Genomic DNA, 61,470 nt, shown 5'->3' with positions numbered 1-61,470 from the left:
GCACGGACCAAAAGTCAACTGGGTTGACTTTTGGCTCCGGGGCGCCCGGAACTATCCGGGGCGCCCGGAGCTGTCCGGGGCGCCCGGAACCATCCGGGGCGCCCGGAAGGGACTTTTTCACAGGATCGAGCTTTGACTCGATCCAACCGTTGGGGGATAAATTTTATCCCCCCCAGGGCGCCCGGAACCCATCCAGGCGCCCCGACCAAGGCTATAAATATAGCCTTGGTCCAGAAGCTTTTCAACAATCACGATCATTCTATTCCAAACACTTGTATGCTTTAAGTTGTAGTTAAGCTTCTCTTTTCTGTGCCTAAACGCTGTAAGAGGCTTCTCCGCCTGAAGGAGTTTTTGAGCTTAATCTTCCTTGGATTAACAACCACATCGGTTGTAACCAAGTAAACATCTGGTGCCTCGTTTTTATTTTTATGCTTTTATTTATCTGCTTAATTCATTTTACAAGTGTTAGCTTAATCGTTCGAGGAAGGGTTGTTTGTTTTTAATTGACAGGTTATTTACCAACCCCTCTAGCCGGCCCAACGGTCCTACAAGTGGTATCAGAGCCGAGTACGCCTCAGAAGGACTAACCGTCGTCTGAAGTAACAAAACGATGGCCGGAGCTAGCGACTACCCACCTGCATTCGAGGGGGAGTTTTCCATCTGGAAACAAAACATGGAGGTATACCTTAACTCAGATTCTGATATTTCTTTAATAATGAAATTTGGTTATGAAGAACCAAAGAACACGAACGGAGAAGGACTCGATCTACGCCTCTGGAACGAAAAGCAACGTGAGGAGTCTATGGCAAATGGGCGAGCAAAATATTATCTTCTGAATGTAATACCAAAGGAAGATTTCAAAAAGGTCGCAGATTATGAAAGCGCAAAAGAACTTTGGGAAAAGTTCTTGTAGCTCTACGAAGAACCTTCAGAAGTTGACACCTCAATAGACACCGAGCCACCGACATAAGAGTCCGAAATCGAGGTAAGTACTACAATAGCCGAAGTACATCTCGAGATCGATGAAGGGGGAGAATCTTCGGAAGAAAGCAACTCGATAGGGGGAGAATCAATTACTGACAAGGTAAGTCAGGTATGGACTCGAACCTCTGATCAATTGAATGATTCAATCGAAGAATTGCCTGAAAATTTTTCCGAATCATCGAAAGAGTTTTTTATATTAGAAAATCAATTGTCAAACTTATCCTGCAAATTCGAAATATTATCGAAAGAGTTCTTCGAATTTTAAAATATCTTAATAAAAGAATTTTGCAAGTTGAAAACTTTGCTAAAAAACTTTTGTGAATCACAAAGAAGTTTTTCGAAAGAATTATGCAACTTAGAAATATTATCGAAAACTTTTTCTGGTCCTAAAAATTTGGAAGTACAAATTACTTTATTGAAAAAGTTCTATGAATTAGAAAATGAGTCATCGAAAAAGTGTTTCGGATTAAGAAATCTATTATTAATAAATTCCTGCAAATTAGAATTTTTATTAAAAAATTCTTGCAAATTACAAAATATTTTTTCAAACGAATTTTGCACATTGTCGAAAGAATTTTTTATAGCGTCGAAAAATTTTATCAAGTTAGAATCTATGCTATTGAAATATTTTTGTGAACTTGAAATTCAAAAAATAATAGAAATTAACATGATACAAATTGTTGCATGTTTAATATTTTTTGCCTTAAATCTGAAAAAGTGTGACTTAAGAATTTCTGATAAATTAAAATGGAAATTTAAACCTTCTGATTAAAGCATAAAATATATAAATAAATAAATGCATAGAAAATTTCTCTTTATGTTATTCTCTGAAATTTTCTTGCATAAAGCTTTCTGTTTAGAAACTTCTTAATCTTGATGTCGAATGATTTAGAAATTTGTCTTGACTTAGAAATATTTCCCTGAAAATTATTGAAATATAGTTTCAAAATTTTTTTAATGTCAACCCTTAGATTTCGTTTGTACCCCATTTTTATTGTGATCAAAGGGGGAGAAGGGAAAGTATAAGTCTAGGGGGAGTTAGAAAAAATTGAAAATTAAAATTTGGAATGTTTGAAATTTAATTTTTTCTATCATGTTGCATGTTATTGCAATAAACTGTTTAATTTCATATCTATTGTTGACCCTAGCTTAACTTGGGTTGATCACACCAAAAGGGGAGATTGTTGGAACCCCAATGTTGTTTTGGTGTGATCAACAAGTTAGGTCTATGTTTCTAACCTTGTGTCTAAGTGTGCGGGAGCTTAGGAGCACATGTACTCGGCGGAAGACGCGACTAGCGAGAAGGACGGCGCGGGAAGGGGTGTTCGGAAGAGTACACGGGGACGAGAAGGAAGTGCGCGTGGTTCCGAGGGCCGGAGCGGAAGATTGCTCGGGAGCAAGAGACGCTAGAGCGAAGGTCGGCACGGGGTGCGACCGAGGGACAAGTCTGCGGATGAGTACTGTTGGTGGACGAGAAGGGACACGCAGTAATTCCGAGGGACGCCGGAGGAAGCACGCTCGAGAAGACCGGAAGATGGGTTGGGTGAGCCCTATTCCGGATGTCGAGATCACCCAAGCAAGCGGAGCCGGAGAAAAAGAACCGAGGCGAGCTGAACCAGAGAAGAGCACGGACCAAAAGTCAACTGGGTTGACTTTTGGCTCGGGCGCCCGGAACCCCGGAGCCTTCCGGGCGCCCGGAAGGACTTTTTCAACGGATCGAGCTTTGACTCGATCCAACCGTTGGGGGATAAATTTTATCCCCCCCAGGGCGCCCGGAACCCATCCAGGCGCCCCGACCAAGGCTATAAATATAGCCTTGGTCCAGAAGCTTTTCAACAATCACGATCATTCTATTCCAAACACTTGTATGCTTTAAGTTGTAGTTAAGCTTCTCTTTTCTGTGCCTAAACGCTGTAAGAGGCTTCTCCGCCTGAAGGAGTTTTTGAGCTTAATCTTCCTTGGATTAACAACCACATCGGTTGTAACCAAGTAAACATCTGGTGCCTCGTTTTTATTTTTATGCTTTTATTTATCTGCTTAATTCATTTTACAAGTGTTAGCTTAATCGTTCGAGGAAGGGTTGTTTGTTTTTAATTGACAGGTTATTTACCAACCCCTCTAGCCGGCCCAACGGTCCTACATTACCAACTTGACGTTAAGAAATCCCCGCACCTAGAAATTCATTTCTTATAATTAAACCTTTTCAAACGGTTTCTTTTTAAGAACAAAAAAAAACCAAGAGCGTACTGTAGATGACAGACACATGACATCTCTAGTGTAATGGTCAGGGGTCAATTTTTAAGAACTGACAACCTGGATTTACCCCACCATGTACCGAATGTCTGTGTATCTGTATTTACCTCCTTCCATATCTATGGGGCCGACATTAGGGGGTTGTTAAAGTAGTGAATCTACCTTTTTTTAAGAACAAAAAAAACTTGTACCAAAATAACAAATGCAAACAAGAATAAACGTTGGACCCGTAATGGGTCTTGAAGCACTACTTTTGCATCTCACTAACCAAAGCCTCCCACATTGGGATTAGTTGTTGGTGGTGTAAGTACCATGAGATAGTTTTGATGTGGTCAACCAAGTTCAGTTAAGTCTTGTAGTATTTGATCTTTGTGTCTAAGTGTGCAGGAGCTTAGGAATACAAGAAGTTGAGCGGAAAACGCAGCTAGCGAGAAGGGTGACATTGGAAAGGAGCTGACGAGCTTTGTGCATCCGAGGGATGAGATGCTGCGAAAGAGTAGACCGGTGGATGAAAAGAACGTATGTGACGTTCAATGGACGAGGAGCCGAGAAGGAAGTCTGCTCGAGAAGAAGGTCAGAGTTGGGTTCGGGTAAGCTCAACTCCAGTTAGTCGGAGAATCACCCAAGTGAAGAGATCAGCTACTAAGGAGCTAATCTGCCACTTAAAAGGTGCCTTCTAGCCATGGAAGGCACCTTCGTACGGATAAAATTTGAAGGTGTCTTTCACCGTCAAATAAGATTTTTTAGGAGCTATAAAAAGGCTCCTAGAGCTAGGAAAGAAGCAACAACTGTAACTACAACTCTTGTACTCTTTTCTAGTATATTTCTTGAGCTGTCAACATTTGTAAGAGGCTTCTCCACCTGCAACGAAGGAGATCTACTAGTGCTTTTCAATGTCTTGGATTAACAACTATCTAAACTGTAACCAAGTTATTTCTGACATTCTTACATTTTTTCTTTTAAGTTGTTTAGTTCAGTTTTATTATTATTATTGTACTACTAATCAAGTCCAAAGGACGAGAAGAGGTTAGTTTTAATTTTATATGCAATTCACCTCCTCTTGCCAACCCCACTGCGTCAACAAGTGGTATTAGAACTAGAACATCTTAGAAGGACTAACCACTGACTGAAGCACCGAGACGATGGCCGGATCGAGCATCTACTCGTCGAAGTTCAAGGGAGAATTCGCGTTATGGATTTGGACTATCCCAACTCCCGAGTCCAAAGGAGTCCAACTCTTCTTCCTCTACCATTCCAACTCCCGAGTCCAAAGAACGAGAAATGTTTTGATTTATTTTTTCAGACTATTCAACCCCCCTTCTAGCCGGTCTACCCGGACCTATAGTGGCCACGTAGGTTGTTGCCCATCGTCGCTCTAGGTAATTGTGTAGGGTATTAAAATTATATATATTCAAGTGCCGAACATTGATCTTGTCTGAAATCGAGAAAGATGATGCGTTGGTTGAGTGACTTTAATGTTGATTGTGCGAAAGCTTCGAGCTAGAGGAAGATGACCCCGAGCGGTCTTGTGTGTCAAAAAGGAATGTAAAGGGAAGAAAACATCAGCAATCGTGCCAGGGAGGGGTCCCCGACACAAGCACTCCGACGCTCAAGTTATGTGGTAGGGAGAAAATGGAATGTGATGAACAATATAAATGAACAGTGCACTCTAAGTTTGTAGTCTTGCGTATTGCGTCCTTAGAATGAGATCCTTTATATAGTGCTAGTTTTCCTTTGTACATGAACATCGATGCATTTCCAAAAAAGGATCAATTATTTTGACAACTTTTCTAAAATGGACCCATCATTTTTGTGCTTTGTATGATAGAAGTTTTCACCGTACGAATTATATAGGAAATATTTCTTTGATTCTCCAACAACGATTACACAAAATACCAAAAAGAAATATTAAGTCATTGGGCTAATGAGCCATTAATATGCTTTGATGGTAGGTCGATCGAGTCCCTTTTAATGTCCAATAGGACCTTATTCTCGGAGGAGATCGGGTCGGCTAAGGAATGTTGACCATCTCGAGGGCTTGACATTCACTCAGACAAGGAATCCAGTCAAGCAGTACGTGTAGTATATTCGATCATACCGAGAGAATTCGGTTCTAAATTGAATTAAGACGGTTTGAAATTCTATCGAGTTGGGGACTTGGGATCTGATCCGATAAAAAGTCCAATCAATTAAACTATTCGGCCAAGTCATACAATCATACTAATCACGAGTATTAATTTTTTTTTAACTTTAACCACTACATCAATCAATCTTCTTGATTTCAAGACTAACTTCGGGTACGTATATTATTTGCATTATCACACATCAATCCTAGTGTCACATTTACCAAAGCTCTCTTTCTCTTGCTATGCTATGAACGAGTTTCTCTTACAGGGTTTTACAATTTCTATATTATATTAATTATGTCCATAATTGTTATAATAATTTTAAAATAAATATATTTTTAGATAATTTTTTTTATAATATAGTTTCTATTTGTTCTCTTTTAATTTGTTAATCCAGGTGAGTTATTATGTTTATTTTTAACTTTGTTTTATGTGAAACTATAATGTAATTGCCCTTCTTTTGAATAACGACCATTAATAATATTAATATATTAAAAGGATTCCAAATATCTAAAATATTTAATAATATCTATTTATTCGATAATGTTTTATATATATCAGTAAATAATACGATTAAATTAATATTTTTGTAATTCATAACAAAGAAATATTATAAACTAATTTATTTTTATTTTGTTTAGTCTTCCATAATTTAAAATATGCATAAAGGATTTTATAATAATTTTAAGTAGGGATAAATATTTGATTAATTCGATTAATTTTGTATTAATTTTATATAATTTTTAATTATTTTTTAAAATAAATTCGATTAACTCTATGTTAATCGATATAATTTATTTTTAATTTAATTCGATTTTAACAAAATTTTGATTTGATTTGATTCGATTCGATTCAATTGACCAACATTAAATTAATTTTTAATTAATTTAATTATTTTATATACCAAATTAATCGAATATTTAACTTTAATTTTAATCATATTTTGAATTTGAATTCCAGGGTCGAAACAGAAAAACTTTTCTTTTAATAGAGGTGATCTCATCATTTCACCTCGTTCCAACCCGGCGGAATAAATAGAGCCCGACATGTCACGTGCCAACGGTCCCGATCTGGGTCTGGTCTCACGTGACGCCCTATTTTTCAAATTTGTCGAGCGGGCGTCCTTCCATTTCCATGGTCCTCCGTAATCAGACGCTGAGAAGAAGACTCAAGGCCGAATCGCCGAAGGCCCTAGGTCCTCCCCTTGATCCCAAGCCCATTCCTCTCGATCGGCCCCCTTTCGCTCCGGCGCTTGCCTCGTCTTCGGAAGTCGTATCTCTCTCTGATGGAGTGCCAGGAGGAGGCCAAGGCGTCGCAGAAGGAGTGTGTGAAGGTGGCCGTCAATATCCGGCCGCTCATCACCACAGAGCTCCTCGTGGGCTGCACCGATTGCGTCACTGTTGTTCCTGGGGAGCCACAGGTCGGTATCTTCTGATTCGGGCGAAAATAAAATTACTGTTTTGATGCTTTGTTGTCCGATCTCATTAGCCGTTTAGGCTATTCATGATGGTAGCCATTGCTTTTGGTGATTTTCCTTCTAGTCCTATAAGAAGTGGTTCTAGCTGATACCCTCGTGAAATTCTATTTCATCATCCGAGTAGGCCCTGATCTCTTTCAGACGCAGCTTAAATGCTTATGTTTATGGCAGCTTCACTAATTGTGAATTTCAAATTTGCAGGTTCAAATTGGTTCTCATGGATTTACCTTTGATCATGTTTATGGGAGTTCAGGATCTCCATATTCCTCCATTTTCAAAGAATGTGTTCTTCCTTTAATAGAAGGACTCTTCCACGGATACAATGCCACCGTCCTTGCATATGGGCAGGTACTTCATCATTTTGTTATTATAATAATTTTAATTTACTTTGTTTTCTTTTTTTTGAGATATATAATACTGTTTGTCTCATTTATAGACAGGCTCTGGTAAGACTTACACAATGGGGACGAATTATACTGGCGAAGGTAATTGTGGCGGTATTATACCAGAAGTAATGGAGACAATTTTCAGGAAAGTTGATGCTATGAAAGCCACTACTGAATTTTTAATTCGAGTTTCCTTTATTGAGGTATGCAGGTCCAGTCTGTCTTTTTTTTTTTGTTATGTAGAATTCTCTCTTTAACTTATTAATTGTGGATTTGTGATATTATGATCTTTTTTCACATTTGAATCTCTCACTCGAAACTATTTTCTTATTTAAGCTTTCTTTCTATAATTTATTTGTTTGATAGGACTTACTTAAAATTGTATCTTGGCAGATTTTTAAGGAGGAAGTTTTCGACTTGTTAGATCCTCAATCTCATGCTACTACAAAAACTGAGAGCGCAGTTGTAGCAAGGCCAACTTCTAGAGCTCCCATCCAAATCAGAGAGACAGCTAGTGGTGGGATTGCCCTTGCAGGTGTTACTGAAGCAGAAGTGAGATCAAAGGAAGAAATGGCATCATATCTGACTCGTGGATCAATTGCTCGCGCAACTGCAAGTACAAACATGAATAGTCAGTCAAGGTTAGAATTCATCATATAGCTAATAGCCTAATATCCAAGTATTGTCAATGTAATGTCATGTTTGGTCCCTTAATATTTTACTAATGATTTGTGATAAGAAATCCCCTGTGCTGAGGTAGGAAGGTTTAACATAGTTTATGTAGTCAGTATATCTATTTAGGTATACTAATTAGCTTGTAACATTATTTATATTTCTGTTGCTATCTATTCACAACTTGGTCAAAATGAATTTTTTTTTTTAAATTTATTTTTGAAGCCATATACTATAGTCCATAGTGAAAGATGATGAATCTACATGCTGTCAATCAGCAAGTAATTGGTGTTACTTGATAAATCTAGTCAACTACAGCTTCATTGATTTGTATAATAATCCTTTAGAACCCAACAAATTTGTAATAAGGCTAATAAATGTTGATTAATGCATTAAAATTATCATGCTATTTTATCCTGGAAAGTCATGTTACTTGGTGCAAGAAATTTGCAACAAAACAACATTATATTAGCTTATGCATAGTTAGCTAGTAGGCTCTTTATTTGACCTTTTAAAGTTGATTGGCATATTGTATCTTGATAATTGGTTTCTCTAGGCAATTAATGAACATGATTCATGGATCATGGATGCATTGATGTCTTCTATTGCTCATATTGGTCACACATTAATCTTATCAGTGTTAATTGGATTTTTCTTATCTATTCTCTCATGTAGTCGTTCACATGCCATTTTCACAATATACATGGAACAAAAGAAAGTTAGTAATGAATGTAATGGAATGGCTCACAATGAAGTAGCTGGTGATGACATATTACTTGGAAAGTTTCACTTAGTGGATCTTGCTGGATCTGAACGTGCCAAACGAACTGGGGCTGATGGACTTAGACTTAAAGAAGGTGAAGTATGCTATCTAATTTAAAAACACAATGTTCAGTGACTAATGCACCATATAATGTACAGGCATACATATAAATAGGGGTTTGCTGGCTCTTGGCAACGTGATCAGTGCACTTGGGGATGAAAAAAAGAGAAAAGAAGGAGGACATGTCCCTTATCGTGATAGCAAGTTAACTCGTCTTTTGCAAGTATGAAGCTTTCCCTCTTCAACTTTCTTATTTTTACTACTAGGCCAATGATATCAGTGTTCATGCCTTAGCCTTGAGTATATCACCACTAGCATATTTAGATAAATCCCAACATGCTGATGAGTCTACTTTACTTATCCCTAGAAATCAAGGGCATTCCATCTTCCAAGTTAACATAAGATATCTAATCCTCACATACACAAGATACATGCATCCTGACATGATGTAGCTCTTTTTCAGGACTCTCTTGGTGGCAATAGCAAAACAGTGATGATAGGTATTAATTACAATTAGATAGTCATTTTTGATACTGCATTTTCCTATTTTCTTTGTTTGACTTGATGTATGTTTGATTGTGGCTAGCTTGTATTAGCCCTGCCGACTCCAATGCAGAAGAGACTATTAATACTCTTAAATATGCCAATCGTGCAAGGAATATCCAGAACAAAGCAATGGTACTTTACTTATGAAGGATAGTGGATTTAACAAATTAGAACACCACATGAATGGATCTTACTAGATCTTTTAATTGCAGATAAACCGTGATCCAGTTGCTGCTGAAATGCAAAGAATGCGTAGCCAATTGGAGCAATTACAAGCCGAATTGGTTTTTGGTCGTGGTGGAGGTGCATCTTTGGAGGAACTTCAGGTATTGTCTTGCATGCTTCACAGAAATATATCTGTGCTGATGATTGTACCTTCAGGTTCTTCGTCACAGAATATCATTGCTTGAGGCAAGCAATGCAGAACTCCGCCAGGAGTTGAAGGATCGACAAGTTTCTTGTGACCACTTAAAGCAATGTGCCTTTGATGCTCAGGTAAGTGTATGTTTAATCTAGCTTACTACATTAATTGTACGCTCTTTTGAAAATTCTGAGAAACTATGATGATATGATTGCAATTGCGACACATTTTATCTTATGTACTATACATAGTGTGTTAAAGTTCTGAGCATCTAATCACTGCTTTAGGATATCACCACTGTTAAGGTGTTTGTTAACTCCTTATGGAATGTGTATTTTCCTCTTTATTTTTTGTTTCTGAAGAGAACTCTTTAATTTGGTCAGCTAGAAAAGGATAAACTAATTTTGAAGATTGAATTAGCTCGCAATGGAAAGTCTTGGGATGAAATTGATGATACCGAAAACGATAAGGTTGGGGCAAGTTCAACTTTGTGATGATATTTTAAGACACTTGTTAATGTGCTTGTATTTGATACTTGTTAAATATTGAGCAGGAAATAGATCTTCTGAAAGGTTATGCTTCAAAAATTCAAGAGTTGGAAGCGGATTTGATACGGGCTCAAAGCTTTTCTCGTCCTTGCAAAAATCTTATGATGGAATTTCCCACTTTGGATGAGGCAGGCCCAAGTTGCGATGCAAGAAGTTTTGATGATTCCAGTAAGTATATGTATGCTCTCGTCTAAGTCTTAGGCTCTTAATAACATATATACTATGAGATCCAACAATTTTAGTTTGTCCATGTTCATGTGTTGCATGGAACATAACTAACATGATGATGTAGTGAATGTCATAGTAGTGAAGAATGTTAAGTTTTGTATCAAAATGTGTTTTTTTCTTGTATGTGTCTGCCATATTTAAAATCTCTATTTAAAATTTACCACAAAATGTTACAGGTGAAGCGGAAGAAGAAGAAGAACAGGAGAGGGACCACACCATGCTCCAACGTCAACTTGATAAGGAGCTTCAGGAGTTGGACAAACGACTCGAGCAAAAGGAGGTAATTCATATGTTGTTGATTCTAGCACTTGTTTAAGTTTTCATGATAATCTTGGACAAACTTTTCGATGCCCTATGACCATAAGTAATATAAAATTTCTGAAAAGGAAGAAAAGAAATGAGGATAGAGGAAGAGCAATTGCAGTAACCTGGAATATAAATTCAGATTATTATTGGCGTTTTTGAATGACAATATTAGAATTACAACCTTTGTCTTTCTTGGATTGCTTTACAAGTGAAAATTATTTTTACCTAAAATTGCACGGTTTAGAAACTGGGTTGTCATCTTAGGGCATCCCCAATGGGAGATATTTGGAGAGAATATTTCTCAAAATATCCTCCCCTCTCAAATATCCCCCATTGGAGAGGGGGATATTTGAAAGGTATTAGAAATCATCGGGCACAAACTTGTGCCCGGTGATTTCTCTTTAGTGGCATGCAACCTGGCCCACCAAAATGTGGGCAACAGTAAGTTTTTTATTTTTATTTTGTTTTGTTTTGTTTTTTTTTAAATCAATCGCTTGGAAAAATTTAAAAATAAACATTGACAACTTTTTATTTTTTTGTTATTTTTTTTAAATTTCAATCAAAGTTTGGAAAAATAAAAAAATGAATGTTGCCAATGTTCATTCTTTAGAATGAACGCTCGTTTTCCCCCCTTATATATAGATCATTTCTTTCATCCATCTTTGACTACAAAAAAGCCATTGCAGATCAAAAATTTAGAGAGAAATGTATACAATTCTGGTCATTGTTTTAGGGATTTGTTCAATTCTAATATCGACGAAAATCCTAGTGAAGAAAATTCTTAAGTTCGTCCTAATCTCTTCCATCCTCAATTTCCATTTCTCACTCAACACCTACCTAATTTCCAACCTTTTCCATACCCACTATCATATTATCATAATTTCCAAAGTTATCCAAATTCTTTGAGTGGCGATCCTCGAGCTCCGTTTTATACCCTTCCCCTGAAATATTTGCAGAGTAGCCAATATTTCATGCAAGCTCCATCTCATTGAATTAATCCGCTTCCATCACTAGGATTCAATCAAATGAATTGAGAAGAGATAGTGTTGATGCAACTGACAGGGATAAAGGTATAGAAACACCTCATGCAGTCCTCGATTCTCAATTTCCGCCATTCTCATCTAAAATAGGGCTTGATGATATTATTGTCGATGAAGCAATAGAGACAGACAATGAATCAGATGGAGATCATAGCAAGCGAATAGTGTGGACAATCGTAGATGATAAGCTCCTTGTAGCGGCATATTCAATCATGAGCGAAAATACAGTAGTTGGTAATGCCTAGAAGAGTGGGTTTTTTTTTTGGAAACGGGTGGTGACATACTGTAATACCAATTGAGATAAGGGAGCTAAAAAGAGAACTATGGATAAAGCAAAATCACATTAGGCTTCGGTGAAAAAGATCGTGAATAGATAAATGGAATCTACAATAAATGATACAATGATCGACCAAGCGGATAGAGCAACAATGATTTGATGGTGCAAGCTCATGAAGAATACAAGAGTACTTTTAAATCTATTTTCCAATATGAACATGTGTGGAGGATTGTGAAAGATAGTCCGATGTACGCTCCTCAATCCTCATAGTGATGAGCTACAAAGAAAACAAGAACATCAGAATCATTAGGTGCACATATTGACTCTTCTAATCCTAACACAACTGTTGATGTGGTTGATAGAGAAGTCTGATCTCATCCAATGAGACAGAAGGCAGCAAAGAGGAAAGACAAAGAAAGAGTAGGTCTAATTGATGAATTAAATCAAGCTATGCAACAATCAGTAGCATATTTGGAGGGGTATAATAATAGTAAGAAAGTGGATCAACTCATCCAAAAATATCAACTCCTCAGAACCATCTAGCGATATGCGAACAACTAAAGAAAAGACTGAACATGTAATAAATTTGTTTATTTTATCAACTCCTTGTTTATTTTATTAATTGTGGTTTGTAATTTCTATGGTTTATCATTATGTGTTTTATTAATTTAACATGGTTTGCGACTTTGTTTTTCAATTTAGAATTTTTAAAATATTTGTATTCCTATGGTATACTATTTTTTTTTTAAAATTTGTATGTCTTGTATTGCTTCTTTTTTAATAAAATATTAATATTAAAATAATTATATTAAATAATAATTATATTATATTAAATAATATGTAAAAAACATTTATAGATAAATAATAGATGAAATATATTAAATTCAAGAATTGAAAAATATAATTAATTTTATTTAAATATAAAATTAGATGTAAATTAATAAAATGATTGTGGGATTCATAAATATTTGGTTGGTGAGATATTTGATTGTGAAATTGGGGATCTTTGAGAGTGGGATATTTAATGGGTGAGACTTATAAATATTTGGTTGATGAAATATATGATTGCGGGATTTGAGATATTTGAAAAGTGAGATATTTGAAGAGTAATGTGGAAGTGGGGACCACAAATATCTGAGAGAAATATCCTCTCCCACTGTGGAAGCTCTTAGATCCAAATTCTAAATGCAGTTTACCGAGCATGTAAAATGTATTAGCAACTTGTAATGTGAATCCATTCACTAACCAAAAATTGTTCTTTTGATTTGCAAGCTTGTTGATAATCAAAATCTTTACCAATAGCTTTTTTCCTTTGTTGCTAAAGGCGGAAATGAAGCAATACACAAGGCCTGATACAGTGTTTCTCAAGCAACATTATGAAAAGAAACTTTTGGAGCTGGAGCAGGAAAAGAAAACACTTATGGTAAAATCTATGTTTAACTCCTGTAGGATTCATTTTGTCTTGTCACTCTGCTTTCTTTTGTCACTGCAGAAAGAGATTGAGGAACTTCGTTTCAACCTTTCAAGTATCACATGTACTTCTGATGATGGTGCTCAAAAGCTCAAGGCAGATTATCTTCAGAAGTTGACTATGCTGGAAACTCAGGTTTATCAAGAATAAAATAGGTATCTAGTTAGCACTTATGGTTAAGTAATTTGTACATAATTTATTTGTATTTTGAAGGTATCTGAATTGAAGAAGAAGCAAGAGGCACAAACTCAATTATTACGACAGAAGCAGAAGAGTGATGAAGCAGCTAAAAAACTACAAGAAGAAATTCAAAGGATAAAATCTCAGAAGGTTTATATTTGATAACCATAAGCTGTTTAAAGATGTTTAGGATCTGTTGATTGCATGTCTAATTAGCTATGGCTAAGTAGGTCCAATTGCACCATAAAATGAAGCAAGAATCCGAGCAATTTAGGTCCTGGAAGGCTTCGCGTGAAAAGGAGGTTCTGCAGGTACTGTGTGGTTATGTTCATGTGTACTTACTATTTGATTTATTTTGCTCCACTTAATTGCTGAAAGTGGTCATTTGTCATGTATTGTAAATATTAAAGTACTCTTAACTTTCTGATGTCATGATTAGTGCAATACAATGCCTTCTAATGAAATCCAATATCTACTTTCATTAGCTTAAGAAGGAAGGTCGAAGGAATGAATATGAAATGCACAAGCTAGTGGCTTTGAATCAACGACAAAAAATGGTAAATATACTTTATATTAAGGTTTTATTTTATGAAAAATCAAATTTTTATTGTAATTCAAATGTACAATTTTATCTGGGCCGCTTGAAGGTCTTGCAAAGGAAGACTGAAGAAGCTGCTTTGGCTACCAAAAGATTGAAGGAACTGCTAGATGCAAAAAAGTCCTCTCGCGATGTGTCTGGTAAGTTCAAGCTTTCAGAGCTGATTGTATTATTCTCATTCTGTTACTTAGATATGTTGTATTGTATTCAGCTATGGGAAATGCAAACGGTCCTGGAATACAGGTACTAAAATGTAAATTAAATCTCTCTTTTTCATGTGCGCACGCACGCACACACCCCATAATTCACACATACAACAATAAACATATTTCATTGATCTATGCCATTTTAGTTCGCCCTCTCTTAATCATTCTTATTTGTTGTTATATCCACCTTCTGATTCATGATTCTGTCTTAAAGGCTTTGACGAAAACTATAGAGGATGAACTTGAGTTCATGCTACAAGTGCATGAAGTAAGATCAGAGTATGAGAGGCAGCTACAAGCGTAAGATTGATCTCTCTTATTTTTTACCTAAATATCTCTTTATTTCTGGACTTGAGGTAGGGTTAAGAAATATATAATTGGCAAATTTGATGCTCCTCTATGTTGTTTTCCCCTTTATTTCCAAAAGTATAACCAGGTTATGCTATCACAGTACTTGGATAATCTCTGGATTAAAAACATAGTTATGCAAACTAGCTTTTTTCTCTAGACACTTGCTATGCTTTGACCATGATTGACATAGTAGAAGGGCTATGATCAACAAGACTTTATATTGTTCAATATGGTGGTATTCTGTGATTTGATTAGTAATTTTCAGTTCTCTAGTGTAACCAAATTATTACTGTAAGGATTACTATTGTTCCTAGGAACTTTCAAGTAGGAATATTGCTATACATTATTGTTGGGTGTTCCAGTAACATAGTATGCTTCCTTTATTTTGATGAGAAATCATAAACACAGAACATAGTAGTTCAATGTGGAAGATACTCTTATAAATAAAATACTTTTGAATGACATCTTTCTAAGAATTTCTTTCAATTTCTCTGTTATATCACCAACTAAATATTTGGGAATAGTTGTTTTCTCACGAGAAAGGTACGTATGCACTGTAATCCTTGAATTAGAAATCTTCCTCAGTATCCAAAAGAACCCTTTGACATCCTTAAAAATATTTTTAACTATATGGTATTTTTAATCTCCCTCAGTAGCTAATTAAAATCTCTTCTTGTATCAAATATTATTGTCCTAAATAAGCATATTGGTTCCATTAATATGTAATCCTTGCTTCTTAATGAAACATTTTTTGTTTAAATAAGAAACATGATGACATTGTTAAAACTAGGGATCATATGGTTGTCTAAGTATATTAACTATGAGAAACCAATATCCACACAGCCTATAGAGCATTTAGTCAAGATGATAATAAATTACTATTTCATTTGAACATTGGAAAAATTTAGATGGAGCAGGTGTGAGTTGTTGGTGTTGCACATAGCTAAAGTGGATAATATTATATCATTGTGGAGATATCTAAATTCTTTTCGGTCCTACAATTGGTATCAGAGCCCGGACTGTCAGAAGGTTTAACCGCCGACTGTGCACAAGAGCTATGGTCTGATTGAGCCATGTGGGTATAATATTGACCTCGAACAAAGAAAGTGAGGGCTCCTATGTTCGGATCAAGAGGACCAGACACCAGGTAGGAAGTCCTAGTTGCGGCTAGGTAAGGAAGTCCTAGTAGGTCGGGTGGACCGAGGGGCAAGAAGACCTGGTGGGTCGAAGATCATACATGGGAGGCCTGTGGTCCTTTGTTTGAGGGGGGGATTGTTGGTGTTGCAAGGTTGCAAACATAGTCCCATATTGAAAATACATGGGAAAGATCATGAGTTTATAAAGAGAAAGATATCTCCATTGGAATGAGGCCTTTTGGGGAGAACCTAAGAGCAAAGTCATGAGGACATAGGCCCAAAGTGGAAAATATCATATCATTATGGAGATATCTAAATTCTTTTCGGTCCTACATGAGTAAATCATGAGGTAACATGTTTCCCAAAACTTATATAATTTGGCTTGACTGCAGTGCTGGGGACTTTTTTAGCTTTGCTGTCTTATTTATTTATTTTCCATAAATCACTTTTTGTTGTTATGTAGCTCATGCAAGTTCGTGTCAGTGATCTCATCCGTCATCATTTTGATTTGGATGATGTTTGTGTTGTTTGTTAAAGCTTTATGATCCACCGTATTTGGAAAACTAAAAGATGACACAGGTCTCCCACGAATTTGTTGTAAGATGGGAACCATTACATTTATATGTTTGAGCTCTATGTGTTACGAATATGCTCGGTTGGTGTAAAACTAGCCATCAAGCATATTTTATACTTTTTGCAAAAATTTGAAAAAGATCACCTGCATAAGCTTGGAAGATGATACTTGGGAAATATTTTTAACTCTTATATTTTTGCTATATTCAGAAGGGCGGCAATGGCTAACGAGAGAGCAAAGCTTAAGGAAGAAACTAGTGACACTCCTCAAACAATGTCACCAAGCGCCAGAACTTCAAGGATTTTCGCTCTTGATAACATGTTGAAAACTTCATCCACTACTTTGGTCGCCATGGCTTCACAATTATCGGAAGCTGAGGAGCGCGAACGGGCTTTTAGTGGCAGAGGACGATGGAATCAAATTAGATCACTTGCCGATGCTAAAAATATGATGAACTATTTGTTTAATCTGGCATCAACATCAAGGTATGCAGACACATCATCCATAATAATTGAAGTTCGATTACACCTATTTGTTAAGAGAAACATTCAGTGACCTTTTAGAATTCATGTTGGAGTTATTTGTAAATGCATTTCCTATTCTCCAACCGTTTCCTACTATTTGTAGATGTCAGTTGTATGATAAGGAGGTGAGCTGCAGAGAGAAGGATTCTGAAGTAGCTGAACTCAAGGACAAGGTAGTCAAACTCAATATATCAAAGAGACAGCTAGAGGAACAATTGATGGTGACCAAGAACCACATGCAGGTTAATCAATTTTCTAAGTGTTTTTCCTATTTGAGTTTTGTTTGCTTGTTCATATATTATAGGGCGAATTACATTTTACCCCTTGAGGTTTGGTTAAAGTACGAAACGATCCTCGTGGTTTCAAAAGTAACAAAAAAACCCTTGAAGTTTGGCTAAATTAACAAAAAGCCCCTTGACTGGTCGGCGATAGTAGTCAACCGGCAAAGATAAGAAAAAGACATATATACCCTTACGTTTCAGCGGGGAAAAAAGTAAAAAATTACCTTAAGCGGTTGAAAATTAACTAAAGTAAAAAATTACTGCAGTTTGAGAGAGTCATTCCATTGATCTATTGTGTAACCCTAAATCCACAAACCCAGAATATCTTTGATTACAAATTTCTTACCGAAATGTATCTATTGCAAAAATTCGTTCTCCTCATCTTATGCTCCAAACCACAACCAGCCGTTCTCCTCATCTTATGCTCTCAACCAGACTCCTCTTTCTCACATTTTGTTTCTTTCACTGTAAAGAGTAATCGATTACATTTCGGTAAGGAATTTGTAATCAAAGATATTCTGGCTTTGTGGGTTTAGGGTTTACACAATCGATCAATGGAATGACTCTCTTAAGCTGCGGTAATTTTTTACTTTAGTTAATTTTCAGTTACTTCAGGTATTTTTTACTTTTTTTCCCGCTGAAACGCAGGAGTATGTATGTCTTTTTCTTATCTTTGCCGGTTGACTACTATCGCTGATCAGTCAAGGGTTTTTTTTTGTTACTTTAGCCAAACCTTAGAGACTTTTTTGTTACTTTTGAAATCACGAGGATCGTTTCGTATTTTAAGTAAACCTCAGGGGGTAAAATGTAATTCGCCCTATATTATTTATATACTGCCCGCGAATTAGTTGCTTTACTACTGCTCAATATATAGAACTATTATTAGATGATGCCGATTTAGTTCAGAATAACCTCAATTTAGTGTTTTTGAACTAGTTGCATAAATATTCTAAGCGATATTTATTCTTGATTTTTGTTACTTCTGCAAAATTTCATGAAAAAACATGTCTTGGACATTATGAATGAGTTTTCATAACACTAGTTTTTTTCATCAATAAGCTCATAATTCTGTGCCCTCAATTAGCTCAATTGCTTTACACGTTTTTTATTTTCTAAATCAAGTTTTTATGTTTCATATTCTCTTCTTGATGCTAATGGTGCTTAATATCTCATCTCTATTGTTGTTAACACTTTAAACAGAAATTAACTGCACAGACAAATAATAACAAGAAATCTGATGAAAACTCTGGACCCGTTGCCTGCATCTCTGAGGATGGAGATTCTTTGCCTACCAAGAACAAGGTAATTTTACTATCCATTGCTTGGTACTTAAAATTTCATTAAGTATTTATGCAGCACTGCTTTTCTACTCTATAATCATTTGAAATCTACTCGTGCATACTAAATTTGATGTTCTTCCCTATTTGTTTCACCATTATTATAGAAAGAGGTACTATCTTCGCTTTCTTTTGACATTTAGATCATTTAATTGTCTGAAAAATCTATTACTCTGTTCAGAACTCACGTAGAGATAAGACTTTCAATCAAAATGTCAACAACCTGGATGATATGGATATATCAGACTCCGAGATGTCTTTCATATTTGAATCTGAAGCTGAGGCATCAGATGAAGATGCTTACGAATCTGACTTAGATTGGGTAGAATCAGGGAAGAAAAACCGGATGAAGCAATCACCAATCCATCAAACTCGAAAATCTAGATCGGATGAAAGTGTTTCTATTGCCAAATCTTCAGAGACTTCAAATGAAGAGGCAGTGACCAAGGATGAAGATTCTGGGTTTCATCCTTGCTGTTCTTGCACAAGAGGCTCATCTTGTAAAACGAAGAGATGCGAGTGCCGAGCTCTAGGGAGTATTTGCAGTAGCTACTGCGGATGCATTCCTTCGAAATGCACTAATAGAGAAGATGGAGAAATGATGGTCGATGGGGATGAAATGTCAGTGGAAATCGGCAGAGTTCATAGCCATTTAGATGATGATGAGAAGAGAAAATTGATATCAGAAGGAACAAGGCTGCTGCAGAGTGCACTGAGCAAGAAACCAGATGACAAGGAAGTCAAGCCGAGAATGCCATTATCTGATATCAAAAATGTGGTAAACGCCTTCATTTCCTTCATCCTTTTGCACTTATTTTTTCACTAGATTTTAGTGTTGAGAATTTTGAATCTTGTTCGATCAGGCTAACCAGAACCCGACCTCACAAGCCCGGCGCAAGAAATGGCGCAAGTCGACCGTCCAGCTAGTTCCAACTCAGCCTCTCCCATCCTCCTTGCCACAAAACAGTGAAAGCCAAAGGCAAAGGGAAGATGTTCATCCTCTAAGACTCCCCCGAGCAATGGAGTCGTTTCCGGTCGACAATAACCCTCCGTTCGGCGATAAGAACACGTCCAGAGCTAGTGAATTGGCCGCGGCAAGCGATAAAGAAACAACAAGAAGCATGATTCCTCGACGAAAATCATCCGACGAGAAAGAGAACCACATGCAGTAGCCATTGTCGATCCAAATTCTGATGGCCTTCTTCATCCACCCACTCGATGGATATTGTTGCATGCTGTCTGGGATTCACCACGGCCTGGCCATCCTACAAGTCGTAACGATTATTTTGGATCTTACAACTAGTTCATGTTTGATTCGAGCTTTGCAGGAATCTAAACCCATTGAAAAGCAGAAATCAAACGGCATTCAATCTTCTCCAAATGTGATATGAGAATATTTTCTAGATGTGTTTTGGATAATTACATCGATGTATTTTTTTTATATTTGTTTTCATTGAATTGTCTTTTTAGAGAATGTCAAGATCGTTGGCTTAATTATCTATGTTGATAGCAAGCAAAGAGGGAAGGAGAGTTTTCGCGAAACATAAAATTATCACAAATTTAAATCAAGAAAATAATTTTTACGATATAGAATAAATTTACATACAATACACCCGTATCGAAAACTTTGTACACTAGATTGCCTTCTATAGCAAGCAAAGAGTTATGATAAAGAGTATTTTATAAAATATTAACTCATTCTTTAATATTTTTTAAAATACCATTTTAAGTCATCATCTAAATTATTTACTTTTCAATAAGGTGAAGTATGTTAATCTAACATTAACAAAATTAATATCTTAAAAATAGACAATCCTATTAGAACTAACTTTTGTTATCAATAAGCATAATTAATGGTGTCATACATGAATCATATGAAATCAACTAGGCTTTCTAAAAAATAAAATTTTATCATTTTTTAAAATGAATTATTTTTAACAACGAACGATTTTATATTAATATATTTATATAAATATTTAAGTTAAAGTTATATTTTAAATAACTTTTCTTCGTCATTTCCCCTCTGACTTTGTTAATGAAAAGACTTGGACCTCAGGGTTATCATTTAAATGCCCGTAAACATACAATTACGATATACTGATCTTTTAAAATCAAATCTATCGTTCCAAATTCTATATTATTTGATTTATCATTTTAATAAAAAAAATTGGCTTGAGGCTTTCCGCCGTCAAGGTGACAATTTCTTAGGCTGAAATTTAATTAAGAAACTTTAATTCAAATACAGGGGGAAAAATAACTAAAAAATATATAAAATATTTTCGTTTTATTTCTTCTTACATGTTTTTAAAATTTCAAATTAATTAAGATGTGTTTGGTACGCGCATTTTTTATTTTCATTTTTGAAAAAATGAACGTTTTCTAGAAAATAGAAAATGACTTTTTGTCATTCTCTATTTTTTTAGAAAACGTTGCCTATTTTTTTTAGAAAACAGGCACGAAAAACATAAACCAAATATCATTTTTCAAAAAATACGTATTTTTTAGAAAATGAAAATGAAAAACAGAGATACCAAATGCACCCTTAATTTTTTTAATGGAACAGAAAGAACAAAAAAGTTTCACATACAAAATGCGCACTTTAGTGATTTTATTTTATTTTTTATTTTTATTTTGTTAATCCAACTATTAGGCTTCCTTCCAATTAGTCCTGGAGATCTACAAAGTTTCCCCTAGTTCCCTCATCAAATAAATTTGAAAATATGAGCAGATTCCTGACATGACAATCCAACTCTGCCCAGGACAATTTATTGAACGATTCATTTGCTCCCAGCGCCCCCGCTAATCTTTTTCTAGGCCAACACGGAAAAGATAAATCACGGATAACTACTAGCAAGTGGCAAGGCATAAGGGAAGACATACTTGGACACGCCGAGTTTTGATCCTAAGACCTCATGTGACAACACCCCATGTCTACTCGGACAGTTTAGTCAACTCGCCAAAGGGAGTGGCCAATATGTACAATTATTATTTTTATATAAAAAATTGATTATCATACCAGTTCTTGTAACAGAAAACATATTACAAAAAATAATCAAAATGAATCTTATTTTGACAAATATACATTTCAAATAAAAAAAGGAGGGAAAATCATCACAAAAACCCATGACTTCCAAGAAAAGAGAGTTCATTTGAAACTATCATTGCATGAATTGCATCATGAATAAAAAGCATATAACGTAATAAGAAATTTGAACATGGATAACCTGATAGCATTATGATTCATATAAACCCATGCATTCAAACAGGCAAGGAATTGCATTAGGTTGGAAGAGAAACATGGGATCGATTTGCTACACTGGTCGATGAAGCTGTTGCAAACTCATGTGACAAAACTCGGTAACGGAATGTATGATAAAAAAGAAGCATGGAGTAGATACAGGCAATTTATGTGGCATGCTGGGAATTCACAAACAGATTATGAGTTGCAGGATGCATCGAGCACAGGTGCGTCCCGTGCTAAGAACACTGAAGAAAGTAAAAGCACCTGACGCAGCAGCTCCGGTGGAACGGTTGGTAAAGAAGAAACAACCCGGCTGAGGAAGTTTCCGCCATGGCAGTTAAAATTTATTTCGTCAAGAAGTTCACTTCACTCCTGAGAAAATGGTGTGATTGGGCTTGTGTATAACAGAGTGAAAGCCGATACAAAAAGCTTTTGGATCTGAATTAACCAGGAACATGGAGCTAAATCAGAGATAGGGTCTTGAACATTGCAAACATTGCATATAATAAAACAACTAACAATAACTCACGCTTTCCGCTGCTACGTATAACTTGCTCGTTCAGTTTCTAATTACCGCCAGGAGAGTTGCTTGTGGGCAGATCTGTCAGCTTCCCATCCTCCTTCAGGTTCTTTCCGCTTCAACCCCCAAGCAGGAACAGAATGCATTCTTAACTGTTCATCTGAGAAACCCTGGGATGTTGCAGCTAAAAGATGTCTTGACGCTAAGGTCAGCCTCTCATCTTTGCCTTCCACATCTATATTTCCTGGACCTGCATTTAAATCAAGGTTTGGTGTGATCCATCTCGGAGGATTGAAAGATCCACCGCTGTTACTACCCTCAGCAAGTACTGCTACATTAGGCCTTTGGTAATTGGATAAAACAATACCAGCAGATCCAAGTGGTAAAGGCATAGCTGGGAAACCTGAACCGGCACTGGATGAATAATCAGCAAAGGTTGCTACACCACTCGAAAAGGAAGCAGCTGAAATTGGAAAATTAGGTCCAATAGTGCATTCAGCATATGGAAATGCTGGGGGAGAAAATCCCATTGGAAGAGCTGACGAAACCACCGGACCCCTGTAAAGGTCCCCCCCAAACAGGCCGCTAGGAGTATTTGGCTCAAAGGTTCTCTGGGCTCCTGAAGCTGCGACAAGTGGGTATGGCTGCTCTCTGTTGGACAGGAAAGATGGTATGGCAACAGCCGGATAAGGACTACCAGAGGGGAACCATGATGATGCACTTAATTCATTCGTGTTCATTCTGATGTTACTAACAGGAAACAGAAAAGGCAAACCACTTGCACTTTTCAAGTTCTGGCTCCTAGTTAGAGATTCAGCAGTAACTTCATCAACTCCAGGCCCATTGTTCAAATCAAAGTTCCTTAACATATTAGCTTTTGTGTGCTGCAATTCTGTCGATGCAGGTCCATTAGCTAAAAGTGGAACATCCTGAATACGGGAGGTGCTTACTAAGGCATGGCAATTTTCTGTATCCTCGTCAACTCTATTTAAATCAAACTCAAGTCTTTCAAAATTATGTGGAGTTGCATCAAGATTGCTCGCTGTCCCCAGTTGAGTGCCTCTGGACTCGAAAGAGTTGCAGACCACATCTTCAAGAATTCTCTCATCAGGTTCATTCAGATCAATATCAAGTAGTGTATAGCTCGGCTTCCCAGCAGACTGAGATGGTGATGACTCTGAACTATTGAGTGTCATCTCCATAGCTTTTCGTGATTCTGCTCTCCTGAAAGCACTAGTAGCAGCTGAGCCTTTCCATCCAGTTTCACCCTTGTTCTTGAGCAAGTTTTCAGGTGGTATAAAAGGTCCTTTTGCAGGTGCAGCAACTGTTATTTGAGCAGGTGAGCAATTTGACATGGGACTTGTAAAAGGAGACAGTATGGGCAAATGAATTGTAGAGGAAGTATCTGTTGCAACTGAAATAGCAGTCTCACCTTGGTATCCATCATCAGCAATGACGCCTTCATTCAGATCAAAGTCAAGTTTACTGGCAGAGTCTGATGCAGACATAACAACACATGAGGTTTTTGTAGGTGATGAGCCATAATCTTTAGCACCTTCTATAGCCTCAGATAACAGAGAATCTGCAGGTTTTGATAGATGCTCAGTTTCTTGGGACATACAACTCGATGGCTCTACCTGTTTGGCTAATCCCATTGAATTCTCATGAGATTCTTCCGTCTTATTATCATTGATGGCTCCAACAGTGCAGTTGGAGATGGTTGGTTCTCTTACTGATTCATCAATGTTAGACAGAATGGGTTTGTTATTCTCATCGTTACCATTCAACTCCATGTCACTGCATTCCATGTTATCGACCATACAAGTTCTGGACTTATCGTGATTTTCAGGAAACAGAACATCAGGAGTGTCAGATGAAATAACCACTTTACTCCCTTGCAAAGGTTGCTTCAGGTCATATGAAGTACCAATCTCAACCATCTCTTTAGCTGCAGTATGTGATTGACATTCACTGCCGACTAGCTTTTCTGATTCTTCACAACCTGAAACAGCATTCTCAAGTTGACATTCATCTTTGGGAGGAACTTCAGAGGAACACGTATTGTTATTAATAGTTTGACAAGTGTAATCATCAGGCTTGCTTTTTTCTGCTAATAAGCTTCTTTCTGTAAGCTTGAAATCTGTGTGATGCTCTAGCACTTCTCTATCTTCTATCAGTTTTTCCTCAAGCTGAGAAGTTTCACCAATATCCTGTTTCAACACATCACATGACATGTACTCAGAGAAAGTTCCATCTTTTTCACCCTCCAGTTTCTTCTCCGAATTACTGCACAAGTCTTCAGATTTATGAGACTGTATGGAGGCATAAAATTGATCATCCTGCCTGTTTGTCAATTTACTATCTTGTGCGGAAAGAGTAGTTTCATTATTTCCATGAAGAACAGTCTCATTGTTACATGCAACATCTTTATTAAAGATGATATCAACACAGTTATCTTGCTTATTGAAGCTTGTGTCAACAGATTCATCAGAGTGAACATGCCTCTGCATTGCATCACCATCACCTAACCTTGACTTGGGACAATGAGCTATGTCTTCATCACTTGATAATCTCAACTTGTCCTCTATTGATATGTCCCCCAAAGCTAGTGAGGCTTCGGGTGAGACAATATTATGATAATTTAAGTTAGACTTGGAGATTTCTCCAGCCGCTACACTGGCAAGTAAATTCATCCCAATATCATCTTCGGAGACCTTAGGTGTACTTGCTTCAGAATATTTGATGCAACTTTCAACCAAGGCATTCATAGAACTAAAAGAACTTTTTGTCCTGGGTTCAGATGAGGAAATCATCTTCTCATTACCAGATGGTGAACTTGTAGCTCTTACAGACTCTATATCTTTCTCCTTGGCACCCCTGGTTTGTTCATCACCACCAGATGATCTAAGACATCTGGCTTCAAATGGAAGTTCATGGACATCATTGTTCTTCTGAGACTCTTTATTGCTATCGGTGGAGATATTAGACTGATGAGGATCGCTCCTTAGTTTCACTTTACGATGACTGTGCTCATATTTGTCAGATGAGCTGGGAGATGATGCTCTGCCACTTGTACCTGTGGGATCCTCGGTTGAACCTCCATTTGTACTTCTTGCAGGGCTTTGAACAGAGTTAGAAAGATTGACATTGAGCCTGTGGTTATTATTCCCATGATCTGGAATGAGCATATCAATTGACTTTTCACATCTAACACTTGATTGTGATGATTTTTCCAGTGTTTTAGCCCTGTTGAGACTGCCAGACTTTACTAGATGAGTTTCCTTCTGCACCCCAGAAACGAGTGTTCCTGCAACCACATTGCCAGATCTTCGATGATGTGTTGAACTACCAGCAGCCTTAGCAGCATTTAATGACCCAACATTTGAACTCTTTGAATCTTCCATCCGTGAACTCCCTACTGTATTTCTGTGATCGATAGAACAAGTCTGGCTATTGTTCTGGGATTGAATAGAACTACTATTCTCATTCACAGCTACTGGCAGCATGTCGATACTCGCTGTGTTAGTGTTAGTAGCTACTTTGCAAAATGGGTCCTTCAGACCAACTGCAGAAGATATTACTGATGTTGATCCATCTTGAAAGGATCCTTTTAAGACTGAAGATGACTCGACAGAAGCATCCAAATGTCCAGGCTTATCAGACCAAGTTTGACTGTCAGAATTCTTCATAGCCACTTCTGGTGCTACAATGCGCTTATTTCCTGCTTGAGAAAGCTCAGAAGAACCTGGTTTAACTTGCCAAACAGTTTGGCTTGATGTGGTAACTTTTGCATCATTGATCTTGGTCATTTCTGCATCAACCCGTTTCTTCCAGGTGTCAATAAGACCCCTAGCTCTTTTCTGTATCTCAAGGTTTTTATGGCTTCGCAAATTATTCACTGATTTACCAATATTACAATTCTGGAGAGCACTAAGGTTCACTGGCAATTTCGCAAGCGCACGAAGAAGAGCCAAGAGGAGTTCCTCAACAGTTTTATCACTTTCCTTGGGACTATTACCATCATTAGTCTTAGATTTGTGAACTTCCTGAAGCCATTCATCTAAGATCAGTAGGCCCCTAAGTTGAACAAACCTAATAAGACAATCATGTCGCTGAGTAGCTGTAATGACATCAGCAACCAGTGCACGGACAGTGACATCCATTGTCTTCTCTGTTTTATCAAGATGCATGAGATTCACCAATTTCTCAACCCCGTCAGTGGTTCCAAGTCCACCTTTATCTGTAATTTTTACTATTTCCATCTTTACCATATTCCCAGCTTTAAAGTTAGAAGAATTGCCATCTTGCTTAGAGGGACACTCTCTCTTGATTATGTATGTACCCTGATCAATCTTGTCCCTCCTCTTTGCCTTAGAATGAGATTGCAGAGATGATCCAGCATTATTTAGACTGTCAGAAACAGATTTTAGCTGTCGACTGTTTGTTGGACCATCAATTGGCTTGGGTGAAACACCACCTGACTGTATTAACGCATGCATTTCCGAATGAGTTTTGTCCAAAAGTTGATCTACTTCCTCTGTTATGTTCCTATGAGGAGGCAATAATCACCAGTTAATCTAGTTAAAATGTCAAAAAGGGAAAAACAATTATTGCCAAATAGAACAAAAACAACAGAGATCGTGCAAACTCACATTGATATTTTCTTGATAAATTAGCCGCCACAAACACATGTTAGTAATGTCATAAATCCGTCTGCATACAAATGAAGATAAACCTCTGGCAACATGACACCCACCGTGAAAATGCAACGCAAAATGTATGAATCAGTGAAATCCACAGGACTTGAGTCCTTGATGAATGGGACAAAAATTGCTCACTTGGGACAGCCATGAGCAAATTAACCTATAACTTAATTGAAGGGAGTATTCCAATGAAAGGTTGTCAATTGCCATCTTGGACAAGGCCACACTTATTTGATTTTTTCATCTATCCTGCACGGAAAGGATTTATTAAAACTATGATGAAACATAAGAATAAACAAAAAGAACCAAAAGATGAGATATGTGACAGAAGATGGGCATCCTATGTTGATTTATTACCAAAAGGGCGTTCCACCTCCCTCTAAAATGACATAACTATCCTCCACTATAAATAAAGTAGTAGTTTATTCCCATTATTATCTCTCTCATATTTTATCCCACCTAAATCAACACGGTTGTAGCAGCTATGGTTGCATAGCTGCTACAATATATGGTTGCATAGCTGCTACAATATGGAAAAAAATTTAAGACTAAAATTGTTTGGAGTCTCCATAAAGGATTTAAATGATGTTCTTTTTGCACTTGAAACCTGGCCTTTATAGGTCCCACCCCATAACAAGTTGTAAATATTTGAACGAGTTTCGATTTGATATATTGTGTTCCGTGGTTCAGTTCGAGTCAAAAGTTATGCCTCTCAAAGTCTAGGGTTTAGCATTCAAGTTGCAACAGTTACGAAATCGTAACTATTGACTCGGATTGAACCACAGAACACACAATATATCAAATCGAAGCTAATTCAGAGATCTTCAATTTGATATATTGTGCGTCTCGTGGTTCAATTCGAGTTAAAAGTTATACTCTCTCAAAGTTTATCCAGTATAAACGTAGGAGCTATGAAACTGTAGCCGCTATAACTACAAGCTATAACTTTGAGAGATGACGTTGTGGTTCAACCTGAGTTAAAATTTATGACCTCTCAAAGTTTAGGATTTAGTATTCACGTTGTAGCAGCTACGAAATCATAATATATCAGGACGTGACACATAATATATCAAATCGAAGCTCGTTCATAATCTATAACTTGATATGGGGTGGAACCCAAAACAATCAGGTTTCATGCTCAAAAAATATCATTTAAATCTTTTTTAAAGTCTTTGAGCAATTTTAGTCTTAGATTTTTTTTTCAATGTTGTAGCGGCTTCAGAACCGTAGCTACTACACCTCTGTAGAAGCTCAGTTGTAGCAGCTATGAATTCGTAGCTGCTACAATGCATTGATTTAGGCAAAAAAAATAAATAAAAGAGAGATTAATGGAAATAAGCTGCTACTTTTTTAGTGTAGGACAATTGTGTCATTTTATAGGGAGTGAGGCGCCTTTTGATAATAAATCGACATAGAGCACCCCTTTGACGATTCATTACAAAAGAGGCACCCTTTTGATTTTTGCCCTTAAATAATCACCATCGCCATTCAAAAATAGTGGTGAGCCTACCAACCATTTCCACAATTCAAGTTCAAGTTAAAGAGTAGTAGAGCACAAGTAATTATGTCTCGAATAAGAAACCAAAGTAATAAACCAATAATTATCAAATACAGTTCCATTCGAAAACTGGCAAAAAAAAAAATAACGAGGTCAATCTTCATTCTCAGTCAATATGGATAATTTCAATAACAAAGACAAACTCTAACATGATCACACATACAAAGAAATATTACTTTTGCACCACAAAATTTGTATAAAATCATATAGGTCAAACAAAGTAAAAATTGCATACCCATACTGCAACATTTTTTTGAATGACATAAAAGTTTGCATTACCTTTGTACCATGAAGTTTGTATAAAATCATAGGTCAAACAAAGTAAAAAATACTTGTCCATACTGCAACATTTTTTTGAGTGACATACTGTAACTCATGTAACATTTAAATAGTGAGATATTCTTGTAGATATACCAAAAACATCATTACTGTTTCCTTAAAAAAATTAATTGCAACTAAATAAGTATCTGCAGCAAATTATCTTGGATATATGATATCTGTCTAGTACAAAGATTAGCAACCAACTTTAACATGATACAAAAGTCTGAGAATATTTTGATGACCTAAGCCTAGTAGACCTATAGATGACAAAAGCTTTTCAAGAAAATTGTAACTGTTGGATCTGAAGAAGTGTATGCAAATTTTAAATTAGTAGCTACTAAGTCGAATCCAAACCCTCAGGGAATAACTAGAGACTTATGATGCAGCAACCAGAAAAGCAACTATGATAATAAAAGTAACGCCTAATCTCCAAAGACAAATTAAGTTATATCCTAAGTTCATCTCCGCAATTTGAAAAAGGGAACAAAATCCATTTATTTGAATAAAAATCTCAATATATTTTGAAGGAGAAAAAATTCGATACTTTGCGCCAAAAAGACTCTCCTGCCTCAACGTTAAAGTTCTATATGATCCTTTAAGCACCAACAGAAAGTCAGCTAAAGTAGAATACCCAAATAGCTATGCCTGAATATCTGTATCATACCAAAAACGACATCAATATGGCGCCTGGCGCATTTCAGGTCCAAAAAACACCAGCTGGATCGATGGTTGTATTAGCAACACATGATCAATCTCTCAAAAGCCCCAACATCCAAAAAAAAAAAAAACGAAGCAATGACACTTAAATTCCGAGAATCAAAACAAAAGGATGGAAATTTCGTAAAGAGCAGCACGGATTGAGCAAAAACGAAGGAGATGCGCACCGAATCAAAGGCTACAACGAGCCCCCCTGCACACCAGGCTGCCGTCCGGATCCGGCCTATGCGCTTCCCTACGCCGACGGGGAGCCTCTCGAAGTATTAGCCGGAGAAACTCTGATTCAGCTCGATGGCAATCCGAAATCGGCGCCGAAGGAGAAATCAAGAACAGCGATCCGCGAAGAGGCAAAGTATGGAATTCTAGGGATTGCGAGACAGAGGCGATGGGCGGACTATTTGGGTCGAGGGTTCCGCAATCTGACGAAAAAGTGACGAAATTGATAATTTGGGCAAATGGGAGGATCGGCAAGAAAAGGAAATTAAGAAATATCATTTTGCCCCTCAAAGTTTCTGAAAACTTTTCTCTCGGCCTTAATAATTATAAAAGGGTTACTTTTTTAATTTAATAGTTTTCAAATATTCTATTTTAGTCGGATGGCAAAAGTTAGAGACATAGATTATAAAAATAATAATTTAAGGATAAATAAAGATGTAAATGAATCAAATCCGTTCGGGAACTATTCGAAGTTTTTAAAATTTATTTGAGCTCGTTTAATGAGATTTATTAAAATAAATAAGTCAAACTTAAACTTCATAATATTCGGCTTGTTAACTCATGAACATATTCGTTAAACTCTTGAATTAATTTTTAAATAAAAAAATAATAATTTTGATATTAAATTTATAGGTTTTACACTATACTTATAAAATATATATAGACAAATATATTAAATTTCTTTATTAGAATAAAATTATAAATTTTAATAACAATATTTAAATATATAATTTAATTTTTAATAAATATTTAAATTTATAATTTATATTTATTAAATTCGTTTAAGTTCAATAAAAATTTGAATAAATTTGTGAGTCATGAATATATTCATTAAATAAAATTTGAACTTAACTAGATTATAAACAAATCAAACTCAAACATCAATTTCACGGGCTCAATTACACTTCTACTGACAAAACTATCGTATAAATAATAAAAAGACTATTTCACCCCCATCAAATCACTCAAAGACTCTCCTGTCTCTCTATATATATAGTCGATAAACCCACTGAATGCTGCAGCGGAAAGAAAAACCCTAGGCGAAGCAGCAGCTATGGCGTCTTCCATTTTCGCTTCGCTCCTCCGCCGATCACTCCGCCGCTACCTCCCCTCTGCCCCGTCCATCACCCGCCGTCGTTTCCTATTCACCTCCTCGTTCTCTCCTGTCTCTTCCCGCGGAGCAATGCTGCAGGATCCTAAACTGCCCTCCTCTCTTCTCTGCTATCGATTCGCTTCCTCCAAGGTATCGGGAGATGAGAGTCTGAAGCGAGTTATTGATTCCGAGATTCAGTGTGCGCAGGAGGCACATATAAGTGGTCAGGTCGATCTCCCTGTCTCTGGTGTTGTTTTATTATGTTGGTTTCGACTCTTTTTTTCTTGGTGACACTAGACGATTCGAGGTGATGCAAATACGTTTTTTTCTTCTAATTTTTTAGATGCTCCATTGCATAGGGTATAGGTTTGGAAACGATATTGTTCAGATTAATTAATCCATGGATTTATGTATTTGTTTTTTCTGACAAAGAAGAATCGTTTCATAGTTACTGAGACGAGGAAAATTGAAATTCTCGTTTTTTATTTCTTAATTGTTTTTTATGTATGGTTTAATCCAAACTTTTGCAGATCTGCCGCATGTGAACTCTTGATTTCGTTTTCTTCAATTGTTTTTTTAGAATTGATGCTGCCACGATTAGCATATGAAAAACAGTGGGAATGAAAGAACAAATTTAGAATAATCACTTGATGGGTTATCTTTTTTAGTACTTAATTGATAAGTTTTGTTCTCTGTATTTACAGGATATTGACAGGCCGGAAGACTTCCCTTTTGAGATTGTTGATAATCCTGGTGATCAAGCAATTTTTCTTAAACGGGACTTTGCTGGTGAGAACATTCAGGTTGTTGTGCTGATGAACTTGGATGAACAAAATGATGTGGAGGAGAATGATGAAGATGATAACGACAAAGATGGCAATGAGAATTCTATGGAACCTTCATTATCTTTGGTCGTGACAATTGATAAAGGAGAAGACCATTTACTGGAGTTCTGTTGCAGCCTCAACTTGGACAAAGTTGAAATTGAGACCATGGTCCTCAAGAAGCGCGATGATCCTGATGATCAAAGTGCATACCAAGGCCCTGAATTTTCGTAAGTTTCGTTTCTTGTATTTATACTTGTTGTATCATGCATCCTTGCTAAAATCTTGCATTTTAACCAAGGGAAAGAGTATTTCTTTTGAGATGTTAGTTTTACAAATATTGAACTATAGTGATTTAACCTTGTATGTGACTGTAATATACATACTGAAGGCACTTGATAACAATATATTCTACCACTGCAGGACATGCCAAACTCGATAGTTTCAGCATATCATTCTGATTAGTGGTGCTAGAAACCGATAGAATTGGCAGCTGTTTGTATTTGTTGTCCTTTTATTAACTTAAGCTGTTAATTTGGTTCTGTTCATGGTTCTTCCAGCTGAAGTTTAAGCTGGGTAAATAAGATGATTGATAAATGTTTAGATTTTCTAAGACAAAAAAAGTGAACTGGTTCTATTTTCTTGCAGGGATTTGGACGAGAACTTGCAGAAGGCGATGCACAAATACCTCGAGGAGAGAGGCATAAACAGCTCCCTCTTTGATTTCTTGCACGAATACATGTTGAACAAAGATGAGAGGGAGTATTTGGTGTGGCTAAAGAGCATGAAAGAATTCATAGCTTAGAACTTTCGTCTACTTCGAGTTATCCATAAGGCTGAGGGGATTCGAATGCTCCCCCAGTTTCGTCTACTTGCGAGAATTAAAATAGTGTTTGGAGGTATTAAATCTCTTCCAATTCTGGTTTTCTAGGTCAGATTTCTATTGTGTTATCCATGATTATGTGATGGCTCAACTTTGTATTTGATCTGAGAAAGAACTGTGTTTTTGGATATTCTCTGTTTCAGGCGAACCTCTATAATTCCCCATTGTTCTTGTTTGTACTATCCATGATTATGTACTCCTAACAATTATCTCACTTACTTTTCTTCTTTATTTTAAAGTTTTGGCTTCTTTCTTCTTGTGCTTTTCCTCCATTTGGAGATTGATACAAATCCATGAAACGATAGTATTCTTAAGTTAAATCATCATTTACGTGATGGAATAAAAGTGCTATCTTTTTCAACTCTTTTGTTTTTATCTTCACAATACAAGTAATCTACTCCAAAATAATCAACAACAAGTAACAAAAAAAAAAAATAATAATATTTTTTCAAAAAAATATTTTCTTTGAAGATTAAATGTTTCTTTCATATTCAACCTCAATTGTTTGGTAATTCGCAGCATCATATATTATCTTTATAAAATAGTATCAGTGCATCATTTTTATTTAGTGTGGAGAGAGCGAGAAGAAAAGGCAAGTGTGAAATAATGAAATTATGAAGGTGTAAGGGACGAAATAAAGTATTTTTCCTTTGAAAATTAGTCTAAAATAAGGGTTGAAATGAAATTTGAAAAAAATAATAATCTAAAATGAGATTTAGTTCTCTGGAACGCCATGCGGACGTCGGTCGAGCCTTTATTATGCGGACTAACTGCCTCGTGCTCAGTCACCAACAGCACGGCCGCCATTTCCTCCTCGGCGTTCCAAGAAGAGAACTCTGACTCGTCGATGGGCGCTGAATCGACCGACGGCGACGACGGAGTCGTCACCGGCGAAGGCACCACGGTGTTCCGATGCACGACGTACTCCTTCCTCCGCACCAACCTCGCCCTTGCCCTCTGGCTCGGCGCCATCCACTTCGACGCCGCCCTCGTTCTCGTCGCCATCCTTTTCTTCCCCCTCCGCCTCGCCGCACCGTCCGCATCCCTCTCCTTCTATCTTTCTCTCTTTCCCCCTGGTTTTCTAGCTTATGCCGCTTGGTTGCTTGCTCCGATGCAGGGTCTTCGCCATTCTGCTATTCTTCATGGTGATCCCGATCGATGAAAGGAGTAGATCTGGGCGGAGATTGTCAAGGTTCGTGCTTTTATCCATGGATAATTTAGTTTTCAGTTTCGATTGGTCTCATCGTTAGGTTTCAAGTTTGTTTTCTTGTTCCTCTCCCGCTAATTGGATCCCTTTTTGGCTGTAAATGTGGTCAAACTTAAAACTTAGGTTTATTTGCAAGTACGCCTGTGGGTACTTTCCGATTACCCTTCATGTGGAAAACATCAAAGACTTCAGTCCAGATCAAGCTTACGGTGAGCTCTAATCCAGCTACTGTTCAGAAGATTGGCTATTGATGTGAATGAAGTGATACTGTTACTTCAGGCACTACTGTGAAGTAACTGAGTTCAGACATTTGTAGTTTTTGGATACGAGCCACACTCGGTGCTACCAATAGCTGTTTGTGTTCTTGCCGCTGACACAGGATTCATGCCACTGCCCAAAATCAAGGCTCTCGCGAGCAGTGCTGTAAGTTTTGTTGTTTCCTGATGATTTCCTTTCTTAAATTTTGGCACAATTTCTTTTTTTTATTGTCAGCATATGATTAAGTGTTTGCTTTGTGTCATGTTCACGGTCAGGTCTTCTACACTCCCTTTCTGAGGCATATTTGGACATGGATGGGAGTTGCTCCTGCATCGAGGAAGAACTTCTATTCCAACTTTGCTTCTGGGTACAGTTCCGTCATTGTGCCTGGTGGCGTCCAGGAGATGCTTCATATGGACCGTGACTCTGAGGTCCAATTCTGTACTTTAATTTCTACACAGAAATCTAATGTTACTTATTTTCTCTCTTTCATTTCATTTGGTAGATCATTTCTCCGATCAGAATAAATTTCATGGTTTACCATATCTCTAGTCAAAGAAATATGCAATGTTTTGAGTTATACACTCTAGTTTAAAATCATGCCGTATAGATCACAGATTAGGGGCTTGGTCTATGATATCTTGTAATTCATACTTAATCCACCTTCTAATTCACATATCCACGATCTAAATGGATTTGCTATATTGAGAAATAATAGTTTTTTAATACACCTTTGGCTGGCACCACTGTTCAGTTTTAGTCTATGATATCTTGTAATTCATACTTAATCCACAATTTTCCTTTCTTATTATTATGTCGCTGAGGTACAAATAGACAATTGTTTGAGTTTCACTTTCTTTAATCTTCATAAATTTGACATGATGTCTCCAATTCCAACTGCTAAATTATAGAAAAACTGATGATAATTAAAAGAATAGGATGTTGATTTTGGCTGACTGGTGAGAATGGCTACAGAGGTTGGCAAGCAACAATGACGTTGGGGTGGAGAAGAGCTGAGTTGATGGTATTGAATGCAGGGATAGCCAACCAGTTATAGACAAGCATGGAGACAGAGAAATGTGTTGGCTTTTATTAAATTGAATTGGAAATTAGGATTAGATCAATTTAAATTACGTGTTATAAATAATTTATTGTTATCTAGGTAACTAGTGTTTTTAAGAACCACTTGGTCTAATTTACATGCTACAAATACTAGCTTTCAGTTAATTGATAGGGTCAATATATATATAATAAAAATTCATGGGGTCAATTGATTCCACACCGTTTATCAGGTTACGTCTGTGTTGTGTTGTATATTTAGTTGTGTTTTTCGTTTCAATAATTGATTAGAATGGTTGGTGTAAATGTTGAATTCTAGTCGATGTACTTGGCTAAATTTGTGCCAGAGGTGATCTCAGCAAGTTCATCAGTGGTAGGATAATGGTAAAGTGATGAGGTGATCTACACTTCAAAATATTAGACTGTAGAGTGAGGTGGGTGACAATGATAGAACCAAAATATCTCTTTAGATGAATCAAGAATGATCAGTGATATCAAACTTTTTTCTGTATTATGCATTTATTGTATAATTGTTGATGCTTACATGTATATTTATCAATCATGTCATTTTTTTCCCTTCCTGAAACTCACATTACGTTGTTGTCAGTAAATGAACAACCAATGTTGTTTCTTTTGGTGCTTTGAGATAGTTAACTAGATCTATGCTAAAGCAACCTTTATTTTTTGGTTCTGTACAGGTTGCCTTCCTTAAATCAAGAAGAGGATTTGTGCGAATTGCTATGGAGATGGGTCGACCTTTAGTGCCAGTTTTTGCCTTTGGCCAGGTTTCATATTACATTTGATCCCAAAATTATACTAAAATGTCTACCACAATTAAGTTTCAGTGAGCTTGATGATACCAATATTGTTTTACAAAATGTTGATAAACAAAAAGGTGTTGCACTTGAAGAATCTAATGATACATCTCCATACTTGCATATCACCATTGCAAGTTAAGTCTATTTTGATTGCTGATTCTTTTGTAATTGGTGGCAGAGTGGCGTCTATCGATGGTGGAAGCCCACTGGAAAATCATTTGTGAAGATAGCTCGAGCACTCAAGTTCACACCATTAATCTATTGGGGAAGATTTGGGTAACTAACATTGCCTAGTTTTTTCCTTGTTGGTACCAGAAATTTGCAACTTTACCTGTTAGATCCTTTTTCTCTGTTTTTTCTTTCTGTGGTAGTTTTCTTATAGGCTTGACTGACTATTTTCATGTAGAACACCCATACCGCATCGACACCCAATTGATGTAGTCGTGGGGAGACCAATTGAGCTGGTAAAAAATCCCAACCCAACCACCGAGGAGGTAAAGTGTTTCATCGAGCTTTTCTCTTTGTTAGTGATTATTCATGCACTGCACCAGCCCTTCATAGTTGAAATCATATCGAGTCCCAGTTTATGGTCTGGAATCAATGTTTTTACTGAACTTAGTTCATGATTCAACCAATTGAACCAATCAGCCCTGTTAAATTTAGTCATCACTGCAGTTGAATCAAAATTTTGACTTTTAACTGAAAAACTGCTATGTATCATTGGGAAATCCTCAATCTAGGGGGCTTAAGTTTGTTCTGTTCTTTTACCAGATCAATGAGGTTCACTCTAAATACGTTCATGCCCTGGAGGAACTCTTCGAGAAGTACAAGGGTAAAGTTGGTCACCCCGATCTCGAACTCAGAGTCATGTAATATGTTCATCTTCCTCACCTCTTTTCTGAACTCTGACGAATTTTAAGAACATCCTAGTTAAGGTGAAGGTGACCGGGCCTTGTTACCATATTCATGGCACCAGAAACATCAATTAAGAAGTTCAAAACTAGTCGCGAACTCATTCCCAATTAGGGAAGATAGATATGTTGCATGATTGGGATAGAAATTAGTTATATTCATTGTTCATTGTAATCACATGGTATGATTACAATGAAGTGGAATGGTGTTTTAAAGTTAATGACAATTCTGTTGCTGGATGGTTGTAATCGAGGGATAAGATTCATGTAGTCAATCACAAATAGTCAACTCACTGAAAATACATTCATAATATATTCTGTTTTTCTCTGAATTTAGATGTGTGAATGTTCATCCAAATCATTTTCCTAAACATAATAGAGTTTAAAAAAACAATAAATCTTTTTCATCCTATTCCATTATTTTTGTTTTCCAGATGGAATCAATTGAGAATAGGAAACTGCAGAGAATTAAATTCCTTCTCTTGTATTTCTTCAAAGAAGATTAATATCAAACTTTATCTCTTGTCCTTTCTTTTCTTTCTTATTTCCATCCAAGTAATCACAAACATAAAGATACTTGTAGACTTGTAAAGGCCATTTGGTGCTCTCTTGCGCTTCCAAGTAGAAGTTCTTTTTTTTCTTTGGCCTATGTCCTTGTCAACAATAGAGACCTTTGTTGGACTAACATAGGTAGGAAGAGAGCTCCTCTTGCCCTCTTTGTCCATTGACTTCATTGTCACGAAGAATTGTCTTCTCACCTATTTTTCTCATGTGAGAAGATTATGATGGTGCTAATGGAAATTGATGAATGGTGAACCTAAACCCTAAATCAGAGGGCTTGGAATCTTCACTCTAATAGTCTTCACAAGAAGATTTAGAACACCTTCATTTCTATTCTACTCAACCTCGTGATGTGAGGTAAACTTTACTTTCTTCCCCGGAGGTGGTCAATTCGCAATGAATCACTCTCTTATTATAGCTTCTTTCATATGGTTCTTAATCTTTCATGTTTACCAAAATAAAAAACTAGTATATTAGAACCTGAATTCATCATCTACCAAAATATATAGCAACTACATAAACCATGACTCCGAAAACATGTTTACTAGCTGGGAGAGAAGAAAAAGAAAAAAAAAACATGACTAAACTTTTTTTTTTCTTTCCTTCCTATTTCCTCTCATTCTTGCTCACCCTTGGCTTCTTCTCTTGGTGAAGAAGGGTGGATTCTTCCTTCACTTCCCTTCTTTTCCTTGGCCTTCTGCCCTTCCTTCTTCTCCTTAGTCTTCTGCTTGCACTTCTCCTGCTGTAGATGAAGCTGTGCATAACTGGCTCCAAGGGACAACATGACTTCCTTTTTTTCTCTGATTTCTGTATGTTTTTGCTGAAGTGAGATTGAGCCACAGGAAGTATTTATAGCCTCTCCTTTTTAGTTTTCTTCCCCTATTTTTAATATATTTTCAGGTATAATAATTTCCTTGAGTGGATGAAACAACTGTTTACACCTACAAGTGCCCTTTTGACCTTCCTCAATTATATCAGAAGAATCATGAATCAAAAAACTCTTTACAAGTGTTTCAATACCTTATCTTTTAGTCTTTTCCTTTCCTTTAATATGATCTCGACTCTGATATTTATATTTAAAAGGGACACTGAATTGATGGATCATTGATTTGCAACTCCCTGCAATAAAAGGCAGGCAAATCAGCAGATGTTGTTTCATTTAGTGGATTTGGGCTTATATCATTATCAGAGTTATCTGTTGCTCTGAAATATCTTGTTTGGATAAGATCTAGTGACTTTATCTGAAAGGGAAGAAGGATCAATTTTATTTTTACGTCTCTTTAGATGCTTTTTGTTGAGCAACACAGTTCATGTTCAAATAAGTAGCAGGCCATATTTTAAATTGATTCTTAGCCGAAGCTTGATCAGATCAGTGTTCGTTAACAATGTTTCGAAAGTTGTTAGGTTGTTCATCTCTAATGCATTTTTCGAGTTATCAGTTCTGATTTCTGTGAATTTTATTCCAGAATTTTGCTTCATAATTCAAGTTCTTTATAGTTTGGTTAGAAGTGTAGGGGTTCGATAACTATGCTGCATAAGTTGTTAACTCGTTCATCCTTCTTTATTCGATGATCCCACAACTTCAGCAAAGGTTCTTACGACTTTCGACTGATTATTTCAGAACAAGTTTTTCAGTAAAAGCTCCTTTTTATTCAGAAGACAAGGAGCCATTCAAGTCCTTCAGTTTGCTTAAATATGAAGTGAAAGCTATCAAAATCGACGACCCGAGACACCAACATTCCTTCAGAGTTCTTCGGCAGATCGATCTTAATATCGTCCGAGGAAGTTTTTGAGCCTGTGACATGCTTCTCGGACATACTCTGTGCTATTGAATGAGCTAACTCTGATAAACCCTTCACCTCCCGGGCCAAAGCCAGTCCCTGGCACAGTGATTATGTGGGTCTTCTCAAGGATTTCGGTAAACACATCCCAAGATTTCCTTCCAGGGAAGTAAACCCAAACATAAGGAGAATTAGTCCCCCCATAAACCTCGAGACCCATCGAGGCAAATGTGTCAGTTAACACCCTTGCATTCTCCTTGTAAACTCCGATCAGGTTCTTCGTAGCCTGCAACCGCGACTTATCGTAAGAGTTAGCATCGTCACAATTCAAAGTTAATACTAGTTCATCATCTAGCTAACCTCGCGACCTTCATTGGAGAGGCATGCTAGGCCCCCTCTTTGCGCGATGTTGGATGCGCCGTTGAAGCAGGTGCAAATGATGCGGTCGAAGTCCTTGTGCACGGGGAAGCCATTGGAGTACGAGAGCTCGTGAGGCACCACGGTCCATCCGAGTCGGACACCGGTAAAGCCAGCTAGTTTGGAGAAGGATGAGATCTCTATGGCTACCTGAAACAGCAAGTTAACACAGCCAACGTGAAACTACAATGAAATTGAACTACCGAAAGGGGTACCTCTTTAGCGCCGGGGATTTCATAAATGGAAGTAGGACTATCGTCTGAAATATAATCAGAATAAGCAGAATCATAGACGATGATCGAACCGTTCTTGGTCGCGACCTCCACCAGCTGCTCTAACTGCTCCCTGGACGCGGCATGGCCGGTCGGATTGTTAGGGGAGCAGAAGAAGATAATGTCGGTCCTCAAAACACCCGTGAAGTCGGGGAAGAACATGTTCTCCGGCCCACATTTCATGTACTCGATCCCGCCATACTTACCGCTGTGCCTCATGTATTCACCGGTCTGCCCGATTATGATGCTCGAATCGACATAAGCCTGGTAAGAACATTTATAGGCATGATTTTTTTTTTCAAAATAAGAAAAATTAATATAATGGTGATTTAAATTACAGGAAAGGTTGGATCTTGCACTGCAACTGTGGCATTGGATCCAAACAGCAACTGCAACAATGAGAGAATGATCATTGATGGTAAAAAATATATATATATAAAATAAAAATAATAATGAATAAATAAATAAATAAATAAAAAGTTCTTTTTCTTTTTTGAAAAATAAGGAATTTGAGTGACCTGAATACGAGAGATGTCACACTGTGCTCCATCAGAGATGAAGACTTCAGTGTCTTTGATGCCCATGTCTTTGTAAATGGTTGCTGCAATTGCATTTCTCAGTTCCTGTAATCATATTTTCAAAAAAATAAAATAAATAAATAAATAAATAATATACTTTATTTAAAAAATTGTGAAGTTTTAATCACCTTATTTCCTTGCTCTGCTCCATATCCTTGATACCCTTCCTTGGTGGAGAGCTGATGAGAATACTGAAAATTGGAACAAACTAAATTATCCAAAATATTAACCAAAATGGAAAACTATTTCTTCTTGTTTTTTCTATAACAGGTGATCATACGAACAACAAAAATGAAAAAAAAAACATGAGTAGAAAATTATTAGAAACATATATTTAAAATATATACCTTAGACATAGCTGATGCTATGAGCAGAGGAAGAGGCTCAGTTGTGTCACCAATCCCCAAGCTGATGATCTTGGCATTTGGATACTTCTCCATATGCACTATTTGCCTCATTGCAATCTTTTTTTTTTCAAAAAAATATTAATAATAATAATAACAATAATTATGGATAATTAATTAAACTGTAATTCTGAAAATGCCACCTCAGGAAACAGATATCCATTTTGAAGCTTCTCCATGTTTGCATTGCGAGACACTCTTAATTGACACACTGTCCCTAAAAGATTCAGTAAAAGAAAAAGAATTATATGATAATAAAAACTAGTAGAAGAGACAAGAACAGGTTTTAGTTTACCCATTTTGATTTTTTTCTTCATGATACATGAAGGCCCTGCCTTGAGATGAATTGACCTGATGGTGAAGAAGAAGAAGAATGAGCAAGAGAATAGGATTCACATTTTACGAACGGAAAGCAAGTGAGAGCTAGAAATGAAGAGTTGAGTTGAGTGATGTCACTTTGGCACAAACACACTGAACTCCATGGATGAAAGGGATCGTCGTCGTCGTCGAGATCAGTGAAGAGTTGTTTGGAAGAAAGTAATGCCTGAAAAGTTTCGATGTTTGCTCGGGTATTTATAAGGGGAGGGAGGAGAAGAAGAAGAAGGTGGTGAAGTGTTGGAAGTGTCATTTAAGGGTTTGACCATGGTGCTTAATATGACTTTGATTGGGTTGTAGGGGGATTTGGTAAGAGGTTCTTTTCGTGTACTTCATGGCTACTTATGTCTCGTATTCAAAACGGTCTCTTTGATTCTTTTTCTTAGTTCATTTTCAACCCAAAACATGAAACTAAAGATAAATATCACAGCTCATATCATTATAATAAAATATGATTATATTCATCCCAGATGCTCTTTGTAACCTGCTCTTAGATAATATGAAGAGAGATAAATAACAAGTCAACTTATAGTCGATTGTCAAATGGTTAAAGGATGAGAATATCAAAGTTCATACAAACAACTTGGGAACATAGTGAACCTTTTTTATTTCTTCCCGGCTAACTATTTCTAATAATACAAGGTACGATTAATTGATAGGGTTCAAGTTTAGGGTTTGCACATGTTTGAACTTGACTATTTAATGCATTAATTCTTCGACAAATTACTTAATTAGATGAAGTTTCAAAATATCTAAATCACATACTTAAATTTAAAAATTATCGAATCATATACTCCATACCCATTTTGCCCCTCTGCATTTACTGCAATCGATTGCTATAATATAATAATCGATTAAATATTATTTTAAAAAAACTAATTTGTGTTAAAAAATCATTGTTCTCAATATATTATGTCAAATTAATATTTGAGTGCATAATTAGTATAACTAGATAAACACATAGGACTTGATTTCATGTCATTTTAAGTTTTCTAGGTCCATCAACTGATTTTAATCAAAACCAAGCCAAAATCAATTGATGGATATAAAAAACTCAGAATGACATGGAATTTGGTCATATATGTTCTTTTAGTTCTTTTTATTTTATTCTTTTCATCAAACATCAATTTAACATAATATATTGAGAACAATAATCTTTTTATACATAAATCAGTCATTTTAAGAAAAAAAATTAATCGATTTCTACATTTCTAAAATCAGATGTTAACTTTAGATTATGAGCTTAAATTCTAATTAAATCTTTTTCTTCTTCTTTTATATATATATATATATATATATATATATATATATATATATATATATATATATATATATATATATATATATATATATATATATATTCTTAAATATCAATTATTTTAATTTTATTTATTTTTGAAATTTTTGGTACATATTACGTTTTAAAAATTACTACTTTCAATATAGTGTGTCGAATTAATGTCTGAGAGTATGAATATAATCAGGATAACTAAACGATAGCATATAGGACCTGGTTCTATGCCATTCTGAGGTCTCTATTTTTGCCAAAATAGGATTATAAACCTAGAGAGTTCGGAATGATATGGAACTAGGTCATATGTGCTCATTTAGTTCTTTTGATTTTATTCATATCCTCAAATATCAATTTGGCAAATTATGTTGAGAACAGTGACTTTTAAATATGAATCAAATTTTAGGATTTAGAATTTATGACAACAAAATCATTCTCACTCTATGGATAGATTTACCAATTGATTGATATAGACTGTAGCATCGATTAGTAAATCTATCAATAGATTGGGAATACTAAAGAGAAGTAAAATGGATATGAGGTACATAATTTAAAAATTTTAAAACTTAGATACATGATTTAGATATTTAGAGACTTTTAGCTATGTGGTTTAGTAATTTACCGTTAATTCTTTGGTCTTACTAACGTATTCACATACGTTTAGAAGAACTAATACCAATTCGTGTTTACTTGGTAAATCTTGTGTTTGTCACGGTATATAATAATTAATGCTCCAAGCATGCTGAATTAACTAGTCATATGTTTGGACTTCCATCTTCTCTTTATTTTAATTGACTTTCACTCGTCCAGTTCTTTCGTCATTCTTGTGGAATAATGTTCTACAAATGAATTTCCTAATTCAACTTCAATCTTTTTCTTCATATTAGTTTACTTCTCTTTTGTCATTTCTCTTCCTTTAGAATTATATTTATTTTATTATATTATTATTTCTTAAATATTTTTATGACGCATTTTGCTAAGCCGTTCATCTAGATTTCAAAATTTATATTTAACTTTCATAATATCCAAATCTTATTCTCAAAATACTCCTCCTCTTCTCTCTAGCTCCATCAATTTACTAATAGATTAGAGAATTCTAAATCATTATAAATAAAAAATAATAATGTACTCATAAAAATTTTCTTAATATTTATACTCTTGGATATGAATTTGTAGTGTAAATTGAAAACAATAAATTAAATTGAGAGTACCTCTTTAAGTTTTTACCGTATTCATTTAAAAATTTAATACTCTCAATTTACGTTATCAAATTCAGATCCGATAACATAAATACATTAAAAAATTTCCAAGAGTATATTAATTTTAGTTTGAAGTGATTCTGAGTTATCTAGGTCCAGCAATCAGTTTCGTCCATGAATCTACACTATTTAAAAATTTAATATTTTTTGAATAAGGCGAGGAATTTATTGATAGTGTTGGTTAGTGAGTATCATTATCCTAAGCCTTATAATGAGGTTGTGACAAATTTTATCAAACTTTATAAATTTAAAAATTCACTTATCTCAATTTACGCTATCAAATTCTGATATGAAGATACAAATACATTAAACAGACTACCAAGAGTACATTAATTTTGATTTAGAATGAGTCGAAGTTCTCTATATCTATCAAATAATTTCAGATGAAATTTATTGATGGACCTAAAAAGAAAGAGGAGAGTATTTCAAAAATATATGATTTAGATATTATATATAAAAATTAGGTTAGAAATCTTAAAATATGCCTATACGGTTAAATAATACGCGGTTAGGTAAAAAAAAACAGCTGTTCTTATGATATTTTTATTTTTTATTTATTATTTGTTTACTCGTGTATTTAGATTTTCCTTCTTTTTAATAGAGTTGACTTAGCTTCCCTACTTTAGGACAAAATGTGCATCGATGATGAATGCATGCATTGTTATCAAATTAAAGAACCCTAAATCGATTTTTTTTTAGAATATATTTCTTAAAATATATTATTCATCGACAATTAGTCGCTTAAAAGTCCATATGAATGACTTACTTAGAGATCTTTAATTAGGGTTCACACCTGTCCTCTCTTTGGCGCTTCAAGTCAACTGTTTATTTATGGAAATTATTGATAGATTTGATTGACTTGGTCACCAAAGTCAAATGTTTGTTTATGGAGAATGTTTCTTAAATCCGTAGTCGGTAGATTTTGTTGGTCTTTGGGGGTTGAACCGGCTCGGAATCCAGATGAATCAAGAATTATCCAATAATTTAAATTGACTAGCTTAATGGTCACGTTAATTATTCGAATTAATGGAGGTGGTCGACACGTGCCGAATTCCTAATTCTAATTTTAAATCAATTAATTATGTTTTATTAAGTTGACTAATATTTTCTTCTTCTTATTATCCTTATTGTATTCATAAGATCTTTTATGGCAAAAAGTCAACATCTCTAATTATCGTTTTGGTTAAAAGTGTGTTCCTTTGCTATAAAAAGTTAAAATAGCTATCCGTATAAATTTCCTATTATAGTAGCTACGTGTGAAAGTAGTTTTTACAATATAAAAAATAATAATTTGACCAAAATTATTATATATGAATAAAAAATACTTAATCAAAATGATTTAAATTGGACCAAAATCCTGTTAACACTATAATTATAATTATGACTGAAATAGTAAAAAGTCATTATACTCATCAGTCACCCCTTATAATTGTCTCCGTGACAAAATTAATTTACATATAATATTATATTGTTCATAGATAATTAAATTAAATTAAAACTCCCGAGGTAAGATTGAGTTGACTAATACTAAATAAAGTTATTATCATAAAGTAATAAGGGTTCAAATCTCGATAAAATCGAGAAAAAAATCCTCCTTCTCATTGGCTAATTACAGTTTCCTAATTTACCTCCTCACAAATAGTTGTGAGACCGACTATGTGGGGTCTTTGGTGTGACAGATTTTACCTTTTGCTAAACGAACATATAAGATCTGATTTTATATCATTCCGAGCTCTTTATTTTTGCCAAAATAGGATTATGAACGTCGAGAGCTCGGAATGATATGGAACTAGGTTATATATGCTCATTTAGTTCTTCTTATTTTATTCATACCCTTAAACATTAATTTGACATATTATATTGAGAACAGTAAATTTTTAAATATGAATCAAATGTTAAGATTTAAAATTTATGACAATAAAATTATTCTCAATCGATGGATAGATTTACCAATTGATTGATATACTGTAGTAATCAATTGGTAAATCTATCAATAAAAAAAAATATGGAACCGTCACATCAGCGGCCCCTCTAGAGCCGGTCCCACGGATATGGAGGGAGGTAAATGCAGGTACACAGGTGGAAAGTGCATAGCGGAGACGTTAACCCCAAGGTAGTGACACCCCGGGAATCGACCCCTGGACCTTTCAGCCACAGAACCATGCACTCCCCATCTGTGCTACGCCCTGGGGACATGGTAAATTTATCAATAGATTGGGAATAGTAAAGAGAAATAAAATGGATATGATATCAATAGATTGGGAATAGTAAAGAGAAATAAAATGGATATGATATCAATAGATTGGGAATAGTAAAGAGAAATAAAATGGATATGAGATACATAATTTAATAATTTTAAAACTTAAAACTTAGATACATGATTTAGGTATTTAGAGACTTGTAGCTATATGGTTCAATAATTCACTATTTTAATGTGTACTTAACGAATACGAATCTTACAAAAATGCAAATATTATTTTTAGAAATAAATACCAATTTATGAAAGATTTTCTCTTTCTTTATTTGCTTTGTCATGCAAATTACACCACTAGTTAAAATAGTCTACAATTTGGATAATTAGTTAATAACGCCTTAAAATTCCAAATGAGGGGTAAACTGAAAGAAACCATAGAAGTTGCTGAAACAACTGGAGTTAAAAATGACTGAACATTTTTTTCCCCTATCAGAAATCCAAATAATTCCAGAATCTATCATGTAACTACAAAAAGAAACTGATAATGCATAAGAATCCTTTTATAGATACCAGAAGCATGTTTGCAAAAACAGACTGATATCTAAAAGCAGATCACCAACCTGGTGATCTTGAGCATTTACAACTTCTCAAGATCACAAATCTTTGGCCTTTCGACACAGAAAATTGTAAATGATGCTACATGCTGTATTGTGTGAAGAAAAGTGACAAAGTTTGTTCAAAGAAGATAGCAAAAGGATGATTAGCTACATCTTCAGAACATTTACACAAGGACGTAGGGTTTACAGTAATAGTACAACTGCTCAAAACAGAGGATAAGGTAATATAAATGTAGTATCTTCAAAGTGTCGCGCCTATTGTCGATACTAGTAGTTTTTGTACCAGTCTCTTCGGTGGATTTCTAAAGCACAATGGTATATTGTCTTCAAAGGTTAGACTACAGAAGTCCAAGTGCCCTGAGCTGCTGAATATGCTCCGGTGGTAGTGGGGGCGGGCACCAATCAGTGCCCTCGCTGTCGACATCCTCCACGACGTACTCCTGTGTGCATTCACACATCAAGAAATAGCTATCCAGATTCGATAATCTCTCTGAATGCAACAGAACGAGGAGATTTTTTTCATTCGTAACTAAGTAAAAAACCAAACTTACTTTTGTTAGCATCCGCTTAGCAAGAATGTGATAATGACGCTGCCAAATTCTTTGGCCAACCATCGTTGCAACAAGAACGCTATAGAATATGCCAATGACAGTGAAGAGCCCAAGAACAACTAGCGCTACGACAAAGAGCAATGGTAATCCGGCTTCACCAGCCCCTCCTAAGCATCCACATTCTCCTGCTGTACTCGCACAACTTTCAAAGCAAGTGGTACAGTCAGTCCACATGCAAAGCGTGCCCGGGAGATGACAGTCGGCGCACATTCTGAAAGAGGAAAAAGAGAACCTCTAATATGGAGAGATGCACGTCAAAGGAAACAAAGGAAGATGATGGCGTAAATTTGAAAACTTTGAAAACCAAGGAAGAGAGATGCAAACCCTGGTTGACAGCAACAAAGACACAATTCCCGACACGGCTGAGCCAAATCATTTCGCACTCTTCGATCATAACAGGTAATAAAGCATCCGGACAATCCAAGCAGAGCAAAAAATAATAATGCCCCTACATTTGCAAGCAAGTACGATTAGGAAAAGCATAAACAAGAATCTGTCTCATCTAAAAGACCAAATATGAAAATGCTTATGGAGGAGATGTGTCTAACACACAAGTGAAAAGAGTTAAGAGCATGTGCTAAATTCAATTTTGATCATAGTGTGGTGAGATTTACTATCACCTGATATAGAGGGGGAGAAGGTCATAGGACCCTAAAATTTGACAAATAAGATGCAGCATGGTACAACCATTATCACATATATTCCTCTATTTGAATTCATAGAACTACCTTATAAGTTGTGAAGAATTATTGGAATTAGAAATTTCCATATGGCGAATTATAATCAGGAGGCTATCATTGGAATCACAATTGTTTGTGGTTCTAATAGAAATATCCTATTTCTTCTTTTGAACTCTTGATTTATGTTGTCGAAACATGGTTAATTAACAAAACAAGTGCCTAACTGTTGTGTAGAAGCAACAAATGAATCTTACGTCTTAAACCTAATGTCTGAAATGACTATTGTGCACTGTAAGATAATATCAACTGTTGATGCTGTTTCTCAACACAAGTAGGAGACTTTGACGTCCTGAATAGCTCTGTATACTTTATCAAGCATAATATTATTTAAATTCCTTTTGGTCTAGGTTTTTTGTGCTTTATTTATATAAGAAATAACTAAGTTTTTAGTTGAAACTTATGACATATTGAAACTTCAGCTAGATTTCCTCTTCATTGCAGAGAAATTTCATCTTGAAAGATGTGATACTGTTTAAGTTTGTCATGGTTTAAGTAATCTCACTTCCATTCACAAAAATCGTGCTTTCGTTTTCTACAATTTTATAGTCAGGTATTCATTGGTTGACCTGACTTTCTCACAAAATTCCAACATTTGTCTACCCACCATTTCGTGCTAGTCAACCACAAAATCCTAAACTATAGAAGAAAGCATGTTGTTTCAAGGTAACACAGATTAGCAAGAAAATTCAGATATTTTGTATGATATAGCTGTTACATATCACAAAATAAGATCCAAATGTTATATACGTACACAAATTATTGCGACAGATGAGATGAACTAACAATTTCATCCAATGTATTGCGTTCAATCAACAATAAAAATCATAACAATGTTCAACAACAAGGACCAAAGTGGGACAGCATCTTAGTAATTCAATCAACAGATAAAATTATTATCAAGTGCTCTAACAGTTAAGAAGTTTACCACATATATAGTAGAAACTAATTTCATTGTCAAAGCCCCAAGCCAACCGCAACCAACTGTCTTGAGAGCCATCGATCAAATAGACCGCATATGCCAATGAAGAAATTATCTGCCTCAAATTTACAGATGATGATTTAGTGTTTTTTTTTTTTGTTAAAATTGTCTAAATACATCAAAAATGGCATGAAGAATCAAGTTTTACAAGTTGAACAGCTGCAAATATAACTAGCATATCCCTGGTAACAAAGAATCGGAACTTCAAGACTCTCCATTTCCTGTCTGCATGAACATGAACCCTCAGATAGTAAGGAGCCTTGCAAGTTGTGCAATGAGCAAATGCAAAACCTTCCTGAGAAAATGGAAAAGACAAATGATTAGCTACCTTAGAACTGCATATGTTTCACTAATTGATCTAAAGAATCAACAACCAACGATTTGCATCTGCAGCAAAGACTTCTAAACCTCAAAGCATAATTCCAGGCTCACAATTCACTCACCTTGACAGAACGCCAGTGGTCCAAGCATTCACGGTGGACGTATTTGGAAGTCCCCTTGCACTTGCATGGCGCTATGAAATCCCGTCCTGAAGATCCAAAATCCAATTTTTTATTTTGATCGAAATATATTAATCACCACAGAACCTTGATCAACTCCGGAATTTTGTTTCAAAAACCAAGATGCAGGATCAAGGCTCAATATTTTGTTGCAAGAAATTAAAAATAAAAAAAAGTAAATAAATTAAAAAGATGGCAAACAGTAGAATCAAGGTAGACGACCGTCAGTTTCGAGGCAGATCCGGCACTGGAATTGCTCTCCGGGTCCAGCTTCTAGGTCGATCTCGTCGGGTTCGGTGACGGGGGCCGGCGCCATGAGAGCGGTAGAGCTCCCCTCCTCCGCCATGACCATTGACCGGATCCTCAGTGGATCTAGCCGATAATTCTATATCTACAGATATAGATTACACAGTAACAGAGTACGCACTTCGATTCAACCAAATCAAGAAGAAGAAGAAGAAGAGACTGTCCTCTTCCTCTCTTCTTTGGTTCGCTTCCAATCGGAGAGAAGTGGGAAGACGACGAATTAGGTAGGATTGGCTTAACGGGCTTAAATTTAAACAGGCCTAATGGGCTTTACATTTCAATAAGCCCCAAATTTTATCGGATTAATTACTAAATTTAATATAATAATTTTAACACATATTCATTAAATACATTATATAAATTATTTAAAAATTTGTTTGAATGAATTAATATGTTAGTACACAAGTTATTCCATTGTTATAGTAAAAAAATAATATCAATTATTTCTTTTGTGACTAAGTTCACAATGGCTTGCAACCACCTCACCGGACCTCACCGTTGCGAGATCACTCACGATCGACATGATCAACCTCACGAGCCGCCCGATCGACCTTGCAACAACACTGTGAAAGATTATTTTCGAACGAGACAAGGACATGAGTTTGAGTAAGGAGAGGAAAGTTCATTCCGCCCGATTCAAATCGTTGAAAAAAATATCAAAAAAACTTGCAATGCATAAATAGAGAAGCATGCTTTAAGATCAACAAAAACTACATGACACTAATTTGATCATGGATGTTTGCGGTCGGAGAGGTTTTAGGTGCTCTTTGGATCAAACTTCAGCGCTGAGGGCGCGCTCGATCTCTTCAAGTGACCGCCCTTTGGTCTCCATGACATTGCCGGCTATGTAAAGAACAGCAAGAGCGCATGCCACCGCGAATCCCAGATAGACTTTGTTGATTCCAAACTTGTTCACTACACTGAGGAAGTAGAGACCGATGATGAAATTGGAGACCTGCGATAAAAGGATTCGAGTTAGTACAAACGGCTCAGACCGATCGATCAAACTTGTTGCATTTGTACAATTGAAGGCAAAGTTTGCATTCTGTAGACTCGGCTACATTGATCCCTTATGATTCAGTTTGAGAATGGTGCACCAGGCGATGGAATTCTCTTACCCAATGCATACCGAAAGACAATGCGACTGCCTTAGCTCGGATCCTAGAGGCAAATATCTCCGGGAGGAGAAGAGCCGGTACCGGGCCAGCGCCCAGCGAAAAGGACAGCACATATCTGTTGCAATACAATTTAACAAAGTTGGAGCCACGATGAAGAAGTACAAAATCACGTACAAAAGGGGGAAGAGATGCGAATTCTACCGAAGTTCCATTCACTTACAAGACGGTGCCTAGGACCGCAAGGGTTCCTGAATAAGGAGCAAGTGCCTTCCATGAGAAAGACAAGGAAAGCAAAGACATGGAAACAGCCTACAGAAATAGAAATTACGAGACAAATATTAGTGTTGGGAAATCAACTTCTGAAAAGAGTCATTTAAACAATCATATTTCAGGAGCATAACAGATTTAAGAGAAGCATTTTAAAGTTCCCTACAATGTTATGCATTTAGCTATTTTCATCTTGATTTCCTCTATCAAGCAATCATCATGGACTCTTAGAACAAGAACTTGCACATCTCAAACATTTTTTGGTGTATAGATAGTAACATTGAGTTAAGTAGCTAGAAATGCTAGAAAAAATGTCTCATAACCATTTTGACTTGGGGAATCCAGTGATTATCTCCCACAAACTACAGTTATTGAAACAGCTACCACAAATTTATTAAGGCTGTGCGCGCTAATAGTAATAGTAAAATAAGCTCAAGACAGTTATATTGCTCTGTAATGCGAGGAATCAATGGGCTAAACATAATGGCTATGTAACACTTTATCAGCTCAGAAGGGAGACATGAGAAGTTGGATGACAAATGGTGAAGCATGCTTTACTTTATACCTTAAATCGATGACAAGTTATGAGGGAAAACTAAATTTTGTTAGAGAACAAGTTAACCTTGGTGTTTGCAAATAGTAGCCATCGAACTTATCTTTCTACATTATATCTTGTCAAAAATATTTACATCCATGAAGATAAACGAACGGCAAATACAAACAGAGGACTAAACTTCCTAGAGTTAATTCAGTAGCCTTCAGCCGAAAGTACATGATTTCTTAGATACTATAAAGTCATTGAACGACAACAATTTGAAGCCAAGCAAAAACAGATTTTCAAAATGATATCAAATGCCTACTACTCCAAATTGCAGAAATAAACCAAGTCGAAAAAAAAATTGTTTCTAAGCTCGTGATACTTTAATGAGATCGATAATATAGGCAAGCGAAAAAGGACTACCATTCCAGAAAAACTTGTTATTAGGAGGCTCTTCCTTCCTCGCTTATCCATCAGAGAAGATGCAACAGCAGTCCCTGTAACAATTGCATATTAATAGTGAATCATAGGTTATGCTGTGCAAATGACTTGAACTAGAAATTGTTGTGTTTACATTTAAACATGAAACACATACCCAAAACATTTGATGCCCCAACAAGAGCACTAGCTGCGACATCAGAAGCAATTCCCGCACTGCGGAATACAGATGTAGAATAGTAGACAACAGCATTTATCCCAGACAGTTGTTGAAACAAGAACAATGTGGCTCCAACGCTAACAACTGCAATTGGTAATGTGCTGAGAGAACTAGCTATAATAAATGATGCTACCATGAAGAAGCAAAGAACAAAATATATATTACAAGAAAGAATGCTTGTAAGCCAGATGCAGAGGCTGAAATAGAAATTTTCTATGGGAAAAACATTATAACAGATCCAGGCAACTAAAATATTATCAAGAGTACCTTTCCTATAGCGCTTACTGAAAAGATCGAGCCAACCAGCATCTGGTTCAGCTGAACCTTCACCACCTGACCTTAACTCATACATAACATCGGCAACCTTTTCTTTGCCATATAGTTTCCTTATAGTTGTTTCAGCATGAGAAAGTTTTCCTTGCTGCAGCACACAAGATGACAAGAACGTTGGGTAAGCAACAAAGATCGATAATCACATTGCTTTAAGTCGAAATAAAAAAAATGAACCTGAAACAACCACCGAGGGCTTTCTGGACAGAAAGCCATCCCTACTGCCATCAACACCGAGGGAATGATTGCAATGGTAAACATTGTTCTCCACCTGATGGAAGGTCAAAATTACATAAGGACACCAAAATATGGTCATAAGGAAAGATGCTTACACCATGCGATTCTAAAAGGACAAGAATGTAAACTAGATTAAGACTATCATGAAAGAAGCGCAATAACAACACAGTGAAAAAATAGACAAAATTAGACCAATTAAGATTATGATGACAATCAGTATTACCAAATTTCAGATGTATCTTGTCACAAAGAGAAGAGGGTAAGGTGCCATCAAAGAGACAATAAAAAGTAAGATGTTGAGGTATAAAGTAAGAACTTCAAGCAATTGTTTATCATGCTTTTAATAGTATCGAATATTTTAACTTGTAAGGAACTAAGAGTTCTAGGTTAATTCATGAGAAAACTCAACCTTTTAGTAGTTCTAATTTGCTGTCCAAGAACTTGGAGTATATCCAAGATTTGCAGTAATGACTACATGGATGAAATCAAGAGGGAAAATCCACCTTTCATCAGTTCTAATTTGCTGTCCAAGGACTTGGAGTATCTCCAGGATTTGCAATTATGATCTACATGGATTACATGAATATCACCAAATATTTTTTGTTTAATCAGGTACTAGATAAGAACATAAGACAAAACTATGCTAACCTAGATACATGACCATAACAGCACAAACTATAAAGCTTATCCTAACAGCAATGTTATAAAATATTAATTGGCTTTCCAGTGAATCATGGTGAGGATGGAAAATTAGCAAAGAAATTATTTGACTAAGCAAAATTACTAACCAGCATCTAGAGCAATAAGTGCATGTTGGTAAAAATTTAAAGATACACAAAAAGTAATATCAGATTTAATCACCCGGCTACCATTTTAAAGCATTAAAAATTGGGCAAATGAATTTTAATGAAAAAGAAAATGGAAGACACTGAAAAGTAACTGTTATTTGATTTGGATGCAGTTATGGAACTAAAAGGATCATCCAGTTTAGTTTATGGTTGTCTGATATATTCAATTACTTTCTTCCATAAAATTTTCATAAGGTATGAACAGAAGCATTCTCCAATTGTCAACAATTATTTTTCTTCTTCAACTTAGTTACCATTCTAAAACGTGAGAAGATAGGACTCGAGAATTAACACACTGATATGTCATTAATTCTTTTATTTTCCCTTTTAATATATGCCTTCTACAAGGGCAAGAAATTCAGTTCGTTGTCTGTGTAACAAACACTTCACAACTAGTAAATTCACCAAGTAAGTGACAAGAAGCACATCCTTAACAAGATATTAAACTTAAATAATTGAACTACAAATTTTAAGATGCTATGTGCCACAAAACAGATACGGTGATAAAAACAAGTTACCATAAAGGATTTCCAGATAATGGCAATCCAGCTACCAATGCCACAAGAATTCCAATGCAAATGAAAAGCTGGTTTACTGATCCAAGAGCTCCACGGATTTCAGTTGGAGATATCTGAAAGTAGCAGGTGCAGTTTAGCCACATGACAGACACACCAATTTTTTGTAGTATAATCATCAGAAGAGTACAAGATCAGGAACCTCGGATATGTACAGTGGCACAATAGCAGAAGAGATGCCGATCCCAATTCCAGTAAGCAATCGACCAATTATCATTGTTCGTACATCCTGGGCTATTGCACTGCAAAATCTCCATCAAATTAGAGACAAGATCAAACAGCTAAGTTTCAAAGTTTTCAGTGTGTCATGAAACCTGATAAATGCACCAATTGCAAGGGGAATTGCATTGAGTTGAAAAGTCCGAGTCCGACCAAATTTATCAGCCAATGCACCTCCAGTGAAAGAACCTATTGTTGCACCAGCAAGGGCTATGCTAACAACCCAACCTGCAGGTAGATCAAAATGAAAGAAAGTTGAAGCTAATGAACTAGTAACTTAAATTAGTTGGCAAGGATCAGTTAAAGCTATTGGCGAGATTATCGAAGTCTACTAAAGCAAATTGCATTCAAATGAAATAAACAATGAAATCAAATAATATGATTACTAAGTAATAGAAAAACATGAACACACCTTGTACTACAGTATTTTCGGCGATTCCCAGGTCCTTTGCAAGATATTCGAGTGATCCATTTACCACACTGCAAAGTGAAGATGCAATAACAAAAATGTTAAAATCGGGATATCAAATTGAAATGTAGACATAGGAAAATGGCATTTCTTATAGTAAGGATTTTCATGCAAGTTCAGCTAACTAGCATAGGATTGGTTATCAGGATATACTGGAGAAGAAAAACAAGATGAAGAATTACATAATTAGTAGTTTTAATAGCAGTCAGTAACATACGCAAGGTGGTATCCAAACAGAATGGCACCCAAGCAAGCTACACCAACATACGGAAGCACATTCGCAGATGTTTTCTTCTGTAGTTTATCAGAGGGTAGATCCTCAAGCTCACCTGAGACCAGTCAAAATCATAACACTTGGCTATCGACACACAGTCTTTAGAAAACAAAATTGTTACTTTGCTAGTATGCTGAGTTTATACGATCCTGTGATCCCAAACAAAGGAATCGATGAAATGAAATATCAGTTCCATTATTTCCTACCGCACAAGCAACAAAAAGCAACTTTGATGTATGATTCACGACGATTAGATAAGCAAAGAAAGAGAAGTAAATGAAAGAAAGTTCGATAGAACAAACCAGTCGCTTGGACTTTTGCGTATCGAGCTCTTTCTCTCGACCTAAAAATCCCTTCCACGCCGCTCTTCAATCGCGCCATCTCCACTCCGAGAGTGATCGAAGATCTGAGCGGCGAACTCCCACAGCAGAATCCAGCGTCTGCCATCGACGATCTGTTTGACCCCGGCCAGATCTCCCTGATCACGCCAAGACCAGGCGAAACCCTACGCAGCCTTTCACAGCCGCAAACGTCGCACTCTGCCACATGCCTCCTCGGCGATTCCTTGATTCCTTCCTGTTATACACAGAAGAGTTGACCTTGATAGGGACAAATTCAGCCACAAGGTACCAAAAAGATTACTCTTTTGATCGGAGTTTGACCTAGAGAATATGGAGGCTCGATCGAAGCTTTCAGAAACCAAAAAATGATCGATCTTTGAGCAGATCGATCTCCGGCGACTAGAGAGAGGGAAACAGATATTGAAATATATCTTTGTAATTAATAATGATAAAAAAAAAGGCGCATATAATTACCCTTTTTTTATTTAAAATAATCTTTTAATGAATCAATTTTTTAACAAAAAAAACTTTTTGATATTAAAAAATTAATATTATATTTAGAGTATCTATAAATCAATTTGTATTTGATCCGGCGGTTAGAACCGCGGACCCTTATTTTGAGGAGTCAACGCCCCGCAGAAGTCAAAGGGCCAGGTGGCCGACCGGAGACGTTTTGTGAGCCGGTCGGAACCTCCCGGCCGGCTGACCGAGGAATATCTGACGGTAAGAGGCGCCCCGGCGGGAGTCGGGGTTCCGACGCTCAGTGGAACAGTAGCAAGGAGCCGAGCGGAAGGCCTAGGAGAAGGTGATATACTGTTAACAGTCCATACATAGCACCCTACCGAAATTCTCCCCAGCATATCGAAGTAAATGGCAGTTCGGACGGGAGGGGAGTTCCGTCCGCCCAGGGCGTGAGATGAGGTCCGTCCGGCCGGCGCGTGAACTCCCCGTCCAGCCGGACGGACGGATGTCCCGACCTGTGGGGGGTAAAGATAGACAAGAACACCTTCTGACAGCCGTCAAGACCTATGGCTAGGCCATACTCCAAGTCTGACAACGAGGGGTTCTGTTGTCTCATCAAGGACATACTCGGACTGTAGCAGTATGGCGTCAGGTAAACTTTCTGACAGACACATACCGAGGTATGGGTTGCGGACACGTATGCACCTCGGTGGACGTGCAGGAGCTCTTTCGCCGCTCTATATAAAGGGTCGCATACTTCGCCGGAGGTACGCGTTGAACACCTCTGGAGCCACTTTCTTCATTGTTTGCTTGCCTGACTTGAGCGTCGGAGGGTCGCCGCTGGGAACCCCTTCCCGGCCCGACTTCTGTGCAGGTTCGCCGGAGGTTCGTGTAACCAGTCGAAGGTCCACGTCAGCAGCCGAAAGCGTCACGTGCCCAGCGTCCGTTGATTCAGCATTCGGACAGGATCAATATTAATCTAAAATGAATAATTTAAAAATTAATTTACATTGTTTATCAAAATATTTTTAAAAATATATATTAAAAGTTGGGCAAAATTAAAAGGGATTCCTTTTTTTTATTGGAAAGCTAAAGGAGCGTAATTTTTTTTAATCTAAATGACATATCACCTTTGAAATAATAAAATTATCTTCTAATATGATAAATCATGCCTTCCATCTAAATTGAATACAAAATTGGATGGATACGTTATAGTAGCTACGAGGTTATACAGTTGTATTTGCTATGATTTAATAGCTATTATAATTAAATTGCCATATAGTTATAGTAATTATAATTATGTAACTAACGCATATAACAACTAGATTTCGTATTTTAAATAATAATTTTTAATTAAAAATAGAGTTTATAAGTTACATCTAATAATGAATTGTAAAATTTTAATTTAATATAGAATATATCTCATAATTTAATCTAAAGTAAAAATAATAATCTTTTTAAATTTTGAGGGATCATAATTTTTAACTCATATGTTTAGGTTTGCAATTTTCAAAAGATCTTCATATTAGGATTTGATTCGAATTGAGATTTTTTTTTATAAAATTCTTATTTCAATATATCTAAATTGACACCCTAAAAAATAAGTTATTGCAAGAAGATTACTCTTTTTATGAGTTTGACTGAATACGGAGGAACCAAAATATGATTATCTTTGTAATTAATCATTATTAAAAAAGGCTTAATCAAAATTTTTTATTAAAAAAACTTTTTGATATTAAAAAATAAATATTCTATTTAGAGTATTTGTAAATCAATTTGTATTCATCTGAAATGAATGATTTAAAAATCAATTTTACAAAAAAAAAAATTATCAAAATATATATGTTTTTAAAAAATATGTATTAAAAAGTTTGTGGAATTACTCGATAAAAATAATCTCAAATTCATTATAAAAATTTTAATAATTTAAAAATCATTTATTTGATGGAAGTTAAGGGATTAAATTGACTAAACTTAAATTTCAAAGGGATTAAAACTATAAATTTATTTATGATTAGATGCTTCAGATTTAGGAATAGATCCGCGTTTACACGTCGGCGTGGCGGCGGCGGCGGCGGCGGACAAGAAGGCGACCGCCGTTCTCATCTTCGAACTCAGGTTCTCTCTCGCTCGCTCTACGCTCCGTTTACCCTCTTCTCTTCCTCTTACTCTCGTTGGATCCATCAGTCGAATCCTCTGCCGCTGACTCCTTCGGCGGAACTCAGATTTCACCTCTTTTTGCCTGGCGGTGTTCCGCCCCTTCATCGCCCGCCTTTTCCCCCCTTTATTCTTGAGGGTCTCGTTTACAGTTTACTGTGCTCTATTGACTGCTCGAAGTCTTCATCTCATGCTGATTTCCGACTCACCACGAAACCCTAAAATTTCTATTTCTGAGATTTTCAGTTATTAAAAATGAAATCTTTCGACTACATTCCCTTTTCAAACAATCCATCCTCTAAAAAGTCATGTGTGTTCATAACGTGCAAGCCAATAAAAGTATAGAATAACTTGTTCATCTTCAAATCGTGATGCATATTTTTCCCCCCTTGTTGATGTGTTCTTTGATACCCAATTATGTTTCTCATACAGGACCTTTTGTTTGGTAAAAACTTGGCGCTAGAATATGGACCCTGATGACTTCATTGGCTTTGAATCATCATCTGCAAACAACAGTAATGGTGATCTCGGAGGATTAGAATCCAAGAATTTTGAAATAGATTCGCATTCTAGATTATCTTACACGAAGAAAGATCATTTTTATTCAGAGAATGGTGGCAATTCTGTGGGAGAAGATGCTCGCGTGCTGGATATGGAGCTAAAAGATGGCATATATACACAGACCCCAGTTCTCTATGAGAGAGCTGTGTTATTTGGTTCTTCAGCATTAGAACAGGCAGAGCAAGATACAGTCGCAGTCAGAGATGCTATGCTAACTTGTGGCGCTTCCAACAGCCTTTTGATTGGTGAAAGTCGTATCCTCTCAGTGGTTATGCTTTGTCTTCCTCAAATACAAGTACTACATTAAGCATTTATTGACATTTGTCTGAACCCTTAATTGATGAAGGGGAGCCTTGGTGCAATGGTAAAGTTGCTGCCATGTAACCTTATGCTCATGGGTTCAACTCGCTGAAACAGCTTCTTGCGGTGCAGGATAAGGCTGCATATAATAGACCCAATAGACTCTGCATTGACAGGAGTTTCGTGCACCAACTTGCTTTTGTTTGAACTCTTGATTGATTTCACATCCTTGCCATGAAAAAATTAGTTTTTTCTTTCTTAAGGCAAGGTGAATGATATTTCTAGCGTAGAAGAAAAAGCAAATGCCCGCATTGAGGCTTTGCTAACAAAGAACTCCATTTGAAAATGCTCTATTTCAGACCCCCTCCCAGTCCATTGCATCCAAATATCCTTCTCAATCCATCAAACAACTTGGTTAACTGAAAATTGTCAAGTTTACATTCTTGACAGCTCCTCGTAGTATATAATCATAGTTTGTTATGTTTGAGTGCATCGGTATCATCTAGGTCAATTTTTACAAAAGAAAAAAAAAGTTTCTGCCAAATTTTCAGTCCTTTAAGTTGTTTTGTCAATGGACTGAAAACTTGTGAATTTCACACCCTTGAAGCTTCTCGTGTGATTTTAATTTAATATGTCTAAGTATATAGGTATCATCTAGATCAATTTTGGCACAACTTTGATACAATATATTAATTTGGCATGTATTAGGAGGGGCCTGATCTGGGTATTTTTCTCAAAAAGCAACATCGCTATGTCTAAGTTGCCTTGCTAATTCTTGTTTGATGTGTTTGTCTTCCCTAATTTAGAGTGGTAGCTATAACAGGAGTAAAAAGAGCTCGATCGTGTGATGTTGAGAAACAACCATCTGTGCAAGTAGTATTCAGCTCATTAACAAGGTTGGCATAGAAAAAAAAAAGACAGAACCCTAATGCAATACATGACCAGACATGCTAAGCATGCTTCTGAAAAGCATAGTATTGGTTGTTTTTTCAATTTTTGTCAATAAATTCCTCATGCACTTTATCTTCTACTGTATTGCAGAGATAGCAAAAGGAAGCTGGTGGAACTTATGCAGCAGTGGTCTCGATGGCAGGCACACAACCAGTTTTCATCGAGTGTAAGTCTTTATGTTTTGGTAGTTCTACGCCTAGGTTGATATCCATTAGTATAAAGCATCTTTCTGGAAAGACAATCTGGATACAAACGGAGGCGGACCTTGTTCGTAAGATGAACTGTGAAAATTGTATGGCTTGTTAAATTACAAAAAATGATCAACTGTTGGATCCACAAGATAAACACCTTAGTGAATATTCTTTTCGAGCAATCTCCATTAACATATTTCTTTTTTTATCCGCTTCAACTTGTTTCTTGTGCATCTGTATCATTTTCTTTATTCCTAGAGGATAAAAAATATATGTTTATCGATAAGGTGGTTGTTAGGTTTCTGGGAAGAAAAAAATAACAATGTTTCTGATGAACAATGCAGTTTTTCTTTGCTTGAGTGAGTAGAGAATAGTTTCGATTAGGCATTGAATTTGCAGTTCTTATACAATTAAAATTTTCTTGCGCGTTTCTTGACAGAGACCTGGAGATGAGTCCTTAGAAGATGGTGAAGAGACATATTTTCCAGCATTACATGTTGGCACTGAGAAGTCGAACACAGTGGTAAATAAGAATTTAGCTCTTCATAGTTGGTACTTATTATTAGCACAACCTAATGTGAACCATATGTAGTTGCATTAACTTGAGACTTTGTTCTCTTCCTATGTTTGAAACTCCAAGATCAGATCTATAACCTTAAGGGATCATGACATTCCTTTTAGTATCAAGTTTCTGTATTAAAATGATGTATCCTATCTATCGGTTGAATTCATTTCCTTTCGTAGAAAAAAAATATAGCATATAGTCTTTGAGCTTCTGTATATGCTCATACTCTTGATTTATATGCGCATACTCTTGATTTGTAAGTTATTGAATTTTGTTTCTTTTTTTCTTGCACGAAAGACATTTTGGATGGATAGCCAAGCAAGGCGAGAGGTCGATAAAGACAAAGCATCATTGGAAGCTGATGTTCCTTTCTATGATCGAGGGTGCACTTTAGGCTCGAATTCAGTTGATGGTTCAGGTGACCGTGAAGGGTGAGCGAGCTCTCTCTTCGAAATAAAATTTGTTATGAAATTATTGAAGCTGTACTACTTTGTTTATAAAGTTTCGCGC

The 61,470-nt window shown here is 36.2% G+C and overlaps 8 protein-coding genes across 15 annotated transcripts in view; 4 read left to right on the top strand and 4 right to left on the bottom strand.

Annotated features, from left to right (window-relative positions):
• Positions 1 to 6,500: 6,500 nt before the first annotated feature.
• LOC122007204 (kinesin-like protein KIN-4C) lies at positions 6,501 to 20,198 on the top strand. 3 transcript variants are annotated; one of them, XM_042563019.1, is made up of 26 exons: positions 6,501 to 6,783; positions 7,042 to 7,188; positions 7,277 to 7,429; positions 7,620 to 7,867; positions 8,574 to 8,755; positions 8,820 to 8,944; positions 9,185 to 9,221; positions 9,308 to 9,399; positions 9,480 to 9,593; positions 9,649 to 9,762; positions 10,012 to 10,098; positions 10,182 to 10,344; positions 10,581 to 10,684; positions 13,352 to 13,450; positions 13,520 to 13,633; positions 13,712 to 13,828; positions 13,909 to 13,989; positions 14,164 to 14,235; positions 14,326 to 14,416; positions 14,488 to 14,519; positions 14,697 to 14,782; positions 16,753 to 17,028; positions 17,171 to 17,309; positions 18,549 to 18,650; positions 18,867 to 19,463; positions 19,549 to 20,198. In XM_042563019.1, exons 1-26 carry the CDS (start codon positions 6,649 to 6,651, stop codon positions 19,855 to 19,857), a joined length of 3,816 nt encoding a protein of 1,271 aa, XP_042418953.1. In that variant the 5' UTR covers positions 6,501 to 6,648; the 3' UTR covers positions 19,858 to 20,198. The 3 variants fall into 3 exon arrangements, with proteins under 3 accessions (XP_042418953.1, XP_042418955.1, XP_042418954.1); XM_042563020.1 differs by having other exon boundaries at positions 6,648 to 6,783; positions 7,281 to 7,429; XM_042563021.1 differs by lacking the exon at positions 16,753 to 17,028.
• A 1,680-nt stretch (positions 20,199 to 21,878) lies between these two features.
• On the bottom strand, positions 21,879 to 30,183 carry LOC122007203. 2 transcript variants are annotated; one of them, XM_042563018.1, is made up of 5 exons: positions 29,913 to 30,183; positions 27,099 to 27,398; positions 23,879 to 26,994; positions 22,456 to 23,770; positions 21,879 to 22,364 (listed from the first exon to the last, which is right to left on the bottom strand). In XM_042563018.1, coding segments are annotated over exons 2-4 (4,392 nt in total). In that variant the 5' UTR covers positions 27,101 to 27,398; positions 29,913 to 30,183; the 3' UTR covers positions 21,879 to 22,364; positions 22,456 to 22,496. The 2 variants fall into 2 exon arrangements, with proteins under 2 accessions (XP_042418952.1, XP_042418951.1); XM_042563017.1 differs by having other exon boundaries at positions 22,456 to 26,994.
• Positions 30,184 to 30,980: 797 nt separating this feature from the next.
• LOC122007202 (uncharacterized protein At2g39795, mitochondrial-like) lies at positions 30,981 to 32,999 on the top strand. The gene is made up of 3 exons (XM_042563016.1): positions 30,981 to 31,282; positions 31,759 to 32,108; positions 32,527 to 32,999. Exons 1-3 carry the CDS (start codon positions 31,016 to 31,018, stop codon positions 32,681 to 32,683), a joined length of 774 nt encoding a protein of 257 aa, XP_042418950.1. The 5' UTR covers positions 30,981 to 31,015; the 3' UTR covers positions 32,684 to 32,999.
• A 480-nt stretch (positions 33,000 to 33,479) lies between these two features.
• Positions 33,480 to 40,539, top strand: LOC122007201 (diacylglycerol O-acyltransferase 2D-like). Of its 2 annotated transcripts, XR_006118861.1 has the most exons (10): positions 33,480 to 33,796; positions 33,879 to 33,953; positions 34,092 to 34,177; positions 34,285 to 34,391; positions 34,502 to 34,657; positions 35,984 to 36,070; positions 36,282 to 36,379; positions 36,510 to 36,597; positions 39,197 to 40,312; positions 40,386 to 40,539. XR_006118861.1 is itself a non-coding variant. In XM_042563015.1 (9 exons), exons 1-9 carry the CDS (start codon positions 33,495 to 33,497, stop codon positions 36,974 to 36,976), a joined length of 1,101 nt encoding a protein of 366 aa, XP_042418949.1. In that variant the 5' UTR covers positions 33,480 to 33,494; the 3' UTR covers positions 36,977 to 37,346. The 2 variants fall into 2 exon arrangements, 1 of the variants encoding a protein (XP_042418949.1); XM_042563015.1 differs by lacking the exons at positions 39,197 to 40,312; positions 40,386 to 40,539 and adding an exon at positions 36,875 to 37,346.
• Positions 39,343 to 40,458, bottom strand: LOC122004743 (aminotransferase ALD1 homolog). Its single transcript, XM_042559583.1, has 4 exons — positions 40,384 to 40,458; positions 39,989 to 40,309; positions 39,717 to 39,923; positions 39,343 to 39,642 (listed from the first exon to the last, which is right to left on the bottom strand). Exons 1-4 carry the CDS (start codon positions 40,456 to 40,458, stop codon positions 39,343 to 39,345), a joined length of 903 nt encoding a protein of 300 aa, XP_042415517.1.
• A 6,146-nt stretch (positions 40,540 to 46,685) lies between the features above and the next one.
• LOC122007200 lies at positions 46,686 to 50,109 on the bottom strand. Its single transcript, XM_042563014.1, has 7 exons — positions 49,816 to 50,109; positions 49,537 to 49,622; positions 49,242 to 49,388; positions 49,040 to 49,148; positions 47,699 to 47,822; positions 47,315 to 47,585; positions 46,686 to 47,203 (listed from the first exon to the last, which is right to left on the bottom strand). The coding sequence occupies exons 1-7, from the start codon at positions 49,943 to 49,945 to the stop codon at positions 47,102 to 47,104; spliced, it is 969 nt and encodes a 322-aa protein (XP_042418948.1). The 5' UTR covers positions 49,946 to 50,109; the 3' UTR covers positions 46,686 to 47,101.
• Positions 50,110 to 50,553: 444 nt separating this feature from the next.
• On the bottom strand, positions 50,554 to 56,214 carry LOC122007198 (plastidic glucose transporter 4-like). Of its 2 annotated transcripts, XM_042563012.1 has the most exons (14): positions 56,095 to 56,214; positions 55,735 to 56,008; positions 55,376 to 55,487; positions 55,102 to 55,169; positions 54,785 to 54,917; positions 54,613 to 54,712; positions 54,414 to 54,526; positions 52,988 to 53,081; positions 52,748 to 52,901; positions 52,418 to 52,564; positions 52,246 to 52,319; positions 51,238 to 51,326; positions 51,018 to 51,132; positions 50,554 to 50,854 (listed from the first exon to the last, which is right to left on the bottom strand). In XM_042563012.1, exons 2-14 carry the CDS (start codon positions 55,877 to 55,879, stop codon positions 50,672 to 50,674), a joined length of 1,527 nt encoding a protein of 508 aa, XP_042418946.1. In that variant the 5' UTR covers positions 55,880 to 56,008; positions 56,095 to 56,214; the 3' UTR covers positions 50,554 to 50,671. The 2 variants fall into 2 exon arrangements, with proteins under 2 accessions (XP_042418946.1, XP_042418947.1); XM_042563013.1 differs by lacking the exon at positions 50,554 to 50,854 and having other exon boundaries at positions 51,013 to 51,132; positions 51,219 to 51,326.
• Positions 56,215 to 58,221: 2,007 nt separating this feature from the next.
• Positions 58,222 to 61,470, top strand: part of LOC122007197 — a 4,933-nt gene continuing 1,684 nt past the window's right edge. The window contains exons 1-7 of one of the 3 annotated variants that reach the window (XM_042563011.1): positions 58,222 to 58,353; positions 58,825 to 58,907; positions 59,001 to 59,207; positions 60,068 to 60,149; positions 60,295 to 60,370; positions 60,835 to 60,918; positions 61,258 to 61,391. In XM_042563011.1, coding sequence (XP_042418945.1) covers positions 58,859 to 58,907; positions 59,001 to 59,207; positions 60,068 to 60,149; positions 60,295 to 60,370; positions 60,835 to 60,918; positions 61,258 to 61,391 — 632 coding nt within the window. In that variant the 5' untranslated portion in view covers positions 58,222 to 58,353; positions 58,825 to 58,858. Of the gene's footprint in view, positions 58,354 to 58,824; positions 59,208 to 60,067; positions 60,150 to 60,294; positions 60,371 to 60,834; positions 60,919 to 61,257; positions 61,392 to 61,470 lie in introns of all 3 variants that reach the window. The other 2 variants (XM_042563010.1, XM_042563009.1) reach the window with 2 other exon arrangements.

The sequence above is a fragment of the Zingiber officinale genome, chromosome 7B (genome assembly GCF_018446385.1).
Source record: "Zingiber officinale cultivar Zhangliang chromosome 7B, Zo_v1.1, whole genome shotgun sequence".
NCBI lineage: Eukaryota > Viridiplantae > Streptophyta > Magnoliopsida > Zingiberales > Zingiberaceae > Zingiber > Zingiber officinale.
This window is presented reverse-complemented; position numbering and strand designations above follow the sequence as displayed.

Excerpts from the sequence above, each read along its gene's own strand:
- LOC122007200 (XM_042563014.1), bottom strand. The coding sequence starts at position 49,945 with ATGGTCATGGCGGAGGAGGGGAGCTCTACCGCTCTCATGGCGCCGGCC. Across the intron at positions 49,149-49,241 it reads TATTTGCAGCTGTTCAACTT|ATAATTTCTTCATTGGCATA; the intron begins GTAAAACTTGAT and ends AATTTGAGGCAG. Across the intron at positions 47,823-49,039 it reads TAGTTTCTACTATATATGTG|GGGCATTATTATTTTTTGCT; the intron begins GTAAACTTCTTA and ends TTGCAAATGTAG.
- LOC122007198 (XM_042563012.1), bottom strand. The coding sequence starts at position 55,879 with ATGGCAGACGCTGGATTCTGCTGTGGGAGTTCGCCGCTCAGATCTTCG. Across the intron at positions 55,170-55,375 it reads CTGTTTGGATACCACCTTGC|TGTGGTAAATGGATCACTCG; the intron begins GTATGTTACTGA and ends TTCACTTTGCAG. Across the intron at positions 54,713-54,784 it reads GCAATTGGTGCATTTATCAG|TGCAATAGCCCAGGATGTAC; the intron begins GTTTCATGACAC and ends GAGATTTTGCAG.
- LOC122007204 (XM_042563019.1), top strand. The coding sequence starts at position 6,649 with ATGGAGTGCCAGGAGGAGGCCAAGGCGTCGCAGAAGGAGTGTGTGAAG. Across the intron at positions 10,685-13,351 it reads AACGACTCGAGCAAAAGGAG|GCGGAAATGAAGCAATACAC; the intron begins GTAATTCATATG and ends TTGTTGCTAAAG. Across the intron at positions 13,451-13,519 it reads AGGAAAAGAAAACACTTATG|AAAGAGATTGAGGAACTTCG; the intron begins GTAAAATCTATG and ends TTGTCACTGCAG.
- LOC122007201 (XM_042563015.1), top strand. The coding sequence starts at position 33,495 with ATGCGGACGTCGGTCGAGCCTTTATTATGCGGACTAACTGCCTCGTGC. Across the intron at positions 33,797-33,878 it reads CCCCTCCGCCTCGCCGCACC|GGTCTTCGCCATTCTGCTAT; the intron begins GTCCGCATCCCT and ends GCTCCGATGCAG. Across the intron at positions 36,598-36,874 it reads CCAACCCAACCACCGAGGAG|ATCAATGAGGTTCACTCTAA; the intron begins GTAAAGTGTTTC and ends TTCTTTTACCAG.
- LOC122007202 (XM_042563016.1), top strand. The coding sequence starts at position 31,016 with ATGGCGTCTTCCATTTTCGCTTCGCTCCTCCGCCGATCACTCCGCCGC. Across the intron at positions 31,283-31,758 it reads AGGCACATATAAGTGGTCAG|GATATTGACAGGCCGGAAGA; the intron begins GTCGATCTCCCT and ends CTGTATTTACAG. Across the intron at positions 32,109-32,526 it reads TACCAAGGCCCTGAATTTTC|GGATTTGGACGAGAACTTGC; the intron begins GTAAGTTTCGTT and ends ATTTTCTTGCAG.
- LOC122004743 (XM_042559583.1), bottom strand. The coding sequence starts at position 40,458 with ATGATCATTCTCTCATTGTTGCAGTTGCTGTTTGGATCCAATGCCACA. Across the intron at positions 40,310-40,383 it reads TGCAAGATCCAACCTTTCCT|GCTTATGTCGATTCGAGCAT; the intron begins GTAATTTAAATC and ends TGTTCTTACCAG. Across the intron at positions 39,924-39,988 it reads AAATCCCCGGCGCTAAAGAG|GTAGCCATAGAGATCTCATC; the intron begins GTACCCCTTTCG and ends TTGCTGTTTCAG.